At 43.0% G+C, this 72089-nt stretch overlaps 3 protein-coding genes across 3 annotated transcripts; 1 reads left to right on the forward strand and 2 right to left on the reverse strand.

Annotated features, from left to right (window-relative positions):
• Positions 1 to 36194: 36194 nt before the first annotated feature.
• Positions 36195 to 38621, reverse strand: SODALDRAFT_329838 (alpha/beta-hydrolase). Its single transcript, XM_028611058.1, has one exon. It carries the CDS (start codon positions 38370 to 38372, stop codon positions 36543 to 36545), a length of 1830 nt encoding a protein of 609 aa, XP_028467973.1. The 5' UTR covers positions 38373 to 38621; the 3' UTR covers positions 36195 to 36542.
• A 505-nt stretch (positions 38622 to 39126) lies between these two features.
• Positions 39127 to 42291, forward strand: SODALDRAFT_329839 (hypothetical protein). The gene is made up of 3 exons (XM_028611059.1): positions 39127 to 39788; positions 39854 to 41558; positions 41619 to 42291. Exons 1-3 carry the CDS (start codon positions 39493 to 39495, stop codon positions 41805 to 41807), a joined length of 2190 nt encoding a protein of 729 aa, XP_028467974.1. The 5' UTR covers positions 39127 to 39492; the 3' UTR covers positions 41808 to 42291.
• Positions 42292 to 42361: 70 nt separating this feature from the next.
• On the reverse strand, positions 42362 to 45292 carry SODALDRAFT_90202 (hypothetical protein). Its single transcript, XM_028615761.1, has 4 exons — positions 44756 to 45292; positions 44596 to 44662; positions 43539 to 44518; positions 42362 to 43439 (listed from the first exon to the last, which is right to left on the reverse strand). The coding sequence occupies exons 1-4, from the start codon at positions 44812 to 44814 to the stop codon at positions 42560 to 42562; spliced, it is 1986 nt and encodes a 661-aa protein (XP_028467975.1). The 5' UTR covers positions 44815 to 45292; the 3' UTR covers positions 42362 to 42559.
• Positions 45293 to 72089: the final 26797 nt, after the last annotated feature.

Consider the following 72089-nt stretch of genomic DNA (forward strand, 5'->3'; position numbering starts at 1 on the left):
TCGGTAGTATAGATTATAGTTAGGCCGAACCGGCCGAGAGATATATCCTCGGCGCGGTTCGCCCTTAGTTTAGAGAAGATATCTTTATTATACCCTATTTTCTATACCTAAAGGTCGCTATTCCGAACCCTAGAGGCCCTAGGTCTGGTAGTACTGGCTGGCTAGAGATATGCCTGGACAGGGCATATTAGGGGCGTTAAGGAAGATATCCCCTAGAAAGGCATATAGGCACCGTTCCTTCCTATAAAGAAGGAAGGCACGAGGGTAAAAGGGGCATAAGAGGGAAGGAGATAAATTTCTATTTTTAGGAATATTATATAACAGCGCCGGTTCTTTATATAGATTAAAGGGATATCGGCGCCGGTTCTTTATATAGATTAGAGGGATATCGGCGCCGGTTGTTTTATAGACTAAAGGGATATCGGCGCCGGTTTTTTATATAGATTAAAGGTAGGCTAATACTTACTATAGTATAAGAGCGACGGATTAGGAATAGAACTATAATAGGACTCTAACGGGGTTATCTATAGGATTAATAATAAAAGGACTATAGGAATAGAGTAACGGACTAAGGGCAGGACTATAATAGGACCACAATAGGGTCGGGTATAGGATTAATATTAGAAAGACGGTAGGAATATAGGCCGATACTGGGTATAGTCGAGAAAAGTGGCCCTATCCGGTACCGGCCGCTCCTAAGGATAGGAGCACTCCGGGGGAGGTCGCCCTATTAGGTACCCCTACCTAGGTACCTAGGAGGTAAAGGCCGTGTATATAATAGGACTATAATAGGTACGCGTATAGATAAGGCCGGGCTCCCGTCTTAATATAGCTACGGCTACCCTAGGCCGATACCACTATATAGAGCCGTGGCCTAGGCTTAGGCGTAAATATCCGTTTACGATATCCGTTTAACTATACTAGCATTAGCCTAGGAGTATATAATGCTCGTATAGTGCACCCTCCTTAGTATAAAGAGGGCAGCAATTATTCTGATTCTTTAGGACTACCTATATTCGGACTAGCCGTGACCACCACTTAACCCACGCCTATTCCCTTTTAGACCCTCCCGCTACTACCTTCTCACTCCTTATAACTACCTATCTAATATACCGGCTACTACCAGGGACTATTCCGCGGGCTATAGCCCGTAACACATAGATATCTTTCTTATTATAGATTAACCTAATTTAGTTATTAAGCTATTGCTTAATCGCGTATATCGTTTATAGATAAGTAAAGGTTTATCTAAAGTCTTCGATCTTTATAGTATTCTACACTTAAACTAAGGTTCTTATAGCTTGCTCTAATACCTTAGGAACTATTTTCTTAACTGCCTCTAGTAGTTCGTATAGATTGAGATTATCTTTCTTTTATTTAGATCCTTCTAAGCGATAACGTATAGGCTTAATTATAGTTAGCAGGGCGCTATATACTATAAATCTCTGGTAACGGGTTATTATATCGCGACGGTGGCCCTAAGGAAGGTTAATAATATCTAAAAGGTTATAACCTGCTAGAGACGTCTTAACGTTATATTCCTAATCGGCGTAGTCTGTATCTTCTTTTAGAATAGGGTATTTAATCTATATTAGTTATATTATAATTTTATCTGCTAGGCGCTATATAAAGTCTTCTTCGTGACTAAGTTTACTAGCGGTTTATAACTAGGCGTTATTATTAGGAGTAGAGAGGTTATTTATAGTTTGACGCTTTATATATTCTTCGGGGGCGTTATCGATTTCGAAGAATAAGGGGCTAAAGGACTATCTAACGGTTTCCCTAACGTCTTAGGGTATATCTTTCTAATTATTCCTGAGGGTGTTTATAAGGTTTTAGATATTATCTATGCCCGCCCTTTATTACTCGGCGGTTATCTTTAGCTGATATTATGCCTGTTATTATTAGGCCTGTATTTCGGCCTCTATCTCTTCTTATAGACGTGTATCGTCGTCTTTTTATTCTTTTTCTAGGAGTAGTCCTAGCGATTCCTATAGCTTCGAGGGCCCTGTTTAGCTATATAGCGTAACGCATTGGCTCGAGCCTCGGGGGTGGAAATAATAAGGGTAGACCCATAGTAAAATACCGGATAGGATCTAAATAGAGCAGTACTTTCGGAGGAGTACTGCCCCTTATGAAAATATGGTAAACGGTCTCGCACACGTTATAACTTAATATAATACACACACGCGAAGATTTCCCCTAAGTTAGAAGAGTGTATTTAACGTGTAATAGTTATAAGCCCGGTTTATAACGCTTAAAGCCATTTAATATCATCCACACCTTTAAGCTATCCTTTTTACCCTATTCCACTATAAAAGCAACCACGTTATAAGCACTTAATCGACTATCGTTAATCTAATCAGGGTAACCTCTTCGCTTAAGTAATAGAAGATATGCTTTAATATTCACCACGATTAATAGATCCTAACTACCTTGAAAGACTGGATTATATAGGAACGTAGTATCTGCGGGAAGTTATCCTCTCTTTAGAACGAGTATCTTAATCCTTAACTAGATAACGATAAAGCAGAAGCCTCCCTGCTACTTAAGCCTACGCTACCTAATATACGTAAGTATAAAGCCGCGAGTAGCGTTAAGGTTCCTAAGTTAATAGACGACCTCTCTAACTAAGGAAGAACGCGATACCTTTAAAACCATCGCGTATATCGCGAAGAAAAGGCCGACTACGATAATCAGTAATAAAAACTTAATATCCTATACTCCTATATCCTGGACACGATCTACGCCCCTCTTAGCGACCTCCTTAGAGTATTATTAGAAGACTAAGAAAATAACACGAAGGCGTGGATTACCACCCTCTATAAGCATATAGCTCCTATGCCTATAGATTAATACCGTAAGGCTCTACGTTAATATTATTAGCTCGTTAAAGCGCCGCTAAAGCCTATCTCTAGGGATATAGATAGATAGATTACCGATTAGAAGGCTACCCTGATAGAATACTAACACGCTAGGGTTATCGAGATAGCTTCTACAGATCGTAAAGTATAAGATGCCCTCGCCCTGATACGTCCCGTTACTCGGGAATAGTATTATATCTATATAGTAACGAATAGACAGAGGATTAATAATCACGAGCTATTCATTAGGGACCTCGCGTAGGACCTTAAGGTGCTATTTAAGTCTATAAAGGATATCTAATCTATCGCCTTAGTAGAATAAACCCTAGTATTACTATTACTATAAAGACACTATCGCTATGACTACGAACCTATTAGGTGCCTGTAGCAGTGGTTATAATGGGTCCCTAGTGTGAACCCATAGGGGTCCAGGTATGCCTAGTGTTAGGTGCCTGTAGCAGTAGTTATAATGGGTCCCCAGTGTGAACCCATAGGGGTCCACGGGTGCCTAGTCTAAGACCCCTCGAGGCATAAATAAAGCAGTTATTACATAGTAAACAGAATAGTCCCTCAAAGGAAATAAGGCAGCCCTCGAGGAAGTAAATAAGCAGTCCTTAAGGAGTAGCGGAACGTAGTCTTAAGGAGCGGAGGAGCCTCCCCTTTAGATAGGGAGGCTAGCGATTAATCTGATTCTTTGGCTACCCCTACACTTTCCTATCGTGATCCTATTATAATTATACCTAGTTCCTTACTTAACCCTACCTTTTCACTCTTTACGACTACCTATTTAATATTTTAATCGCTTTACCCTTAAGGGCGCGAAGACCGTTAAGAAGAGTCACTAAGATATCTAATTATCCCGAAATAAACGATCCTACCTTCGATTTCGACGAGGCTACTAGTCAGTTTAAGCGGTAGCTCCGCGATAGCGAGACTGCCTTTATAGAAGACGCCCACGACCCTACCGATAAGGGAGATAACGGGGGCACGCCGGGAACTAATACTACTCCTACCTCTACCACCGCACCGGCACCTGTTCCTGCCCCTATACCTGCTTATATCGTTAGCACTACCTTTACTACCGCCTCTGCCCCTATTACTGTCCCTGTTCCTCCTATAACTACGATAGGACCCGCGTATAACCCTAACCTGCCCCCGTATACGAACGTTAACTTAGCCACGCTAACGGAGGAATAACTAGACGAACGCGTTAAATAGATAGAGGTATAGAACCACCGTAAGCGTAAGCTCGCGTATCTTACTAAGCTGGAGGCGGATACTACCGCCGCTACCGCTACCGCCGCCGCCGCCGCCGCTACTATTAATCCTACTATTAATCCTAGCCCGGCCGATCTTACCCACCGTTATATAGCAGAACCTCGGTATCGTATTATCGTAACCCCGTCGGGATCCTAGTATACTTATAATATATCCACGACGTTATCTATACACGGATCCGCTACCTAGGCTAAGTTTATTTCTCCCCTTCTAAAATAGGATAGCGTGTCCTGGGCTAAATATCGCACGTTTATTTAGGAGACTAACTAGCGGTTTAACCTAGGTTCTTAATCCTTTCCCACGGACGCTACGAAAAACTACTTCGTTATATTATGCCTCCCCTACCACCTTAAGAAACGCTAGCAGGCTAAACTACGATATAAGTATAATAACGACTCTAATAGGGTTACCTGGGCCGCCTTATAGGCCTGGCTATCCTGTTAGGTTAACGATAACGATACCCGCGTATAAGAGGTAGCGGTATAGATCCAGAGCGAGTGTATCTCGTCTTAGAGAAAGGGGGAGTCTTACGCTAAATTTATATAACGGTGGGAAGCCTTAGAGTCGGAATTACCGGGCGAGCTCTTAGACTAGTAGAGGATTTAGATAGTGCTAATAAGGGTCCTTCGACCTATTCGGGACTATATAGTGTCTATAGGGGTTCCTAAGGATTACTAGGACCTAGCCCCGGCCTATTATAGGGCCGAGGCCTTAACTATTACTAACGGACTGGCCGGCGCTCGGGCAGACTTCTAGTCCGCTGCCTAATAACGCCGCCACCGCTTGTGTGCCCTTCCTTATGCCCCTGCTTCTACCCCTATTTCTACGTCTGCCCCTACGCCTATACTAGCCTCTACTCTTAGCTACCCTATACGCCCTAGACCGTTATCGTACCTTAACTCTATCACTTACTATAATTATAACTAAAAGGGGCACTACGCCACTACGTGCCCTAGCCCTCGGGCGTAGCGCTTAAGTATAAGTAATAGTAATCCGAATACCTAACCGGTGTCTATATCTCGCCCTATAGTCGGCCGTATTACGGGCGAGGTGCCCTAGGAATAACACCCACCTCGAGTAACCCCCTTTACCACTACTATACCGGTAGAGGCACGCGTCTCCCTTCGCCGAGGTAGGGAATAGGTGTAGACGTCGGCCCTCCTTAACGGAGGCACCGATATTAACGTTTTGGATTGGTCCCTCCTAGGACCTAGTTAGGTCCCTAAGGGGTCCCCGATCCCGGTATCCTGGATTACGGAAGGATACACGAAGGCTACCACTTTTAGGTCCACCTATAGGATTATCGTCGTGATAGACTATTAGGGTCGAAAAAGGGTATAATGCGCCGAGTTCTATATTATAAATCTCACGGGCGCGAAGATTATCCTAGGGAGGCCGTGGCTTATAGCCGTTAACCCTAACGTTAATTAGCAGTATAGCACGTGGACTTATCCCTTATCCTACGCGGAGCTTAGTATGGGTATATCCCTAAAAGAGCTACGTAGGGCAGTTAGATAAGCTAAGTCTATCCTTACTCTAACCTATCTAGGTTCTACGCGGGGCCCACGTATCGGCCACGTCGGCCTAGCAGAAAACCCTTTAGTGGGATATAGAGATAAATTCTTAGAAGACGGGGCCCTCCCTAGTCTAGACGCGGACCCTACCGCTACCACGCTACCGGAATAGTATTAAGATTTCGCTAACGTCTTTAACGTCGAGAACGCCGGCCGCCTACTAACGCACTAGTAGTAGGACCACGCTATTAAGGTCGAGGAAGGGACAAAGCCTCTTTACGGCCCTATTTACCCCCTCGCCGTATAAGAGCTTAAGGTGCTGCGTTAGTATCTACAGGATACCGTTACGAAAAGGTGGATTAGACTATCTACTAGTCCGGCCGGCGCTCCTATCCTATTTATCGCTAAGAAAGGTAGTAAGCTACGTTTATATATCGACTATAGGGGATTAAATAAGGTGATAGTCAAGGACTATACCCCCCTGCCCCTAATCCACGAAATCCTAGATCGGTTATTATTAGCGTAGTACTATACTAAGCTAGATCTTAAGGATATATACTATCGGCTCCGTATACGAGCTAGGGATAAGTGGAAGACAGCGTTTCGTATAAAATACGGCCACTATAAGTACCTTATTATGCTATTCAGGCTAAGTAACGCGCCCGTAAGCTTCTAGCGGTATATTAACCAGGCGCTAACGGGCCTTATCGATACTATCTATATAGTCTATCTAGATAATATTCTTATTTATAGCGAAGACTTAGCTACCCACCGCGTACACGTCCGCGAGGTCCTTATAAGGCTGAGACAGTAGTCCCTATATACTAACCCCGATAAGTGCGAATTTAAGACTAGAGACGTGAAATTCCTTAGTTTTATCTATAGTCTAGATAGGGTATGTATAGACTTATCCCGCCTTAAGGCTATCCGCGATTAGGAGCTCCCTAATAGTGTCAAGAAAATACAGGTCTTCCTAGGCTTTACGGGGTTTTATAGACGTTTTATTCGGAACTACTCTAAGGTCTCTGCCCCTCTTATAGACTATCTTAAAGGAGGACTTACCGGTGGCTATATAGGGATCCTCGTGCTTTCCTAGTAGGCCCGGGACGCGTTCGAAGAAATAAAGCTATTATTTTAGAAGGCACCGGTCCTATAATACTTTAACCCCGCCCTGCCTATACGTATCGAGCCCGACGCTTCTGCCTTTACTATTAGCGTTATTATTAGTTAACTCGAGGATAGTCTATAGTGCCCTATAGTATTTATATCCCGTAAGCTGCGTGGAGCTAAGCTTAATTATAGTATACCCGATTCCGAGCTTATAGCTATTATCGAGTCTTTTCGCACGTGGCGGTACTACGTCGCCTATAGTTAGAGCCCTGTTATAGTCCTGATAGACTATTTGAACCACCGTTATCTATTAGATAAGCCGAAGCTTAAGGGATAGCACGCACGATGGCTTAAGGAGCTCGCCCCGTTTGATTTTAAGATTCGGCACCGTCTAGGGACGTTAAACCCTGCGGATAGGTTATTAAGGAAGCCCTAATATACGCCCTATAAGCGCGCCCTGGTTACTAACCGGGCTAAGGCGGTAGAGTCTTTTTCGAAGCGTTTTATAGTGGGGTATATAGGGAACCAGCGTGGTTCCCGTATTACCCCCGGCTTTATTCCCGCTCCTCCCACCTTAGTAGTCGAGACGTAAGAGGATAATCTTTCTTCTATCCCCGCTCCTCCTATCCTGCCGGAAAGGGTAATAGAGATATAAGCAGATAATTCTTCTTCTGTCTTAGAGTCCTTTTTAAGGTATTTTATATTAGGCTATACCGGGAATTAGCGTGGTTCCCGTGCTGCCCTAGTTTCTATTCCGGCCCCTCCTATATTAGTAGTTAAGACGTAAGCGGATGATTCTTTTTTAGAGCCTATATCGAGGCGTTTTGTGTTAGGCTTTATCGGGAACTAGCAGGGTTCCCGTGCCGCCCCCGATCGTGTTCTTATTCCTATTTCCCCTACTTTATTAGAAGAGGTAGTAGAGGCGAAAGCGGATAACCCTTTTTATACTAGATAGCGCGAGGCCTACGGTAACGATACTATATACGGATATTAGTCTCGGAGTGGTAGTATCCTTTATTTTAAGAATCGCGTTTTTATACTAGACTACTTTAGCCTCCGTTAGAAGGTCCTTTAGTGTTTCTATAATAGACCTAGCATGGGACACTATAGGGTTATAAGGACTATTAAGAGGATTTCGGACTTCTACTTCTAGGATTATTTACCTAGGGATATCTGGCAGTTTATACCCACCTATGCTATCTGTTAACGCACTAAGCCGCGGCACTATAAGCTATATAGCGAACTAGCGAGTCTTCTAATACCTTAGCGCCCCTTTATAGAGATATCTATTAACTTTATCACGGGGCTACCGCCGGTTCGAGGCGCGGCTATAGATAGGAAAAGGGATACTATCCTCGTGGTGGTATACCGTCTAATACAGTACTCTATCTATATCCCTATAAGTAGTGGCCTAACGGCCGAGGGACTTACTAAGTCCCTATAGTATTACGTCTTTCGTACTTTTAGCCTGCCTAACGGTATTATATTAGACCGAGGCTTATTATTTATAAGTCGTTTTTAGGTAACCTTATATCAGTGCCTTAGCACTACACGACGCCTATCTATAGCGTGGCACCCATAAACTAACGGATAGACGGAGCGGCAGAACCAGAACCTTAAGCACTATCTTCGTGTCTTCTACACCTTAGGAATAGGATAACTGGGTTAACCGGCTACTATTAGCAGAATTCACCTATAATATAGCGTAGTACTCTACGATACGTTATACCCTATCCGATGCCTTAATAGGCTATAACCTAAGGGGACCTAACGAAGTATAGCTTCTAAGGGCAGGCGAGGTCCGCGCCGCCGAAGCCGAGACCCGGGCGGAATACCTTATAGCCTAGCGCCGGTCTATTTCGGATCTTATTAAGAGGGCGTAGGCCTCCTATAAACAGTTTTATTAAAATAGTCGTGCCTAGCGTTCTTTTAAGGTCGATAAGTATACCCTACTATCCACGAAGAATATCCGATAGAAGAGGCCGTCGAAAAAGCTTAGCGATAAGTTTATCGGCCCGTATAAGGTAACTAAGATCGTCAGCACGTATAGCCTAGCTTACTAGTTAGCGCTGCCTAAAGATATAAGGATTTATAACGTCTTCCCCGTATCCCTGCTAGAACTATAGAGGTCCCGCAATGGATTATAACAGGAGCCACCCGTGGTCGACGTTAAACTAGATTCGGATAAGTATAAGGTTAAAGCTATCCTAGCCCACCGATATTAGGGTAAGCGACGTTAATACCTAATTAAATAGACAGGGTATAACGACGAGGAAAACACTTAGGAGCCGAAACGGAATGTCCCCGACGAACTCGTCGACGCCTACTTTAGAGCGAGACTATCCGGGAACTAAGTGGGTTCCCACACTATTCCTATAGAGGACCCGATAAAGATAACGTGAGGTCGTTATTATATTTTCTTCCCTACGGACGGTATTTTTATAAGCGAGACTTACTAGGAACTAAATAGGTTTACACACTATCCACGTATCGGCTATATTAACCTAGAAAAAACCCTTTAATAGGCCGTGGAGATAAATTCTTAGGTAGGGACCCCCCCTTAACCTAGACGGGAACTATATAGGCGTTATCGTCTCGCTTACTATTTTCTCCCTTTTAAGCGTTCTGCTTCCGACCTTTATTCCTTTTCAGGCATAACGCCCCTAATCCCCGTTCCTCTTCCTTAGGCATAATAGCTTATCGCCCTTAAAGTCTATTTCCCTCTACTATTCCCTTAATTAACCGTTATAATAGGGACACGATTATATTATAATAGGAGTATAGTTAGGGACTATTAGGGTTACGATAGGAATACCCTAAAGCTGGTTAAAAAAAGAAAAAGGAAAAACCTAACTCGAAGGTTAGTAAAAAACCTAAAAACCGTTTCCTCTATATATCCTATCACGGCCCCTTTAGGGCGTCCTTAAACCCTACTAACTTATCGTCTAGAGGGGTAGGCTTACGCTTAACCGCCTCGTTATTATCCTCTATATACACCTGGCTTTACCCCGCGGTAATAGCCGTTACCCCCTTTTACCCACTACCCGCGGATAGTATCGAAGGCCGAAGAGATAAAGGCGTCTTCGCCTTCTACTGCTTCTTTTTCTTCTTCCCTAATAAAAGAGTTAAGGGCGTTAAAGGCTTCTTCCCCTTACCCTTCTTTACTAATAAGGTCGGCACTATATCATTATCGTCAGGCACTTCGTAAGGATTCGGGGGACCCTAAGGACCTTACGGTATAAAGCCTTAAGGTTACGCAGGACCACCGTCACTAAATATATCGTCACCTATAAAGATAACCCCCGCGGGGGCTAAGGCAGACCCTAAGGGTATAGGTATATTACCTTCCACGGCCTAAGCCTAGGCCAGGTTAAGAGTAGCTATCTGCTCGAAGGTAGTAGCCGCATATTCCTAGGCTGTAAGGTGGCGTTAATATAACGCTAGGCGTTACTACTCGATATTAAGCCGTTACTGCTTAACGGTAAGGCGCTACTACTATAACCCGACGAATTACTTAAGGAGCGACTCTATACTATTAAGCCTCTCGTGGATATCTTCCGCCGTTTTCTAGCAGGCGTCGGTAATCTCCTTAGCCTAACACCGAGTAGCTATAGCTTTCTCGGTAGATGACCGGTTAACCTCTAGCGTCGCTTAACCCAAAGCCTCTTTAAGGATAACCTAGTATTGAACTACTATAGCCTAGTACTATAAAGGATTAGTAAGGGTACTATACAGGGTTAATACGGGGATATAGTTAGTAACACTTACACGACGACTCTTATTTAGACTACCTTTCTCGATAGCGATAACTAAAACCTTTTATAGCTACTCGGTAGTGTTCTTACCGGTAAGAAGGAGCTATTATTATATTAGAAACAGGCCTATAGAGTAGTCTATAAAGGAAGGAGCTATAGGGATAATAAAGATATATAAAGAAAGACGAAGATATATAACTTACTACGCGGTATTTAAGGCTATTATACTTAGAGTAGTAGTGGCACTTATTAATACGCCGACCGTTATCGGCGTGACGGCACGTCTTAGCCTTAATAGTATACGCCTTTTCCTCAAAGTTAATCGTCACTAAGTTACCCGTATAACGTATATAGGGGGCCTTTAGATCCCCGCCTATACCGATATCCATTATCCTCTAGCGTGGAGTAACCGACGGCGTAGTAGTTAACGACGACGTAGCCGTAGTAGGAGTAAGAGGCTCTAGCGTAGCTAGCTACGGGGCTAACTACCTAGCGGACTATAAGGTCGACGCCGTAACCACGATCTTAATCCTCTTAGAGGACCGCGTTATACTCGCGGGAGTAGCGGCGCGTTTATTATTATTATTATTATCTTCCTAGGAAGATATAGTGACTATACTAGACGTGTGGTTAGCTAGTATTATAGACTAAAAAAACGTGTAGGAGTACTTATGAGATAGTAGTTAATTGATTAATTAATTAAGTGAAGCTATAAATCTATAATTGAAAACTAAGTATAGAAGGAGAAGAAAGAATAGGAAGAGGGAATAACGGCAGGATTACGAAATATCCCCCCCTAGTAGTAGTTATATAGCACCTATTTTTAGTATAAAGAAGGAAGCTACGAACTCGCGGAAGGAGCACTATTAGGGCCTTACGTGGTACCGGCTTAGGAGTCTTTATGGATAGATCGAAGGGATAACCCAGGAAGATAAAGGGGCAGGCCCTAAAGGCCCTGGAAGGGGATTACCCTAGAACCTATTAGGGTCCCGACTAGGATATTAGCTTTAGCGGTTTAGCTTTAGTGGTTTCGGTTTACGGATAAAGGGGGTATATACCCGGGTTAGAGCCATGGCCGAGAAAGGCTCCCTATAGGAACCCGGCGGGGACTTATCGGGGTCCTGTCGTGGAAGGCTCTGGTTCGGGGCGTCGAAGGGATTTAGAGACGGGCTCGGAGGCTAGGTAGCGGAGGAGCCGCGAGGCCGGCACGGATCGGGCGCTCCTAAGGACAGGAGTATCCGGAGGAGGTCGCTATATTAGGTGCCTGTAGTAGTGGTTATAATAGGTCCCTAGTATAAACCTATAGGGGTCCAGGCGTGCCTAGTCTAAGACCCCTCGAGGCATAAATAAAGTAGTTATTATATAGTAAACAGAATAGTCCCTTAAAGTAAATAAGGTAGCCCTTAAGGAAGCAAATAAGCAGTCCTCGAGGAGCAGCGGAACGTAGTCTTAAGGAGCGGAGGAGCCTCCCCTTTAGATAGGGAGGCCAGCGATTAATCTGATTCTTTAGCTACCCCTACACTTTTCTATCGTGATCCTATTATAATTATACCTGGTTCCTTACTTAACCCTACCTTTTCACTCTGTACGACTACCTATTTAACACCTAGTCTAAGACCTCTCAAGGCATAAATAAAGTAAGTTATTATACAGTAAATAGAATAGCCCCTTAAAGTAAATAAGCCCTCGAGGAAGTAAACAAGCAGTCCTCGAGGAGTAGAGGAGCAGAGCGTAGTCTTAAGGAGCGAGGGGGCCTCCCCTTTAAAGAGGGAGGCTAGCGATTAATCTGATTTTTTAGCTATACCCACGTTCTAATCCCACTATAATTCTATCGTGATTATACTTAGTTCCTTATTTAACCCTACCTTTTTACTCTTTACGACTACCTATTTAATATTTTAATCGCTCTACCCTTTAAGGGCGCGAAGACCGTTAAGGAGAGTCACTAAGATATCTAACCATTACGAAATAAACGATCCTACCTTCGATTTTAATAAGGCTATTAGTTAGTTCGAGCGGTAGCTCCACGATAGCGAGACCGCCTTTATAGAAGACGCCCACGACTCCGCCGACGAGGAATATAACGGGAACACGCCGGGAACTAATACTACTCCTACCTCTACTACTATACCGGCACCTATTCCTACCCCTACACCTGCTCCTATCGCTAGCACTACCTCTATTACTACTACTGCCCCTATAACCGTTCCCGTTGCTCCTAAGGCCACGACTATAACGGGACCCCCGTATAATCCTAACCTACCCCCGTATATAAACGTTAACCTAGCCACGCTAATAGAAGAATAACTAAATAAACGCGTTAAGTGGACGGAGGCGTAAAACCACTATAAGCGTAAGCTCGCTTATCTCGCTAAGCTTAAGGCGGATACTACCGCTATTGCCGCCGCCGCTACTAACCCTAACCTAATTAATACTACTACCTACCGCCGTATAGCCGAATCTTAACGCCGTATTATCGTAACCCTATCGGGATCCTAGTATACCTATAATATATCTATAATATCCTCTATACACGGGTCCGCTATATAGGCTAAGTTTAATTTTCCCCTTCCGAAATAGAATAGTATATCCTAGGCTAAGTATCGCACGTTTATCTAGGAAACTAATTAGCGGTTCGACCTGGATTCTTAATCCTTTCCCACGGATGCTACGAAGAACTACTTTATTATATCGTGCCTCCCCTACCACCTTAAGGAACGCTAGCAGGCTAAACTACGATATAAGTACGATAGCGACTCTAATAGGGTTACCTAGGCTACCCTATAGGCCTGCCTATTCTATTAGGTTAACGATAACGATACCTGTTAACGGGAAATAGCGGTATAGATTTAGAGCGAATCTATATTATCCTAAAGAGAGGGAGAGACCTACGCTAAGTTTATATAACGGTAGGAAGCCCTAGAGTCGGAACTACCGGGCGAGCTCCTAGACTAGTAGAGGATTTAGATAGTGCTAACAAGGGTGCTCCCGCCTATTCGGGACTATATAGTGTCTATAGGGGTTTCTAAGGACTACTAGGATCTAGCCCCGGCCTATTATAGGGCTAAGGCTTTAGCCGTTAACGATAGACTAGCCGTTACTCGAGCAGACTTGTATTCCACTGCCTAACGATATCGTTTCCGTTTATATGCCTTAGGATAGAGTACCTAAACGGCCACGTATAGTTCTACTAGTATCCCTACGTCTACCCCTATATCTGCCCCTACGCCTATACTAACCTCTGCCCCTAGCTACCCTATACGCCCTAGACCGTTATCGTACCTCGATTCTGTTACTTACTATAACTATAACTAAGAGGGGTATTACGCTACTACGTGCCTTAGCCCCTATACCGAGCGACGCTTAAGTAATAGTAACCCGAATACCTAACCGGTATCTATACCACACGTCGGCCGTCTTATAGGCGAGGTGCCCTAGGAATAATACCCACCTCGACTAACCCCTTTTACCACCACTTCACCGGTAGAGGCACGTGTTTCCCTTCGTCGAGGTAGGGAATAGGTGTAGACGTCGGCTCTCCGTAACGGAAGCACCGATATTAACGTTTTGGATCGGTCCCTCCTAGGACCTAGTTAGGTTCTTAAGGGGTCCCCGGTCCCGGTATCCTGGGTTATAGAAGGGTATACGAAGACTACTACCCTTAGGTCTACCTATAGGATTATCGTCGTTACCGACTACTAGGGACGTAAAAGGGTGTAACGCACCGAGTTCTATATTATAAACCTCGCGGGCGTAAATATTATCCTAAGGAGGCTATAGCTTATAGCTATTAACCCTAACGTTAATTAGTAGTATAGTATATAGACTTATCCCTTAACCTACGTAGAGCTTAGTGTGGTTATATTACTAAGAGAACTACGTAGGATAGTTAGATAAGCTAAGTCTATCCTTACCCTAACCTATATAGATTCTACGCGGGCCCCACATATCGGCTATATCGGCCTTAACGGCCTAGAAAGCCCTTTAGTGGGATATAGAGATAAATTCTTAGAAGCCTGGGCACCCGCTACTACGCTGCCGGAATAGTATTAAGATTTTACTGATATTTTTAACGTCGAAAACGCTAGATGGCTGCCGACGTACTAGTAGTGGGACTACGCTATTAAGGTTAAGGAGGGGAAAAAGCCTCCCTACGGTCCTATATATCCCCACCCCGCTTAGGAGCTTAAGGTACTACGTTAGTACTTATAGGATACCGTTACGAAAGGATAGATTAGGCTATCCACTAGTCCGGCCGGCGCCCCTATTCTGTTTATCCCTAAGAAGGGTAGGTAGTAAGCTACATATATATATCGACTATAGGGAATTAAATATGGTGATAGTTAAGGACTATACCCCCCTACCCCTTATCCACGAAATCTTAGATCGGTTACTATCGGCGTAGTACTATACTAAGCTAGATCTTAAGGATATATACTATCGGCTACGGATTTGAGAGGGCGATAAGTAGAAAACGGTGTTCCGGACGAAATACGGCCACTACGAGTACTTTATTATGCTATTCGGGTTAACTAACGCCCCCGCGAGCTTTTAATCGTATATTAACTAGGCGCTAATAGGCCTTATCGACACTATTTACGTTATATACCTCGATAATATCCTTATCTATAGTAAGGACTTAGTTACCCACTGCGTGTATATCCGCGAGGTCCTAACTAGGCTTAGGTAGTAGTCCCAGTATACTAACCCTAATAAGTGTGAGTTCGAGACTAAAGACGTTAAATTCCTCGGTTTTATCTATAGTCTAGATAGGGTACGTGATATGCCCTGACCAGGTATATCCCTGGCCGGCCAGTACTCTAGGACCTATAAGCCAGGCTTTTCTCGAGGGGTAACCTTTACTATAAAATATAAGGTGTAATAAAGATATCTTCTCTAAGCTAAGGGGGCGCGCGCCCCCGGGACTTAAGTATCTATAGGGAAACCCCGTGGAATCCTCGGCTTCTACGTATAGGAACACGGGGGATTCCCCGGTATTTACTAATTATACCCTAGGGAAGCTATAGTATACCCTAAAGGTACTTATAGTATACCCTATAGGTGCTATAGTATAAGCTATAGTACGCCTGTGGTATGCCCGTGGTACGCCCTAGTATTCCTGGTAGAATCTAGGGCGTATTATATACCCCGGGCGGAGAAGCTCTATATCTCGCGGGCTTCCCCTAATAACTACTATAGCCTTACTTAAGGCACGTCATAGTTATACTAGTAATCCATGGCTATAGTTAGGAAATAATAAAAGGAAAGTTATTTTTATATAGCGGTACCCTAATAGCGACCGCCGTTAATATTACCTAGTGCCCCCGAGTTAGAGATAGAAAGAGAAAAAAAAGATTTACCGACGCCGCGGCGTTTACTGTATACCTTAGTAAAACCCGAGATAAGTAAACGAATAGATAGAAGGAAAGAACTATTTAGTGCCGTCTCTTTATTATACCTTACCGTATTCCCCAGTAAAGGCTCGCTAGTCCTAGTATCTATGCTATCTAATCCTATAATTAGTTTAGTATAGTAATCTTATTATCGTTATTAACGGGCTACGGGTTAGCTATTACGATACCCTATTACTTTAAGGACGTGTTTATAGCTAGAGCTACTTCGTCTATAGTAAGCTTTACGGTATAAGTCTTAAGTTCGGCGCGGTCGCCGATATATATTTCCTATAGGCTAGTAGCCGAGCGGTCGGCCTACACGGCTTATATCGGGATATAGTATTTAACGATATTAACGGCCTTCTCTATATCGCTAGTTAGTATATTTACTAATATATCCCGACGCGTATCTATAAGCTAAGCGTTGGTAGTAAGGGGAGCGATAGCCACTATACGTCCTATACGCTATATAGTTAGTAGGAGTAGTAAGTTAGCGGCGTTTTACACGTTATCCTTAATTACGCTATCCCTAAGTATAATAAGTATAAGCTTAGCTATAGGAACTAGTAAGGCGATTATATATACACGCTAATACACTATAATAACGGTTTGGTTATCCTTAGTAACGGACTCTTTTAATAGTTCTACGCCTACGATACGTAGGCGGCTAGCTATATCCTTAACGATATTATATAGGGCCTTCTCTATACTTATAACGCTAATACCTCGCTTAGCTAGTTATTCGGCGGCGTCGGATAGTACGGCGCGTTTAGTAGCTAGTATAAGGCTAGGTTCTTTACTAGTGCGTACTATAACGAGGAACTCTTAGATAGTTAGTATAATTCTTATTAGCTCCTTTTCTTTCTCGGTAAGGAGACCGTGGAGGAACTTATAGATAAGCCTATTAATTATATTAGCTTACTAGGTGTATTATACGAGGTTTTTCTTAAGGTCGGTATACACTACTATACCCTTAGCTTCTATAAGCACTATATCGTAGACTACTTTAAAGAGGTATATATAGTCTCGGATATATTATAGTATAAACCCGGGAACCGTTAAGCTGGCTAGTTTCTTAGGGGCCTTACCCTAAGGAATGCTAGCGGACGATAAGCTACCCGCGGCGTTCACGGTATTTACCTCCGCTTCGAGGTCGATAAACACGGCTATTCGCTAGCCGGAAATTATAGCGGGGGAGTTAGTGTTAATAGTACGGGTTATCTACGGCGTCTTAACGTACTTACCCGTATAATTATAAGGGGTAGTATACTCGCGGGCTATAGCGTACTCCGTAAACGATTACTACGGACGGTTCTATAACGCGATAGTAGGGTTCACGTCTAATAGAAATTCTAGTTAGGGAACCTAGCTTATAATATCCTGAGCCTTAGCCTTAGAGATAATTTAGTAGGCCTTAGGGTAATTACTTAGTATAAATACTATACGGTTTAGGTCCTATATCTCGGGATAATCGTAGCCTTAGTCCTCGGCGAAATAATAGAACTCGCGGATCTTAGCCTAGTAAGATTCCTTCTAGATTATAAATCTAATACCTAGGGTAGAAAGCTTGTTCTCTAATCGTCCCTTACCTCCGTAAAGCGTACTAGCTCGGAAATACCCTTCCTTAGTAAACCCCGCTCCGGGCCTTTTAGGGTTTTAGAAGGCTTTATTAAATATATCTCGATAAAGCTAGTCCTTAAAAGACTAGTACGATATCGGGGCTTTAACTGCAAAGTATATTCTCGGTATAAGGATTACCGGCTTATACTTTATAGTAGCACGGTGATATACAGGTAACGGCGGAAATAAAGGAGCTAAGTAAGGGATAAGAATAGGGTATATGTTTATAAAATAATAAGATTATAAATAGGATACTATAAGTGTAATAGTAAAGGATTTAGGTATTAATAGTAAACCACGTTAATAATATAATAATCGCGGTAGTAGTAAGTAGGAAAAAAAAAAGGAAATAGAACTTAGTTATTATAATACGATTTTATTTTCTTCTAGTACTATATAAAGCGCCGTGGTAACCGTGGGTATTATAGCGGTCGATAAAAGGTATATATAGGTTATAGTCCTTCTATTCCTACTATTCCCTATAGTTCACGGTTATTACCTAGGGCCTTTATCTTATATCGTGTCGCCGGCGTGCCTTATTACCCTTAGTCCTCTAGTTCCGCCGCGTGCCCCGTGGCTCTTTAGCGTTCTGACTCCGCCTTATAATTCTTTAACGTCTTATAGTTTTTTAGCTTCTCCTAGTCGTAGTATTACTTAGAACCTCCGCTATCTTTAAGGCTATCCTTAGCAACTAAGGTCTTTATCTTCCTTTATAGGCGTTAGTTAGTTCTTTAAGCCACTATAGCTTCTCCCGGTATCCTATCGAATCTTACGCCTCTATAGCTTCTTCCGGTATCTAACTATTCCGGTAAGCTCACTATGCTCTTTATTATACTAAGTGCTTAATCCGTGGCTAACTTCGTTCCTTAAGATAGGATTACCTTATTCTTATAGCGTTCGTATAGGTCCTGCTATTCTATTATCTGCTATTAAACTATAACTAAACGATTACCCTTATCTATAAAGCGTTTAGGTTCTTAGCGAGGAATACCCGAATAAGGGTCTTAAGGAAACCGAGAATAGTGCCGGCCGCCTTCTACGTTGTTATCTATAGTCTACCACGGGCTATAAAGCCCTATATCCCGCGGGCTTCCTCGCCGCCTCGCGGCTATTAGCCGGGGTATATCCCCTTTAGATAAAAGGAGCCCTCCTATTAATAAGGAGAATATCTAAGGGATCCTCGGGTAATCCGACTATAGGAGTCTATTCTAATAGCGAGTCCTCCCTTTAATAGGGAGAACCAGCTAAAGGAACCTCGGGGTCCGATAATAGAATCTCTACTAATACTAGGTCGAGTAAGGGAATTAAACGCGACTCGGGTAAAAGGGGATAAAGGCGTCTACGGTAAAAGAACCCGTAGGAAATTAATTAAGGGGGTCTTAAGGGTCCGATAGTAAAGCCTATAGCTCGCGATTAAGCCGTTCTTAGGTATACGTGCGGATATACTAGTTCCGCGGTCTTCCTATTACGGTTACCGCGTCTTTAGGCTCGGCTTCTTAGTATATAGACGGTTAATTGAATAAAAGCGAGTAGGGTGGCTTACTCGCGAAAGAGGGGAAAAGGAAATGAAGGACGGAAAAGAAATAAACGTTCTCCGCGAAATACGGGTAAAGGGAAGATTACGGTAAGGGGAGGCTAGCTCCCCTTATACTCCGCGGGAAATGGGGAAAAAAAAAAGGGGGGCGGAAGGGAAAGTATTAAGTAGCTTAGTGCCACGGTGAAAAAAAGGGGGGGGGGTTATTAAGTAGCTTAGTACTACGGTAAAAAGGGGGGGGGGAGGTTAATACACCCCGTGGTTCTTTTACCGGAGCTCGGGTTCTACGGAGGACGCTAGTATATAGGATAGTAATCGCTATTCTACGCCCTTAGCGATTATTAGGACGGTTATTATCGGTATAGGTTAGTATAATCGCTATCCTACGCCTAACCGGCGATTATTAGGAAGATTAATATTATATTAGAGCTAGGGATCTATAGTGGGTGCTAGTATACAGGTTAGTATACTGGCTATTCCTGCGTATTCAGCGACCGTGAATTCCTTAATACTCTATATCTAGACCTATTAAAGGGGAGGCGATTAGGGGTTTAGTACCCCGTAGTTTTATCGAGACTCTAGTTCCACGGAAGATACTAGTATATAGGATAGTATAATCGCTATTCTATGCCTTTTAGCGATCGTTACGAACGGTTAGCGTCGGAGTAGGTTTATATAGTCGCCTACGCTAACTAGTAATTATAAGGAAGGTTATCGCGGTGTCGAAGCTCGGGTTCTACGGCTAGTATAGGTTAGTATAATCGCTATTCCTACGCTTAACGGTGGTTCCCTTTATTACTCCGCGCCTAGACCTATTAAGGGGAGGCGTCTTTGCCTAGCGCGCCTCGTGTCTATTTAGTCTTAGTATACGTAGTCCGCGCCGTTAAGGGCGGCTACGCCTAGCACGCTAGCGTTTGCTAGTAAACCACGTGCCTATTTAGTCTTAGTATACGTAGTCTACGCCGGGCGGTAATACGCGAACCTTACCTAAAAGCTTAGTTACTACTATTTAATATACCCTAACTAGATATATCCCTAGCTAGCTAGTACTCTAGAACCTATAAGCTAGGCTTTTCTCGAGGGGTAACCTTTACTATAAAATATAAGATGTAATAAAGATATCTTCTCTAAGCTAAGAGGGCGCGCGCCCCCGGGACTGAAGTATCTATAGGGAAACCCCGTGGAATCCTCGGCTTCTACGTATAGGAACCCGGGGGATTCCCCGGTATTTACTAATTATACCCTAGAGAAGCTATAGTATACCCTAAAGGTACCTATAGTATACCTTATAGGTGCTATAGTATAAGCTATAGTACGCCCGTGGTACGCCCGTAGTACGGCCTGGTGTTCCCAGTGGAATCTAGGGCGTATTAGTACGTATAGATCCGGCTTGTGTTAAGGGTATCCGTGACTAGGAGCTCCCTAATGGTGTTAAGAAGATACAGGTCTTCCTAGGCTATACGGGTTTTTATAGGCGTTTTATTAAGAATTATTCTAAGGTGGCCGCCCCTTTTACAGACTATTTAAAAGGGGGCTATATAGGGATCCTTATACTTTCCTAGTAGGCCTAAGCCATGTTCGAGGAAATAAAGCTATTATTTTAGAAAGCGCTAGTTTTACGGTATTGTAACGCTGCTTTACCGATACGTATTAAGCTAGATACTTCTGCTTTTACTATTAGCGCTATTATTAGCTAGCTCGAGGATAGGCTATAGAGACCCGTTACGTTTATATCCCGTAAGCTCCGCGGCGCTACGCTTAACTATAGTATACCTAACTCCGAGCTTATAGCTATTATCGAGTGTTTTCGTATATAGGGATACTACGTGGCTTATAGTTAGAGCCTTATTATTATTTTAACGGACTACCTAAACTATCGCCACCTATCAGATAAGCCGAAGCTTAAGGGATAGCACGGACGGTGACTTAAGGAGCTCGCCCCGTTTAATTTTAAAATTCGGTACCGCCCGGGAACTTTAAATCCCGCGGATAGGTTATTAAGGAAGCCCTAATATACGCTCTATAAGCGCGCCCTGGTTACTAACCGGGCTAATGCAGTAGAGTCCTTTTCGAAGCGTTTTGTTATAGGGTATATCGGGAACCAGGGTAGTTCTTGTAATACCCCCGGCTTTAATATTCCTACTATTAACTCCCCCTTACCGAAAAAGGTGGTTAAGACGTAAGCGGATAACCCTTTTTCTGTCTTAGAGTCCTTTTTAAGGCGTTTTATTTGAGGCTATATTGGGAACTAGCGGGGGTCCTATAATAGCCCCGGTTATAATTTTCCCGCTCCTCCTACTTTAGTAATTAAGACGTAAGTGGATAACCTTGTTTTAGAACCCGCTCCTCCTATCTTAGTGGTTAAGACGTAAGCGGATAACCTTGTTTTAGTGTCTATTTTAAGGCGTTCTGTCCTAAGCCTATATAGGACTTAGTATAGTATACGCGCTATTCCCGATCCTTTTATCTTACCGGAAAGTATAGTTAATATACAAGCGGATAACTTTATCTTAGAGCCTTTTTTAAGGCGTTTTATTTTAGGCCTTATCGGAAACTAGCGTGGTTCCCGCACTACCCCTGATTCTGACTTTCCCGCTTTTAATTCCTTTACCCTGCTAGAAGAGGTTGTAGAGGCGTAAGCGGAAGACCCTTTTTACGCCTATTAGCGAGAGGCCCAGGGCGACGATACGACGAACGGATAGTGGTTTAGGAGTAGTAGTATCCTTTATTCTAAGAATTATTTTTATACTAGACTACTCTGGCCTCCGTTAAAAGGTCCTATAGTTTTCTATAATAGGCCTAGCGTGGGGTATTATAGGGTTATACGGACTATTAAGAGGATATCGGATTTTTACTTCTAGGACTATCTTCTACGGGATATACGGTAGTTTATGTCTATCTATAGGGTGTATTAACATACTAAGCCGCGGTATTATAAGCTATATAGCGAGCTAGCGAGTCTTTTAGTGCCTTAGCGCCCCTTTATAGAGGTATCTATTAACTTTATTACGGGCCTACCGCAAGTTTATAGCGCGACCATGGATAGAAAACAGGATACTATCCTTATAGTAGTATACCACCTAATAAAGTACTCGATTTATATCCCCTTAAGTAGTGGCCTAATAGTAGAAGGACTTACTAAGTCCTTATAGTATTACCTTTCCCCACTTTTAGCCTACCCGATAGTATTATATCCGATCGCGGGGTATTATTTACGAGCCGTTTTTAGGTAACGTTATATCCATATTTAGGTATAGCTCGGCACCTATCTATAGCGTAATACCCGTAAACAGATACATACACTAAGCGGTAGAAATTAGGATCTTAAGTATTATCTTCGCGTGCTCTGCTTATAGGAATAGGATAACTAGGTTAACCGGCTATCGGTAGCAGAATTCACCTATAATGTAGTCTAGTATTCTACGATACATTACACCCTATCCGGTACCCTAATAGGCTATAACCCCCGAGGCCCTAACAAAGTATAGCTTCTAAGGGTAGGCGAGGTCCGCGCCGCCAAAGCCAAGACCCGGGCGGAATACCTTATAGCCTAGCGCTATTCTATTTCGGACCTTACTAAGAGGGCGTAGGTCTCCTACGAACGATACTATAATAATAGCCGTACCCGGCGGAGGTTTAAAGTGGACGAGTACGTCTTATTATCCACGAAGAATATCCGATAGAAAAGACCCTCGAAAAAGCTTAGTAATAAGTTTATCGGGCCGTATAAGGTGACTAAGATTATCGGCACTTATAGCCTAGTCTACTAAGTAGGACTGCTACAGGGTATAAGGATTTATAACGTCTTCCCGGTTTCTCTATTAGAATTATAGAGGTCCCGTGATAGGTTATAGCCGGGACTTTTTCCTAAGATTAACGTTAAACCGGATTCGGATAAGTATAAGGTCAAAGCTATTCTTAATTATCGATATTAGGGTAAACGACGTTAATACCTAATTAAATAGGCAGGGTATAGCGATAAGGAAAATACTTAGGAGCCGAAGCGGAATATCCCCGATAAACTCGTCGACGCCTACTTTAAAGCGAGACTATCCGGGAACTATATAGGTTTATATATTATTGCTATAGGAGACTTTATAGATACGATATAAGGATAATATTCTATTATTCCCCTCTTCTTACGGATACTAAGACTTATTAGGAACTAAATAGGTTTATATACTATCCCCGTATCGGCTATATTAACCTAGAAAACCCTTTAGTAGGCTATGGACATAAATCCTTAGGCAGGGACCCCCCCTTAACCTAGACGGGGATTATATAGGCGTTATCGCCTTATCACTATTTTCTGACTTTTACGTGTTCGGCTTTCGACTTTTATTGTCCTTCTTTAAGCGTTCTACTCCCGACATCTATTCTTTTTTCGGGTATAACGTCCTTAATCCTCGTTCATATTCCTTAGGTATAATAGCTTATCGCCTCGAACTTTACTCTTCCCTCTACCCTTCCCTTAACTAATCGTTATAATAAAGACACGATTATATTATAATAGAAGTATAAGTGGGACTACTAGGGTTACGATACGAATACCCTAAAGCTAGTTAAAAAAAAAAAGCAAGAACCTAACCCGAAGGCTCGTAAAAAACCCGAAAAAGAATAACCGTTCCTCTATATATACTATCACGACCCCTTTAGGGCGTCCTTAAACCCCACTAACGTATCGTCTAGAGGGGTGGGCTCGCGCCTAACCGCCTCGCTATTATCCTCTATATATACCTGGCTCTACCCCGTGGTAATAGCCGCCGTTCCCCCCTTTTACCTACTACCCGCAGATAGTATCGAAGGCCGAAAAGATAGAGGCGTCTTCGCCTTCTGCTTTTTCTTCTTCTTCTCTAATAAAGGAGTTAAGGGCGTTAGAGTCTTTTTCCCCTTACCCTTCTTTACTAATAAGGTCGGTACTATATTATTATCGTCGGGTACTTTATAAGGGTCCGGCGGACCCTACGGACCTTACGGTATTATAACCCCCGATAGCGAGCCTTAAGGTTACGTAGAGCTACTACCGTCGCTAAATATATTATTATCTATAAAGCTAACCCCCGCGGGGGCTAAGGTTGACTCTGAGGTTATAGGTAGGTCTTCCTAGGCCTAAGCCTAGGCTAGGTTAAGAGTAGCTATCTACTCGAAAGTAATAGCCGTCCGCTCCTAGGCCGCGAGGTCGCGCTCGTGTAACGTAAAGCGTTATTATTTAATATTAAGGCGTTTCTGCTTAACGGTAAGACGCTACTACTATAGCCCGACGAATTACTTAAGGAGCGACTCTATACTATTAAGCCTCTTATAGATATCTTCCGCCGTTTTCTAGCGGGCGTCGGTAACTTCCTTAGCTTAACGGAGTAGCTATAGCTTCCTTAGTAGCCGACTAGTTAACCTTTAGCGTCGTTTAACCTAGAGCCTCTCTAAGGATAACCTAGTATTAAACTGCTATAGCCTAGTATTAGTAGTATATAGGATTATTAAGGGTACTATAAAGGATTAATACGGGGACACGGTTAGTAATACTCACGCGATAACTCTTATTTAGGCTACCTTTTTCGATAGCGATAACTAAAACCTTCTCTAGTTACTCGGTCGCGTTCTTATCGGTAATAAGGAGCTATTATATATATTAGAAACGGGCCTACGGAGTAGTCTATAAAGGGAGGGGCTATAGCTATAAGGATAATAAAGATATATAACTTACTACGTGGTATTTTAGGCTATTATACTTAGAGTAATAGTGGTATTTATTTATACGCCGACCGCTATCGGTGTATCGGTATATCACGGCCTTAATAGTATACGTCTTTTCCTTGAAGATAATTGTTACTAACTTACCTGTATAACGTATATAGGGGGCCTTTAGATCCCCGCCTATACCGATATCTATTACCCTTTAGCGTGGAGTGACCGATAGGGTAGTAGTCGATAACGACGTAGCCGTAGTAGGAGTAGGAGGCTTTAGCGTAGTAGGAGTAGTAACCTGCGTTATAGGTTAAGTAACCAATTATAGGGCAGACTACCTAGCGGACTATAAGGTTACTACCGTAGCCGTGGTCTTAAGCCTTTCAGAGGCCCGTATTATACTCCTAGGAGTGGCGGCGCGTTTATTATTATCTTCTTAGGAAGGTATAGTGATTATATTATATCGCGTGGTTACCTAGTATTATAGGCTAAAATTAGGTTTAGAGATACTTATAAGATAGTAGTTAGTTAATTAATTAGTTAATAAAGGCTATAAACCGTTAATACGCGATACCTTAGACTAGGTAGAACTTATTAGGCGTAGTATAATCGAAAAACTAAGTATAGAAGAGGAAGAAAAGAATAGAAAAAAAGAGTAACGGCAGATTACGAGATATCCCTAATAGTAGTTATATAGTACCTCTTTTTAGTATAAAGAAGGAAGCTACGAAATTCACGGAAGGAGTAGTAACGAGCCCTACGTAATACTAAGAGGGAGTCTTTATAAGTCGATTAAAAGGATAGCCTAGGAGGATAAAGGGATAGACTAAGGAATTAGTAGAGGAACCGGCCTAGAACCTATTAGGTTCACGGATATACTATTAGCTTTAGTAGTTTTTAGTTAACGAATTGAAGGGAGGGGGTACGTACTATCGCATAGACAGGACCACGACATGGTCCATAGGGGATCCAGGGGGGATCCACTCCCTGACTAAGGGCTTCGGGCCTCGGGTATCAGGATATAACAGGGGCGGATATCGGAAAAGACCGAATAGGATCCAAATAATATAGTACCTATAATAGAGTCTTCACCACCTAAATTAAGAGTACAAGAGACTCACACAGATATAACTTAATATAATACACATACACGTGATTTCTGCTCTACTAAGTTAATTATCCAAGTGCCTTTTGACGTGCAACACGTACTCGGGTTAGAGCCACAGCCGAAGAGGCTTTATATAGGAACTAGGCGGGGACCTATCGGGGTCCTATTATAGAGGGCTTTAGGTCGGGGTATCGGGGTTTTAGGGGTTAGACTTAGAGACTGGGTTTTCGGAGTAGCTAAAAGGCCGGCACGGACTAAGCGCTCCTAAGGATAGGAGTATTGGAGGGAGGTCGCTATATTAGATGCCGATAGTAGTGGTTATAATAGGTCCTTAGTATAAACCTATAGGGGTCTAGGTATACCTAGTCTAAGACCCCTTAAGGTATAAATAAAGTAAGTTATTGTATAGCAAATAGAATAGCCCTTTAAAGTAAGTAAGGAAGCCCTCGAGGAAGTAAATAAATAGTCCTTGAGGAGTAAAGGAGTAGAGCGTAGTCTTAAGGAGCGAGGGGGCCTCCCCTTTAAAGAGGGAGGCTAGTATTATAGGTATACTATAAGGAGTGACAGGCAACTACTAGACGACACAGGACTATTTAGGGACTAGTGGGAACTAAAGAGGGGGTATCGTGATAAGATTATTCGTTAAGTCCCTTTAAGACTCTAGGAACTGTAGAAGTGTTAAAGGTGTCTTCGTATAGAGTAGCATAATAGTGATTGACCGATACGTCCTAAGTGAATAGTGGTTCGTCTACAGGTAAGGGGTCTTAGAATACTTAGATTATTCGTTACCCGCCTTAAGAAAGAGGTCCCTGAGGCGCTCCTTTTATAGCTATCCGGGGTCTAACTAGAATCCTCCTATTTATTCCCGGCTAACTCCCTTAATATAAGACTATCACACCTAATATCTTAACCTTTATCCTCCTGTTAACTCTTAGTGGTCCCACCTCTAACTTCCTGTGGCCTAATATCTAGGAATCTAGATATAGCCTCGGCCCTTCTAGGTCGTGGTAATATCCCTCGTGGATACTATCTCTTAGCTATATAATAGCGAGACTATAGCGACAACCTATTAATTCCAGATATACCTACTATTAGATAGGCCCTTCTAGATCGTGGACCTAAGTCGTATAGATACTATCCCTTAGCTATATAATAGCGATACTAAGGCAATAACCTGTTAATTCCTGATATATCTGCTACTAGTGGGCAGGCCCTTTAAGATCGTGGATATAAGTCTCGTGGATACTATCCCTTAGCTATGCTATCGAGATAGTGCCGTATTAATAACCGGTTAGTCCGTGATATATCTGCTGTTGTTGACCCGATAAGCTGAGTATATCTTATCGTCCCTTACTGAGTATATCCGTGATAAGAAGGCACTCCCCTTTTTATACCTACCTAAGGTCTTCTAACTAAGTGGGTGGCGAGAGGCCTTCTTAGGAATATGTTTAGGTGTAAGCTGGTTCCTAAGCTAATTAGCTTACTAGATCTAAGCTGGCTTTTAAGCTAACTAGCTTATTAGACCTCGACACGTCATATCTCTAACGGTCTAACCTGACTACAATCCCCCTATCTATATATAAGTCTAGTGCTAGTCCTGTGGTAACGTATAAGCACTATATATTCTGATAATATACCCCTCTCTAAAAAATACTCCTATCTTTTGGAGCGTAAGTGCGGATAATTAAAAAGGGATTAGTTATCTAGTAAAGGAAACCTGTATTATTATAAAACTCTTTAGGATAACCGTCTTTATTTGGACCGGGTTTTTTCTTCCTACTTAGAGTACTTAAGGAAGATAATAAGCGTTCGGCCTTTAAACCGTAGATATAGCTATATCTAACTAAGACGTTATTCGGTATAAAGGTTCTAAGGGTAGTATAATTAGTTTAAAGAGCAAAGTAAACAGGAATCTATAAATAACTATTATATAAATAAATAATATACCTAAAATATCCTTAAAATCAGTATATAAAGAGATTACCTATAGTGTTACCGTTAACTCGCACGGATCTTATTACGGTAAGAATAAAAGGATATAGGAGGTTTAATAATAGGTGTAATATATCGTCGTGGTAGATATAAGAAAGGTATACACGGCTCTCTAGGGTTAGTTAACCTCTTACTATAGCAATAATAATAATATTAACTATTTTCTCGCATAACCTTCTTCTAATATTTTTCTTTTCTAATCTAAGTATATATTCATAGCTCTTATACTATAGGTAAGTGGCTCTATATATCTCCCGTTAACGATTGATAAGTAATAAGGGGTAGTCTTTATTTATAATACTAAATAGTTTCTAATATTAACGCGCCGATATCCTTTATTACTATATCTAATAACCTGACTAAAAACTAGTTAGGGCTTATTATAGAGTATATAGAGAATCTCTGCTAGAAGAATATAGTATTACGGCTAATACTAGGCTAGTAGAATAGTATTAATAATAATAGTAATAATACTCCTACTAGAGTAGTTAACTAGGGTAAAAGCCCCGTTATTAAACTATTATCGGGTAGTAAGTATACTCCTAGTAAGTATAAAGAGAATAATAATAATAGTATTATTATAATTAATAATAATTCCTTTAAGGGGTTCTCCGAGGGGGAGGGTAGTAAGGCGGTTATAGTTAACTACAGGGAGGAAAAGGAGGATAAGGATATTACGGACTCGGACACGGTTAATAACGTTAACGAGGATAAGGATATAGCCGATACCTATAAAGGCGATAATAAGCTATAGGAGGATACTATATACACGGTTAAGGAGGACGTGGAGGGTATTTACCCCCGCGCTCCTTATAATCGTTATACGTGGCACTTCCTATATCTTAAGCTAGACGGTAGTCGTGACTATATTATCTTCAGCGCCTATAAGGAGGCGTATACTATTAATTCGTATAAATACGAGTATTACTAAGGTAATAGTTCTCGGGGTTACGTAAAGGTAAGTAATTATAACCCCTTCCTAATAAGCTACTCCGTGGATTACTAATAGACTTCTAGATAATACTTAAGGCTAAGTTACTAGGTAAGCGTATATAGCGTTATCTAATTAAAGCTAATAAACACGGCTATTACACCGATATATAGCTTATAAGTAAACCTTACCCCCTAAGAGAGTATGTCTTACTAACTTAGTAATAGGCCGAATTAAAAGAGCTATAAGTTTTACTACGTAAGGCTAAGAGCGGCTATTAGGCCTAGAACCGTCGGGGCTTTAGTAAGGCTCTTATAGTCCGCCGCGCCGCCGAAAAGGCGGTTCGAGATACTTAGTCTTATTAGGAGATTATAAAGAGTACGCTACTATGTTCCGTAGCTATAGGTAAACGTTTATATAAGCACCTACTTAGTAAGTAGCCGTATTAAAAGGGGGGGCTAAGGGGCGGTCGATATATAGTTACCGAGTATTTATATTAGGGGGGGGGACTTTAGGCCTCAAAATTTCGCTTTTCTAGTTTTTCTATCTGATATAATAATAAGTCCTTACGGAGTAATAATTAACTTTCTAGACCCTAATTTAGGAGGTTTACGGGTTCGGTATATAAATTCCTAAAGTTCTGATACGTAAGGTGTTTCCTAGACCTAGTATATTATGATTGAACTTTTAAGGCGTTCTAAGTGTTTATCTAAGGAGTATATCGGGACCTCCTAGTATAATACTCGCGAAGGAGTAATTCCGGGATATTTCGCGTAGGTTCCTAAGTATTTTCTATATACTCGTAGCCTTCCTACTTAATTAGGTATTAGCGGCGGTTTTTATTATAACGGTAGGCTAAGATATCCTTAACTTCGTACTTATCAGACTCCTAAGGTTCTACCTCGACTGTTTAGGGGACTTAGACACCGTCTATATAAGGACTTTATAGCTTTAGGAGGGAAATAGGAAAGATATAGTGAATTTTTATAGTTACTGGAAGCTTTAACTTATAGGCGAGGCTATAATTCCCTATAACTTCCTTAATTTTATAGGGTTTTAGGTATTTATCCGAGAGTGTTTTATTAGGTTACTTTTACTTAATACTCTTAGTAAAAAGGAGGATATAGTTACCTTTTTTAAACTTATAGATAAGTTTATCGGTATTATAGTACTTTATATATATCTCCTAGGCCTTCTTAATAAGGTCTACAAGTACTCTCCTATTCGTTATTAGGTATTTAATATATTTATCGGCCGATACGGCGTAGAACTTATTAGCCTTAGGGAGCGTAACGTTATTAGGTCCTCGGGGGGTATAGCCTATAAATACTATAGCGGGGGATTATTAAATCGTAGAATACTACGTAGTATTATACGTGAACTAAGCTAATAAAAGCTACTCTACCTAGTTATCCTATTAGTAGGTATAATAGGTCCGTAGGTAATACTCTAGGTTCTAATATTAGCGCTTAGTTTAACTATCGGTCTACGGATAAAACGCTATTAATAGTCGCCTCTTAAGTCCTAAGCGCCTATATAGGGTAAGCTAAAATTTACTCGTAAATAAAGAACTATAATTAGAAATAATACTATCTAATAGGCCGAAGATAGAGAAGATACTTAACTATATAAGGTTTACTAAGCCCTCTATACTTAAACTAAAGCTATACGGGATATATAGGGTAAATTTAGTGTACCGGTATATAACGATAAGAATAGCGTCCTTTTTCCTAGCTTTATATATTATAGGTAGTAGGCCGGTAATAAAATCGACTAAAATTTCCTGGAACGGACGGCCCGGTATAAAGAGACTCTAAAGATACCTATAGGGTTTATAATATTTAGGCTTAATCCTTTAATAAATAGGGTAAGTAAGGATAAAAGTCTTAATATCTTATTTTATATATTCTTAAAAGAAGGTGTCCGTAATACACCGAAGGGTCCTTATAATTCTATAGTATCTAGCTATAGGGTAGTTATAGAAAGTCTATAATACTTATTCCCGGAGACCGGAGTATTTCGGAATAAAAAGCCTATCGCGGAAAAAGACTAGACCTTATTTATTATAGGACTACGGGTTAATCGGGTTACCTTCCCGTAACGACTTATAAAAGGGGTCCTTTTATTAGGCTTCCACGATATTATCCTTAAGACTAGGTAATAATATTATTATATCTTCGTCAGGGGTAGGGGTAATATTACGGGTAGCGTGAATAGGTCCTACTGTAAACTTTTACGTAAATACTTTAACCGGCTTCTATCACTCTATACAAAGGTTAAGACTTCCTGCTATATACGAGGGCTTCCTCGAGAGGCTATATATAGGGTTACTAATACCTAATCAGTATCGTATAATAAAGTCGTAAACTACTAACTCCTTAAGCTATCGGGCGTACTAGGCCTTTACCTTAGGTTTTTTAAGAAGGTAGCGGTGGTTTAAGTAGTCCGTTAATACCTTTACGGGGGTCTACGCGTAGGTACTATAGTATTTTTATTATCGAAAAGCTTCTATAATAGCTATAAGCTTAGTGTCCAGGGTAGAGTAATTTAACTTAGGACCTTATAGCTTCTTAGGGAAGAATATTATAGGTCTCCACTATCGGTCTACGTTAAGTTAACTAATAACTACGCCTAAGGCGAAACTCGATATATCCGGCTTAATCCGGATTAATAGTATTAGATTAAAATATCGAAGAATAAGCGCCTCTTAAAATTTCTAGTATAATAGCCGAAAAGTATCCCGCTCCTTAGAGGTTAATACGAAGACCCTTACTCTTCCCCGTCTTTTAATAGGTTAGTTAGTAGTGCTATAATTTTAGAGTAAGCTTTAATAAACCGCCGGTAAAAACCCGTGAATCCTAAGAAAACCTGGATCTTCTTAATCGTGTCTAGCTTTTCCTAATCTCGGATAGCTTTTACCCGTTTAGGGTCTATAAAGATACTATAAAGGCTATAGATAAACCCGAGGAACTCTACTTTTTAAATCTTAAAGATATATTTCTTTGGATTAGCGTATAAGGACTATTCCCGTAACCGTTATAGGATACTCCGTATATATCGCCGATACGATACTATATCTAAACTATAGATTAGGATATTATTTAGGTAAATAACGTAAAAAGTGTCTATAAGTCCTTATAGAGACTTATTAATATACTATTAAGAGGAGGTAGGAGTATTATACAGACTAAAAGGTATTACTAGATACTCGTAATAACCGTACTTAGTCCGGAATACGGTTTTTTATTTATCGCCTTCTCGGATCCGTAGCCGGTAATAGGCGTCCTTACGGTCTAACTTTATATAAATCGTTAAATAAGATAAATAGTCTAAAATCTTATAAATTAGCGGGAGTAGCGTATAATCCTTCTTAGTTACCTTATTAAGTCCTCGGTAGTCTATATATAGTCTTAGCTTTCCACCCTTCTTTAGGATAAAAAGGATAAGGGCGCTTATTAGACTAGATAAAGGCCGGATCTATTATTTCGCCGAAGTATCTTTAATATACTCCCTTAAGACTATAAGTTCCTCCTCGGCTAAGGCGTAGATAGGACTAAAGGGGGGCGATTTACCCTTATTAAGTTTAATTACGTGGTCCTACTTATAGTATAGTAGGAGGCGACCGGCTTTAACTATATTAAAAATATTAGTAAAGTCTTAGTATAGTTTAGGGAGGGTATCCTTATTAGGGGGGCTAGGGGGGTTCTAGATATACTCCTAGTAGTCTTAAGGAGGGTTCTGGGTAGTAGTTATAATCTTTATAATCTAGCCTAAACGCGTAGGATAGACGGCCGTGGTAGTCTATACTATTAAAGGGATTACCGTAGTAGCGCGGTTAATAGCCTTACGTAGCTAGCGGGTTATAGTGATAAAAGCTAATTCGGACTTCTAAAGACGAAAAGTCCCCCTCTTATCCTTCTAGTAGATACTAGGACTATGGGATTAAAGCTATAGGAGACTAAGGATACTCTAGGCGCTATTAGGATCTAAATCTATGACGTGAAATATAATAGTTTCGGCTTAGGTCCTGCCCTAACTATCTATAATCTAGTAGATTAATTTTATAATACCGTAGGTCTTTACCTACTAACCTAGTACTAACCACGAGATATCCTTAGTAGGTCCTAAGGGTTCGTAAGCGGGTAGGAGGCTAACGCGGTTAATAACGTCTAAGTCCGAACCTAAGTCTATATAAGTATAGTAGGAGGTTTATTCGCTATCTTATTATATACCGCCTTATTGTAAACTAAGTTATACCTTTAGGGGACTATAGGAAAGAGGTACTAATATAGATAGCGCGCGTTCCTATTATAAGGGTTTCTGAGAAGGTATAACCTATACTTAACCTATTATAGTATTTCTCTTAGGATCCACTAGTACGGAATTAGTATTAGGTAACTTATTCTAGATATTATTCTAAGGCCTATTAGCGTTCTAATTCGTCTTCCTAGGGTCCTTTAGGCACGATAAGCGATAATAGCCTTTTTCGTGATAATAAAAAGACTCGATTTCCTTAATAGGGGGTAATAGCCTAATACGGGGGTTCTTCTAGGGTTAATCCGATATATCCTTATCCTATCCTTTACTGCCCTTAGTGTTATTCTGGTTATAACCACGTAAAGGGCTTAACTATCTTTTCCGCTTATCGTTATACTTAGCCTATTAATAAGCTAATAGGGAAGAATAAGGCTAGTTATTATCCTTAGTATCCTGGATTAGGGTAACCTAGGCCTAGCGAGCGGCTATATAGAGCTCTTTAACTAACTTCGGTAACCCTTTAGCACGGATCCGGTCTTTAAAGGGCTTTTATAACTTATTAAGAATTAACTATATACGAATTGTATCGTTAAGAATAATAGGAATTTCCGTGAAAAGTCTATTTATAAAGTCTAGGAATCTATCGTAGGACTAGTCTAGTTTCTGCCGTTTACGGTCGGACAATAGTTATTCCGTGATAGATATCTCCCGGGTATTATCGTTAACTAGTAGATTAGCGAGGAACTTCTCTATATCTTCCTAAATAGCTCCTCCTTTATAATTTATATATCCGAAGGTAGTCCTCTAGTATTAACGCTATAATGACTTAGTAGTCTATAAAAGACTATTAAAGGCGTAGAAGATTTTAGATACTTTAGTACGAAAGTGGTTAGGGTTTATAGCGATCCGGGACTCGATATCCTCGACGAAAATAAGATATCTATTATAGGATACTCTATCCTACTTACGGACGTTTATATTAATTTTAATTACCTTATTACCCTATATTAGTATACCTAAAAAAGACCGGGAGGGCTTTTAGGAGGTTATAAGGGTAATAGTATCGGGGTTAATACCGCTACGTAGAAATTCGAGCCGGCGTTCTTTCTTTTTCCTTTTAAGGCGTAGTTCGAGATAACGGGTCTCCGCTATAAGTTTAGTATCTTAGAGGTCTATTATAGGGAGATTCTAAAGGTCTAAGTAATCACGTCGCGTTATATAGTTATCCCCTTATCCTTTAGTATTAGGAGTATTAGGATTAGGGGTATTATCGGAGGGAGGAGGGGGCGAAAGGGAAGAGGATCCTTTGTCGTTATTATCTATAGGTCCTATAGGAGGGGGAATTAACGGATTAGCGCGTTAAGGTATAATAGCCTCCTAGGGTTCTGCTAATAACTGGTTTTTAGTATTACGTGGGTCGGATTAGTCGTTATAATTCCTATTAGTCGTTATACCCGTGTAGAACGGAAGAATAAATAAAATATTATAAGTATACTATAAGGAGTAATAGGTAACTGCTAAATAACACAGGACTACTTAGGGACTAGTAGGAACTAAAAAGGGGGTATCGTGATAAGATTATTCGTTAAGTCCCTTTAAGACTCTAGGAACTATAGAAGGCACTCCCCTCTTTATACCTACCTAAGGTCTTCTAACTAAGTGGGTAGCGAGAGGCCTCCTTAGGACTAAGTTTAGGTGTAAGCTAGTTCCTAAGCTAACCAGCTTACTAGATCTAAGCTAGCTTCTAAGCTAACCAGCTTACTAAACCTTAACGCGTCGTATCTCTAATAGTCTAACCTGACTACGATCCCCCTATCTATATATAAGTCTAGTGCTAGTCCTATAGCAACGTATAAGCACTATGTATTCCGATAGCTAGCGATTAATCTAATTCTTTAGCTATACCCACGTTCTAATCCCACTATAATCCTGTTATAATTATACCTGGTTTCTTACTTAACCCTACCTTTTTACTCTTTACGACTACCTATTGAATAGAACCACCGCTATAGCTGCGGAACTATTAGCACTACTATTACTATAGAGATACTATCGGCACCGCTATTACTGTAGAGATACCCTCGGCACCGCTATTACTACGGAGATACTACTAAAAGATATCTATTAAAGGCTACGCCCGCGGGAGATATAACTAATAGCTACGCCTATAGGGGGTGGATTTAAACGTGTTATTATTATAGGAGCTCTTCCAGAGCGTCTCCGCGATAGGATTAAACGGGCGGCGATTAACCTAATCGGACTAATTAGAAGCCGGGGATTAAGATTACAGGGAACGAATTAAACGATTAAGAGGATCGGGTTAAGAGCGTTTTTAAGAGCCTTTTCGAGGACTATTTTCACGATAAAAAGGATTAAGAGCTATTCAGTTTAAACCGAGGCCTCTAATTAGCTAATCGGCCTGGAAAAGTGGATCTGCCCTAACTAAGGGGGTGTATCGTATCAGTATAAGCCTCGGGGATAGGCATAAGCCTCGGGGGTAAGTATAGGCCTCGGGGGTGGAAATAATAAGGGTGGACCCACGGTAAAATACCAGATAGGATCTAAATAGAGCAGTACTTCCGGAGGAGTACTACCCCTTATAAAAATAGGGCAATCGGTCTCGCACACGTTATAAGTTAACATAATACACACACGCGAAGATTTCTCCCAAGTTAGAAGAGTGTATTTAACCTGCGATACGAGCTATCTTATTAACGCGTTGTTAAATTAACTAACACGCTTTTAGTGAAAATTATACTCTAATCCTAGAAAGGGATCCATAGGTGGTATGTAACCCGGGAAAAGGGATAGAAGATTAAGGATTAGAGATCCTATTAGGTTTTTAACCTGTTTTTTTCTTAATGACGGAAGTAGCGGCTTATAACCTATAAAAAGTGTGATATAAAAGCGTATATTAAGTGTGTATAAAGGAAGCTATCTAGATTGCTCGGCTAAAGCCTTAAGGAGGTTTAGCTACCTAGATACGGTAACCTGATTAGTTGGCCGTGTGCACAGACCACCACCGCAATAGTATATTGTAGTTATTACTTTAGTATGTATTTAAATTTATTTTAAATGGCTTTTAGCTATTCTCTAAAAAACTACGTATAACCTTAGGTAGTTTTTATTTTATTTTAACTACCGTAAATATGCGTTTATATCTTATCATACAATGGCCTTGTTAACGCGTCTAAAAGACAAACAAGTATTATGCCTATACGTTAATGCGTAGAAAAGTCCGAACTAGTTTATAATCGTGTCGAACACATCGTCTTCGAATCCGAGCAGACCTAGGACAAGGGACATAGCACGAATGCATGTCAAATTTGATTGCTTTGAACAGGCCATGGTCTTGTAACTGGCGGTCAAAGCTGATGCCGTAGGAATAATACCTCTTAGCTCTAAATAAACCCAACGCCAATCCCCGAGTTCCATAACGCCCTACGTCCAATGCTAATCCTCAAATGCTCGGAAGAAGCTACAGCCATTTCAAAATGCCCTTTATATTTCCTCGGGTTCCCACTCAATTACTGCCATATCCCACTCCCGGCACCACCCAAACCAGCTCCTCTGCCGGCAGGTTGGCTCCAATGGGGGGGCTTTGGAGATGGGGGATGAACTTGGTGCTGTTATGGTCGGTGCTTCGGTAATGGAAGGGCTCGCGTGGGAAGTCGCCGAAGTTGGGTCGTCGTAACATCCCCAGAACCGCCCTGGTATAAGACAAGTAGTCGTTGTCTCAGACGTCGTAGTGGCATCGGTTGTCGTTGTCGTTGTCATTGATGCCGTCTTGTCCTTGCAGCCGAACCATCCCGGAGTCTCGCATGTGGAAGTCGAAGTCGAAGTTACACTAGTCGTTGACGCGATACCTGTCGTCGTCTCATCCAGGCATCCCCACCAGCCAGGTGTCTTGCAAGTCTCTGTCCGCGTTCGTGTTGTGGATGTCGTCGAGGGCAGAGATGTCGTAGTAGTTTCGGTCCCGTTGCTCTCGTACATCTTCCATTTGGCGCAATCGCGGCATTCGGGCGTCGAGGCGCACTTGGGCACTTCGTCGTACTGCAAGATGACATCGTTTATAACGGACCTGATACGGTGCGTCCCGATGCCCACTCTCCACCCTTTGTCGGCAACCACGTCGTACACGCATTCCTGTCCCGTATGGCAGGCCGATTCCAGCGCGTAGCCAGCAAAGGAACACGAGGCCGTTGCCCCATGGCAGGTTCCTATGTAGACCGGGTCTGCGGTGTGGCCAAAGTGGAAAGCCCCAGTATTCTTGCGCGCCTGGGGCAGGTCTTGCCGAGCGCCTGGCGGAACTGGCAGGCCTAGCCGCCCGGCCGCCAGCGCTTCTGGAACTGCTTCAAAAGTGACGACGGGTAGGCCATAGGTCAAGCCCATGAGAGAACTGACAGCCCCGCCAAGAGAGTGCCCAACGAGCCAGACGTTGGAATGAGGGTACAGCTCGGTAACGTTCGAGTACAGCTCCCGGGCGGCTGCGTAGTACCGGTGCTCTTCTCGGAGAGCCTCGACGACGCAGGTGTTGTTGCAAGTATAGGTCGAAGTGGCACAGTCGCAAACTTGATGCCACGTCCACTGTCCCTGCTGCGCGCAGCAGCAGCTGAAAAACAAATTGTCGTTGACCTTGTCGTTTGTCGTAGTCCCTTCTCCGTCGAAAACGGCCATGCTGGTGCCCTTGAGCCCTATCACGATGGTCGAGTTGGTCTCGTCGGCGAATACGTGGCCACGCAGTCCGTCATCCTCCCACCCAAAGTCCAAGTCTTTGTGAAAGGGATCCCCGACATCCTCCCAATCTGCCTCATCCTCGTTCTCCACGTAAGCGTTCGCAGCCATGAGGGCGAGGCTCAAGACTGTGTTCTTGTCGGACGTATCCGGACCTGACGTTTCATCAATAGTCCAGGCTGTTGGGGAGAGTGTTGTGACATATCCACGCTCACGGGCAGCGGCAACCATGGGGTCGACGGTCGATGGCCGGCGGTCTACCAACCTCTCTATGTTGAGGGGTACACTTCGTGCTCTCAAAGGTCCTAGCTCTTCTTTTTCGTATTCATCCTCTGCTGCCAGCCAGACTCGTGGCTCAGATCGAATGCCGACGTCTTGTTTCCGATGGAGTCGAGGGTATCGATACGTTCCGTGATGGTAGATGTGTCGGAGCTTGAAGGTGTGCTCTGCTGGTACAGACGGTGGCGGATGGAGTGGTGATGGGAGTACGGGTCCTGGAAGAATCACAGCATCTTCAGGACTCAGAGCATCGGAGAGAAGCGGCGCCACCCCGACCAGGAGCCAGAACAGCTCCCGTCTTCTCCAGTCGAAGTGCATGGGTATCGAAGCGGCAACAAGGAGAAAGGGGCACGGATCCGAAACGGTGGAAGTTCCCTTGGTGATATGATTTTAGATCGAACGACGCAAATTTCAATAAAGTCAACAAGCCATTAGAGGGAGAGCCAAATAGCAATCAATGGTGACAGAAGGTGAGACAGGAACTTGGTATGGCGTTGTGCAGAAAGGAAGTAAGTAGCTACCATCATGATGCAGGCCACTCTGCCTGCCTAACAAACTCCGTTGTAGGGAGGTTCGTTGACGTCGCCAAGTCACGCACCCGGGGGTCTCACATGATCGACGGAGACACGTGCGGGGATCTATCGGTATCCACTTGACATGATAGATAACACTGTACGGCACGTATCATAAGCGTACATATTCTGAGCGAAGTAATACTCCGTTCTCCGTTGTTGCGGCACATCGCCGTGCTTACACTGTTCTGTCCAGTGGCCATCTTTCGTATAAGATTCCATCTCTGATTAGGTACTCTGTAGAAGTAGCATGAAGTTCCGACAGGGCCTGTATTTCATCGCATCCTATCTGCCTTTCTCTAGGTAGGTACCTATGCACGGTGCGTGTACAGTCAGTTATGAACCTTGGTGTCTTCCGTAATCGGAGTTATGTATTACATGATGAGTACTCCGTACTCGCGTCAACAAGTAATTACCCTAGGCATCCGTCCATACCTAAGGTAGGTACTCTAATAAGGTAATTACATGTTAAGGGTCTTAATTGCAAGCTGATACCAAATTCCAAACACTAAGTTCCCCCAAGGTTCACAGTACTCCGTACAGCTCGTTGAACCACGTGTATCAGACGTTCCATCCAAGCCGTCAGAATTCCATTTCGTCTTCGTTCTGTAACACCAAATATTGTCGCCTAGTTCATCCAAATGGTTGGACATTCATCTCGTCACATCTCAAACGCTTGAGGCGTACTACCACTTCTAGCTTTCGTTCCATGTCCACGAGCCTTGCAGCAGCAACTGCCCAGCTTTCGGTTGCCGCAGCACTTCCGTGTCCCAAAACCGGCTCGACTCCCCGCCGCACACTCCCTTGAGCTGATTTCAACCACCAGCACCAGCACCAGCACCAGCACCAGCACCATAACCCTCCCGATGGCGGCTACCAGCATTCCCTCTAGTGAACCACCGCAGCCAAGTCCTACCGGCGCCGAACCCGCAACCGGCCAACATATCAATGCTGCCCCTCCGAATTATTCGAAGCGACACGGTGGACTTCATGACAGCGCAGCCGCAGAACCCCTGGTCACAGCCACTACACCGGAGAACGCGCCCGATGCATTCGAAACCAGTCAAGAAAACGACGGAGATGGTGGTGATGGGCTTGAACCGGGCAGGGGATCCGTCGACCTTGATGATCTACCCATTGAGCTTGTTAGCCTGACCGATAGGTGAGGCATGCCGCGTGTCCCCCTCCTCAGTTCGCAGGAAGCTGACCAAAGCTCCCCTCCGGTAGCTTCGTCGAGTCCCTTACCTCCAAGGTCCACAAAACGCCCCCGACGATCGATAAGGTCGCGCAGCTCTTCCAGGACTTCTACCAGGTCGCGTCGAATCATGTATCCACTCACATCTCCGCCATAGCGTCGCGAAGGAGCCGAGCCACGTCCCCGGCTGCTTCGTCCAGGCCATCACCAGCGAACAGGCTACGGGTCAAGGCTGCAGCCCTCGGAGGCAAGGAGAAGACCCAAAATCATGCCATCTCGGAAGCGGAGCAGCAACTTATGACAGTAGATGAGCTGGCAGACAAGAAAAGGGCTAGGAAGGCTTTGGAAGCCAAGAGGGTCATGCTCGAGGAAGCCGTTGAAAGGAGGCTATGTGAGGGTCTGTATAACCGCATATATCGACACCGCAGCACCCACGACGAGGCGCAGGATGACAAGCTCAGGTCGAAGACGGCCGCTCTAGCTGTAGTCGGAATTGGGCCCGCCGACCTTGGAATTGATTTGGGCGAAGATGTCCCCGAGGGCCCTGCGGCAGCTTCGCAAAAAGGCGAGGAGATTCGACAATGGCTAAATCAGGCCAGGAACAACTTAATCTTGATGAATGAAAAGCGGTATCCGTTGGGTAAACTCAACCAACTCAAGGCCGCACACAGGAGCATTGTGGACACTCTGGCTCACTTCCACCCCTCCGCCTCAGCCGACGAAATCATGCCCATGCTGATCTACACCCTCATCACCCTCCCACCAGAGAGCTTGCACGTTATCAGCGATGTGCGGTTCATCCAGCGCTTCAGGTGGGAGCCCAAGTTAACCGGGGAAGCGGCATACTGTCTAACGAATCTCGAGGCCGCCATCAGCTTTCTCGAGACTGTGGACCTCTCGACTCTTCGTGCCGATGAACTGCCCCAAGGCCGGCCCAAGGAAGGTGTTCCGGGGTCTCCGAAGACGGATACATTCCCGCCCGCTTTTCCTTCTTCGGTAACTCAATCTACCGACGGCACCGTCGCGACCAGTAGTGGCAGCGCGACAACGAGCAGATCGCCGCCCCCTTCTTCGGCGGCATCCAGTCTGAGGGCAGCAATGCAAGCGCGAAACAGACGGCTCAGCGAGCTAGTGAACACCCCTGCACAGGCTTTCGGCGTTGCCAGCGATGCTGTCTTTACCACTGCCGATCAGGGCTTGAAGAATATCACCAACAGCCTCGGGGATAGCTATAAATTTCTGTTGGGCAAACTCCGAGAAACTCAAGGGGCGCCAACTGTTACGGGCCACGCGCTTGTCGTTCCGAAGACGCTGGACGACGCGCGGAAGCTGGTTAGTACACCGCCGCTCGACGAAGAGGGGCAAGTCGGCCGCACCGGTTCTTTCCAGAGCACGAAGGACCTCGATGGATTCCAGCAATCGACTCAGACAGAGGATGCATTGTTCGGCGTCATGAGCGGCAAGAAGGCCCCTGTGCGGGAACACAGCGCCAATGGCCTCCGGAAAAAGATGAGCATTGAGAACTCGAAGGAGAAGCCAGTCTCCGTCGTCTCCTCGTCAGCTAACCCCACAAACCCACTCGAGAACGCTGTTCGTAGCTTTGGGAATTCTTTCAATCCCATGGCAAAGCTCTCCAGCATGGCGGTTATGCGAGGGTTTGGGCGTGCGGCAACGCCTCACGCGGCACCCTCGAAAGATGACTCGGCCAAGTCAGTGGAAGGAGGCGATCTGGGAGCCGTATGTGTCACATGCCCACTCCCGTCTGAGGATATTCCAGGTCAACTAACATAAGCACAGGCATTCCCCGACATCGCACCAGCGCTCCCGCCGAAGGAGATTCCCAGGATCAAGCCGCCAAACCAGAGGTTTGTGGAGCTGCAGAACCCCGGCGACCTGAAGCTTAGTGAAGTTCTTGAACTGCTCCGCGATTATCGGAGATTATCAAACGCACTCAAGGAGAGGGGCGCGTTTGAAGCCTCTCTGTAAAACACTGAACTGGCGGGCGTTCGTTTTGGTCATTTTATTTCTCTGGGTTGTGTCCTCTTCTCAGCGCATTGTGCTACCTTACATGCTTGTTTTTCATCATTATTGTTATTTATTTATTTTACTGTATATGGGCAGCTCAGGATCGGGGTATGGTGTTGGATTACTACAAGACGGCGGCGGCGGCGGCGGCGTGCACTTCTCGAATAGACGATACTGGGGAAATACTCTGCCATTTCAGACAAACTGCTAGGACAGGAAAAGAGATGTGCTATGGGATAGGGATAGCGAAACCAAATCAGCCCGCCTATCTGACGGCAAGCCTAGTGAGACTGGGTTGTCAATCAGTCAGTCGGTAGATGCATGCATGCGTAGACGATCGGGATTGACAACATCAGCAGACTAGTTATTTCGAAATAGTCATCGTATTATCCTTTCTCTTGATGGGCCCATGGTGTTCAGAGGTGAGACTCGGAGGCAACTCGGTTCTTTTTACGTTACTATATTAAGCTATGCATTTATAGACAACGGTCAGCCCATCGCTGCCGCCATCGACTGTATCACTTTTCCCTCCAGGTACTCCCCTGCAGGCCGTTAAAACACCGATGATGCTTGCCAAAATGATAAATCACCGATCAGGTGTTGGTATTTTCCAGACTTGCCCAGGCCAAGGAAACAAAAAGAAACGACACTAAGAACTGGAACCCGATAAATGGAGGGAGCAAAGGTGACGGCAAGAAAGATCACAGTAGGGCCTAGTGAAAGCCGTTAACGTTCTCCTTGGGCGTACCACTGCTTCTTTTCTTGAACGATTCCGGCTGCGCCCTTAATGACGCATCGGCATCGCCTCCGCCACTAGGGTCGCTGATGAGCTTCTCCATGAAGGCAATGTAGTCGTACTGAGGCAATCCCCTGTCCCCGGCCATATCGGGCCCTGTGTGTGGCGGGATGATGTTGACAAGTTTGTCGATCACTTCATCCGGCACTAGGGAATGCCTCAGATCCATCTCGGTGACGTATGGCTTCCCGTCGGCCACCTCGCGGAACGACTGGAAGACCTGCTCCGCGGTGTTCTGATCTTCGGTGACATCCACCATGAAGCGGATAAACTGCTCGAAGGTGACGCGGTCTCGCCCGTGCGATGCTTCGAGGAAATAGTCGTGCATCTCGTCTTCCGAGAAGACGAGTCCCAGGGACGCCAGTGCAGCGGAGAACTCGAGTTCTTGCAGTGTGTTCGAATCGTCCCGGTCAAAATGACGGAACACAGACTCGAACTCTTCGAGTTGGATGGGTGTCAGGTTGGTCATGTTCCGGGCCACCATCTGGTTCTCGAGGAAAGAAAGTTTCTTTTGGACCGACGACTTGACCAGACCGAGTTCGTAGCAGAGCTCATCATAGGTGTAGGTGGTGAAGTCGTTCTCTTCGATGTTCGCCTCCTGGCATTTCGCGTCGACGGCCGCAATAGACTCCAGATACTTGTCCAACGGGGAGAGGTTATCGCTCAATTTACGGACATGGTGCAGCTGGTCCTCCACATCGCCGTCCAAGCCGGAGATTGCGAGCTGCATCGTGTTCAAGGCCATGGCGAAGTCATTTGCCTTGTCCGCAAAAGACTTTCGGAGGGCATTTTTGATACTGCGTCAAAAAGTCAGAAGAAGCCAGGAAAAGAAAAGAGAATCGGGGCGAAATATGACGGTGATGGGCCCGCGGTTGGGGGGGGGGGGGGGTACTTGCTCTCGGATGGTTTCGTTAATAAGCTGTGCCCTCGTCATCTCGGTCCTAGACAGATTACCCCATTCCCTCTCCATTGTCTCAAGAGACAGCTCCGCCGGAGGTTCGTATGGTCGCAAGCGATATGTTCCCAGTTTCGTCTTGATATTGCCGAGCAGGGTGGCCAACTCGCTCTTCTCGCCCACCCAATCCCTCTTCTGGCCTCGCTTGAAGGAGGCAAACTCGTTGGCTTGCGCTTTGGCGTCAGCATAAGTTCCCTCAAACTTCGCCTGCTGCCACTGGATGTTCTGTTCCCGAATCTGCTTCAATAGCGCGTCCATTCGTCTCTCGTATGCGCTTTGCATCTCCCAGGCGCCCGACATGTTGTTGAAGAACTTCTCCACCCGCCGGCCGGCGTTCTCCACCTTCTCCATCTGGGAAAAGGCGTGGAACCAGTAGGCAATGTAGGTCATCAGCGACCTCTCGTCTGGTTTCGCGACATCGCAAACGTCCTCAACGTCCAAGAGCATCGGGATGCCAATCTCCCTGTGTGCGATGTCGAAAGCCATCTGCATGTTGCCTCGGTGGTCCGACTTGTCCAGGGCGTCGTAGTCGATCAGGTCGGGCCTATGGATGTCCAACAGCGCACAAAAGGCGAGACCGTCGTTCCAGCTGGCGCTGAAGTCCCGCACGTCAACCTCGTCGTAGCATGCCGTCTTGCGCTGGCACCAGAGCAGGAGGCCCTCCTTTGCTGTCATACCCTCCTCGTTGATATCGCTAATGGTGAAGCGTAAAATGAGCGTCCAGATCAGGCCCAATATGATTTTCCGGTTACCATCCACGACATCTTCGGCACCGATATTGGTCATCTGGATTCCTCTGGACTTGATGAAGTCGAGTGCTAGGTTCGCATTTTCGAAGCGTTGAACGCGCAATTTGGGTTTCGAGGCGTATCGCCCCAGGGACTCGTTGGACAAGCACTCTAGCAAGTGAATAAGCATGACCTGAGGGGCTGTTCTTCAGTCCGAATGTGCATAATATTTATAGGGGTTTCGCATATGACAGAGCAATGATAACGTACGCCGTCGCTAAGGTCTGCCACGAGGTCTTTGACCTCAAGGCTCCGGGCTTCCAGCTTTGTATTGAGCCTAGAGATGAGGCGGGTCAGCATACCCGCGGCATCAAATTGTCTCCGGAGGGGGTGGGGGAGATTGGGCATCGCTGGAACCGGGGAAACATGCCATTTTGTGAAGGTCTTTTGCTGGACATTGATCCATTGCTGCGGTTCCGCAAACGCCATGCTCGCCAGGTCGTGGTCATGCGGTGGTCTCAGAGACGTGATATCTACAATAAGAAAAAGAGGGTTTGCTCTGGGCAGCGCCGGCCTAAGACGAAAGCAGCTCGATCGGGTGTATGCAGCTGGTGAGGGGGGGGGGGGGGTGCAGCACGTCCTGGATGTTATTGATCGGCTTCAGGGGCAACGGGACGGGTCTGCCAACGGTCGTGGGAGGATCGGGGCGGTCGTATACGATGGCCGGGATTTTTGAGTGAATATATTGTCGTTACAGCGCTGGTTTTCAAATATTTAAGACGAAGAATGCGGTGGAGGAGTAGGAGAGAGAATGGTTGATATTCTACGAATACCGAGTGTGTAGAATGGTACCTCTGTAAGGTGGTAGGTAAGGTAAGGTAGGTAGTTTGGTTTGTGTGGGGGTAAACAGAACCGATAACCTGGCGGGCACTTGACGTTGCCCGGGGAGGAAACAACCTAAAATTCACCATAATGCTTAGTGCATATCTGGGTCTCTTAGGTACCCTGTCTCAACTTATCGCATGGGCAGGACCACGATATAGTCTATAGGGGATCCAGGGGGGATCCACTCCATAACTAAGGGCTCCGGATATCAGGGACTTCGGGCATCAGGATATAATAAGGGTGGATACCGGAAAAGACCGGATAGGATCCAAATAATATAGTACCCATAACGGAGTCTGCACCACCTAAATTAAGGGCATAAAAGACTCTCCTAGATATAACTTAATATAATACACACACACGAGATTTCTGCTCTACTAAGTTAAGTATTTAAGTGTCTATTTAACGTGCGATAGTTATAAGCCCGGTTTATAACGCCTAAACGATAGATATTAATAAGGCTACCCCTATTCCACTATAAAGAAGCAATCACGTCTATATAAGCACTCTTAAATAACTACTATCGACCTAATCAAAGCAATTAAGAGATTAATTAACCTACCTATTAATTAACTAACCGATAAATAACAATCTAGTAAAGATATCTTCTAATATATCTAACGCCGAATAGAAGGCGGCCGCTATAACCCTTATTAACTAGAGGGATTAGGTAGTTTAGGAGCGCGCCGTACGCGGTAAATCGGCCTCCTACTAGGATAACTACCTTAATCTAAAGCTAAGCGATAAGGAGGCTAACGCCTATCTCCTCCCTATATCTATACCCCCTAATATTCGTAAATACGAAGCCCTCGCCGTGGACCCTAACGCGGAGGAGGCCACGGCTACTACTATTACGGCTACTCCGTCTTCCACTATCACGCTAAAGGGCGATAAGGCCACGGATACTATAGAATCCACGGCTACCACGGCCGCTGTTACGGCTACCGGTAAGAGGAAGACGGCCGCTCGCCGGAAGGTTACGGCCGTAACGAAAGAACCACCGACTAGGACGCCCACGTTTATCGATAACCTCTCTAAAAAGGGGCGCACGCGCTACCTATAAGATCGCCGTATATACCGCGAGGAAAAGGTAGACTATAACGCGTAGTATAAGGAGTTTAATAAGGTACGCTCCTATATCGAAGGGACCGTATACACTACGTTACATAACCTCCTCGCCTAGCTATAGGATAATACCGTAAATAACCCGCGGGCCTGGATTATTCTCCTATACACGTATATAGGACCGATACCTATAGACCTCCGTAAGGAAGCCTTAGTCCTATACTGATAATACTATTACGACGGCTTCCGGTCCTCTATAGTATAGCGGACGATAGGGGACTGGCGTCGAGGTTTTAGTTCAAAATAAGAAGAGGATGTTAACTAAAGAGCAGTAACTGTCGTTCATAGTGTCTAGTCGTAGTTACGTCGTAAAGACTAGGCGTCTTCTTTATAAGGTAGAGTCAGGCGTAGACTAATAGTCTAGGTGAAGACTTAGATTAATCGATATCTTGTTCTCTAGTAGAAGTAAGACCTAGGATATTCTGGTTTATATAGTAATAGTGCCTCCTTACCCGTAATAACTATTCCTTACGTGGTCGCTATGCCCGGGTGATTCTATCGTGACCGATCACTTATTAGTCACTTCGTCGGAGTAATCGACCCCGGTCCGTCCCGGACGGTATACTAAGTACCTCCGTACCTAGTAACACGTGACTTAGCACGTGACTCCCCAAGTCACCCTATACTGCCCCCCGTCTAGGGCCGTCCCGTGGGATATATACTAGTATACCTATAGGGTTAGTCTATATTAGGCGGCCGGCCGTAATATTACCTCCCTCCTTTTAAGCGCTATCCTAGCGGTCGTATAAGTAGGTCGCTTTTCCCTAGTTAGTGTTCCTTAGGTTTTTCTTCTTTTTTATTACTAACTATTATATCCGACCGTATATAGAAGTCGTCTTATCCTAAATCTCGTTCCGCCGAAAACTAATCGACCGTTTCTGCCCTTATCGCTAATTAAGGCTACGAGGTCGTCCCGTGCACCCGTTATGCCTCTAAGAACGTACCGTGCTTCGTTCTAGACGATATCGCTCGCTATCACGCGTGTTTTCGCTTAGGTCGTTCTTATAACAGTGCTAGAATCCCTATATCTTCTAGTACGCTCCTGCCCTCGCCTTCCCGCTCAGCCTCCGTTTACTTACCCCCTCGTCTTCCCAGCGGGTCGTATAAATAAAGAGCTAAAGCGCCTCGAATAAGAGGAGGAACGGACCGAGGAGATACTCCACGAGGCGCTCGCCCGCTTATCCCGCCTTCGCCGAACTCGTCGCCTGCTACGGAAGAAGGGGGTGGAAATAGTTCGTAAGGACCTTGCCGATATAGAGGAGCTCGAGAAGGTGGAGAAGGAGGAAAAAGAGGCCTGTCGGGCCGAGTCAGAGGCGGTAGTCACTATATAAGCTGCCGGTGCTATTAATATAATTAATTAGAATCAGGTAATAGCGTAGGATATAGGTGAATTCTCGGATATTAATTTTATACAGACCGCGGTGTCTAGTTCTAGGTCCTAATAGTGTTTTATCGGTACTACTTTAGGAGTTACTTATAATTAATCAGGTTATCTTTTAGTTCCTATATATTATCGCCGTGATCGTAGTTTTTCTATTTTATAAAATATTCGGTACTATCTAGCGTCTCTCGGTAGTCGAGGATTCGTTTTGCTTTATACACGTCGTTAGTATCGACCACGATCGTGTCTTATATTATTTTTACGTTTTTCGGTGCTAGTTCAAGTAGTAAAATATAGAAATTATTATATATCCTTATTATCGGAGGTAGTGATAGAATATAGTTCGTATCTGACTTTTTCTCTAGGATTTTAAATAGTCCTAATTTTTTAAAATCTAATTTATCGCTTAGTCGTTATGTTCTGATGTTTTTGCGGATAAGATAAACGTGGTCCCCCCTTAAAAGGGTTAGTCCCTTAATCCTTAATTAATTCGCGTACCTGCTTATTTGTGTTCTGACTATCTCCAGGTCGGTTCGTAGTTCTTCGTGTAGTTTTTTTATGCTTTTAACTATTTTTATCGCTCTTAGTGCGTCTAGTCCTTCTAAAGGTTTTCTAAATACTATCGGTGTATATCCGTAATTTGCTTCGAATGGTGTTTTCTTTATTAACTCGTTCAACAAGCTATTATATATAAACTATGTAAGTAGCAGGTATTATACCTAATTATCTTATTCGTACCCTACGTAGTATCGTAGGTACTATTCTAGGACTTAGTTTATGATTTCGGTTTATCCGTCCGTTATAGGGTGAAACGCTGTCGAATACTTATATTTCGTTCCTAGCTGGCTTATAACTGCTTTCCAGAAGTTACTGGTAAAGAGTTTATCTCTATCCGTGATAATTTCGTTCGGTATGCCGTGATCCCTAATCAGGCGGTCGATAAAGATACTTACTAGTTCTTCTGCTATAGTGTTTTTAATATATAGAATATAAAGAGTGTATTTCGTGAATCGGTCGATAATCACGAATATGCTATCGTAGGCGATTCCTGTTACTGGATCTTTGGATACTGGAAATCCTATTACGAAGTCTATTATAATCGATTTCTATAGTCCGTCTGCTACTAGTAGTGGCTTTAGTAGTCCGTAAGGTTTATATCGGCTACTCTTTGCTTTCTGGTAAATATTATAGTTACGAACGAAGTCCCTAACTCGTTCTTTAGTTCCTGTGTAATCGTATTATTATCGTAATCGGTGGTATATTTTATAAACTCCTTGATATCTATGTATCGGCGAGGCGTATGCTTCTTCGAATATAATATCGGTTATCCGATTAATGCTATTTACTTCTCTGTTCTTTAGAGTAAGAGCTTCTCCTTCCTATTAGAGTATAGCTTACGGTTTAGGTGATTCGTTAGGTATCCCTAGTCGGCTAAGTGCGTCTGCGCGACTGTTTTCGCTCCCTTTTATATACTAAATATAGAAATTAAATTCGGCTAGGAATTCTGCCTATCGGATTTATCGTTTATTAAGAACCTTAGTAGTAGTAAATTACGCGAGGTTCTTATAATCCGTGTAGACTTATACCGGGTATCTTATTCCTAACAGGTACGGTCTCTATTCTTTAAAGGCTTCGATAATAGCTATTAGCTCTTTATTATAGATCTAATAGTTAAGTTCTGGTCTACTGAGTTTCTTAGATATAAAGGCTACAGGGTGTAGTCTTCCTTCTACGTCGCGCTATCCGAGTTATACTCCCAGAGCCTAGTCGGATACGTCTATTTCGAGTTCGTATTCTTTTTCAGGGTCTAGCATTACTAAGATAGGTTCGCTAGTAACCCTTCCTTTAAGAGCTTAGAATACTTCTTCTATTCTTTTGTTCTATTCGAAGTTAAGTCCCTTTTTAGTTACTTTAGTTAAGGGGATAATAATCTTACTATAGTCCTTAATAAATCGTCGATAGTAATTCATAAGTCCGAGAAAGGACTAAATATCGCGAATATTCTAAGGCCGTGGCTACTTAGAGACGTATTAGACTTTCGCCTTATCTATACAGATCTCGTTAGGTCGTATCGTATAACCTAAAAAGTTAACTTCTTACGTGTGGAATTAAACTTTCTCTGGTTCGACTAATAGGTCGGCGTCTTATAGGAGTTATAGGATTATAAAAACGTGTTACCGGTATTCTTCGAGTATTTTGGAGAAGATTAGGATATTATCCAGGTATACTATAACGAAGTGGTCTAAATACTTCCTTAGGACGTCGTTAATAAGTGTTTAGAACGATACCGGCGTATTTATTAGTCTAAAAGGCATAACGAGGTACTCGAAATATCCTCGCTTTATCCGAAACGCTATCTTCTACTCTTCTCCTTCCTTAATCCTAATTAAGTTATAGGCTCCTTTTAAGTCGAGTACCGTGAACTATTACGCTCTAACTAGCTAATCTCGTATTTCTAAGATAAGAGGTAATAGGTAGTGGTTCTTAATAGTTATATCGTTAAGTTATCGATAATTAATATATAATCGTAGTTTGCCGTTCTTCTTTAGTATAAACAGGATCGGGTATCCTACTAGTAACTATAATACTCTAATATAGCCTTTTACTAGTATCTCTTCAAGATATTCTTCTAAGGTATCTAATTCCTTCTAGTTTAGCCCGTAAATTAAAAAGAATTTTAGGTATATCCCTTTCTTTAGGGGTATCTCGTGATTATAGTGCCGGTATTTCGGTAATCCGGTCTCTAGATTTTCGGTAAATAGTTTTTCGTATTTACGGTATTCTAGTAATACCTTAGCGAGTCTATCGTGATCGCTTATTACTAGTCCTTTTTCTGCTTAGACGATCTAGTAGATTCCTTTAATAATATTAGTTACGCGTTAGTGGTTATACCGTCGCTGCTGTCTTAAAGTCTTTCGTACTTCCTTCGCCTTAGTCCCTGACTTCTGGCGGCTGTCTGAGTCTCCCTAAGGCTCCTTCGTCGGTAAGTCTTTCTGCTATTTTCGACGGATATCGGGATCGGGTAAGGTTTCCTTCATAGTCTCCTGCTTACTCTCTAATCTCCACCAGAGCTAGCCAAGCTTCTAGTCTATATCAGGATTCTATTTATTAAACTATAGTTCACTAAGGGTAACGTCCTTATAACCTATATCGTATATATCGAACTTTATTATTCTAGTCTTATTCTGAATTTTAACCTAAAGGTATATAGTCTCCTAGTTAATAATAACTTCTTCGTAGGACTAGTTCTTTCCCGTATACGGAGTAATCTTATACTCCTCTTCTAGGTGTTTTCTAACCCAGGGAATAAAGAACTTTCTTATAGCTACTAGTAAGATAAAGTTTCCTGCTACGCCTATATCTAACAGTGCGTTTATCTCGTATTCGTTAAGTCGTATTATAACGTAATAATGCCCTATACTACTATATATTATAGAGTATATCTATTAAGTGCCTCTCGTATACTCCTAGCGATAGTATACTCCTAGTTTTTTACCCGTTTAGCTCGGTATTCGAGGGATATTTCCTTATCTAAGAACCCGTACTGGATTAAAAGTTATTCTATCCGTCGTAGGCGTTCGTCGAGGGCCTAGAAGCGTGATTCTAAAGCTTCTTAGTCTTGTCCTAGTTATCGGATTTTCTTAGAAGCGTGTGTTATATAGCTAGTGGTATCGTATTCGTCTAACCGGTGTTTATAGTAATTATACCTAGGTAGTTAATTATCCGATCCTCGTAGGCTTACTGCCCGGTCGGTAAGAGTGTCTCGGTCCTCCTAAGCGTGGTAAGGTCGCTAATATACAGCTCGTTACTATCCCCCGCTAGTATTTATCGGTACTACACGGTAGGCTTTACTAAGGTCAGGTTTAGTAAAACGAACTTAGTGGGTCTATCTAAGGGGTTCTTCCGTGAGCTGGTCGAGTATCCGTAGCTGGATAGTTTCCTCCTTAATTAAGTCGGCTACTTCTATAGGTTAATACTAGAAGTTCGTGTTATTATCCCGGATTCTGTCGGACTCCGTTTCCTAATCTTACTCTTCGAGCTTAGCGATTCTTTTTCGGGCACAATCTTCTCCCTCCTGGATTTCTAAGATCTACTTCTATCTCTTAGCTTCTCCTTTCGTCTATCCGTATTTCTAAAGGATTTCTACGATAGTTTATAAAGCTAATTTATCCTTATCCTAGTCGGGGATCTCAAGGCTATAATCGTTATCGTACTCGTTACTAGATACTATAGCGAGTATCTTCTAGGGTCTCTTAGGGTAATACTTAGCTCCGTCTTTCCCTAATTAGTATACTAGATAATAGTTATCGTAGTAGGTTACCTAATAGAGGTTAATATATAGTATTTCGTCCTTATAAATTTCCAGGTATCTAATAGCGTTAATTTCCTTCTAGGGTCTTCCTTTCTTAATCGCGTTTACTTATCATTATAGTCGTTCTTTCTTAGGCTTATAATAGTCGCGTGCGTAATAACCTAGCCTATTATAGTTATAACACTTAACTTTAGTTATATCCCTTTTGCCCTGCTTATCGCTCTATCGGTTAATATTATCGAGCTCTATAAGTCCACTATAGTATCTATATAAGGTGTTTCCGAACTAGCGTGGGTATAATTATTTCTTCTTCGAATTAGCTATATAGAACGGAACGCTTATTTAATACTTTTTCTAACAGAGTTATTTATAGTTCCGGTTATTAATACGAATTACTATCGCGGTGTATTCGCTAAATATCTTAGGTCGGTCTAATTAATATAATTTATCCTTCACTTCTTTCTTAAGTCCTTAATAATACCGATCTATAAAGGGCTTATCCGGGTAGCTAAGCTTTAACGAGATTTACTAGAATCTTATAGTATAGTCCGTAGCTAACTTAGTCTAACGTAGCTAGCTTAGTCGTTCGGCCGCGACTCTTTCCTTATCGGGCTAGCCGAAGATAGCGTTAAGTCTCTTAACGAATACGTCGAAGTTCTCGAAGATTACTATGGTCCCGGGCTTCTTTAGGATTTCTATTCCTACATTCTCCAGGTAGTCTCTATAGATAGACTCGAACCATTCGTGCGCATCTCCCGTAAGGAGTGCCGCGGTATAGAGTACCTTAGTTTCTTCCGTACGGATACTATCCTAGTAGAATAGGAGATAGCCTCTAAGCTAAGTAATAAAGCTCTAAAGCTATCCTTAAGTCCTATTATACTTAGGGGGTATAGGGTATCTATACTTAGCCCCGATTCTAGGATAGTTTAGCTAAGCTTTTAGGGTCGTATTCTCCCCCTAAAGCTAAGTAATTATATCGCGAATCTGCTAAAGGTCGTTACTTCCTCTAGTAGCAGTAGTAGGCGTTGTGGTGCTTATAGCGTTCGTGGTACGGTTATTATTATTCGATATATTAGAAGAGTGATTACTAGCTACTTCGTTATCTTATTAAGTTTATTCTAGTCCTTCCTCTTCGTCGGAGGAGCTAGATTCTTTAGACGATAATTCTTCTTCAGATAAAGTGACTTCTTCTTCCTTAGGCGAAGTAGCTTCTGCTTTAGGCGTACTACTCATTAGCTATCAAGGTCAGCTTACCGAACAGGATCGATTAAAATATTATAACGGCTTCTGGTCCTCTATAGTATAGCGGACGATAGGGGACTAGCGTCGAGGTTTTAGTTTAAAATAAGAAGAGGATATTAACTAAAGAGTAGTAACTATCGTTCGTAGTGTTTAGTTATAGTTACGTCGTAAAGACTAGGCGTCTTCTTTATAAGGTAAAGTCAGGCGTAGACTAATAGTCTAGGTAAAGACTTAGATTAATCGATATCTTATTCTCTAGTAGAAGTAAGACCTAGGATATTCTAGTTTATATAGTGATAGTGCCTCCTTACCCGTAGTGACTATTCCTTACATAGTCGCTATACCCAGGTAATTCTGTCATAACCGATCACTTATTAGTCACTTCATCGGAGTAATCGACCCCGGTCCGTCCCGGACGGTATACTAAGTACCTCCGTACCTGGTAACACGTGACTTAGCACGTGACTCCCCAAGTCACCCTGTGCTGCCCCCCGTCTAGGGCCGTCCCGTGGGATATACACCAGTGTACCCATAGGGTTGGTCCATGTTAGGCGGCCGGCCGTAACAAATACACCACGCCTATAAAGGCTATACCTAAGGATATAGACGCGTAGGTGGTAAGCTAGGAAATAGCGATAATACACTATAAATATATAGGCGTTTTAGAATTATTAAGCGCGGACTATTAGGCAGAAGACGCGTTAAAAGCCGTTAGACCTATTACCGAGGAATAGAGTAATAACTACCTAGTAAATAACTACGATAAGATTACGGAAAACGAACTAACGATTAACGACTTCGTAAAGGCTCTACGGGCGGTTCTTAGTAAAATAAAGAGCCTATAATCCACCGCTATAAAGCCTAGAGTGGGGAGAGGCACCTTTAATACCCTTAGGAACCTCCCCGATACTAAGGATACTACTAATAACGATAATAATAAGAAGCGCCCTTATAGTAACACGTCCGTAAAGGCTATCCCTCCCGTAATAAGGAGGCCTTACGAGATATATAAGAATACCTATACTACCGCCGCCTATTAGTACGTAAGGCCAGATATACGTCCTTATACCTGGCGTGGCCGTAAAGATATTATAAAGGTCGCGGAAAAGAAGATACATATTCATAGTTTTAAAAGCCGCGTAGACACCGCGATACAGAAAAGGCGGGAAGTAGCAGCTACCACCGCTAATAAGATAGAGGAAGTCTAGGAAGATTAACTCTATAATACTACGCCTACTACTATAGTTTATAAAGACCTATCCGTCACCGCGACGGGGAGACTAGGAGCCCCCCTAACCTAGGGGGTAGCGCGTCGTCGTATAATAACACTATTAAGATTATAATAAGAATAGGGGATATCCCTTTCTATTAACTAAGTTAGAGCGCTATTATACTACGCGATCCTAGAATTAGGATCGTTAATCTATATCTTTAATAATCAAGGCCGTTTGACGGCCGTTAAACTACCCACGGTTAATTTATTAACGCTTTAGGTGAGTACTAACGAGGCTCCTATGCTCGGATACGGAGACGTTAAGCTATGTGTATAATCCCTATTAGGCACGAAGAGGCTGCTACGCCTCCGTAACGTCGTATACTATAAGGAATTCGTCACTAATATCGTCTCGGAACGCCAGCTACGCCTATAAGATTACAGCTAGGATACTGTAAACGATACTATTATCAGCTCCGCCGATAACCGGCCTATCTATAAGCTACTAGATATCCACGGCTAGTATATAATCGAGCGCGCGGAAGCTATAGCCGCTACCGCGTTCGCGGTCTTAGTAAGGCACCCCCGCGATAACCCGTATAGAAGATCACGATAACCGCGGTAACCGTAGAAGACTATAGTATAACGGTAGCACGAACGCCTTGGCTACTACGGCACCGATACTTTTATAAAGATCGTCGACGCTACTTAGGGGGTAAAGATAAAGGGACCTCGTATAACGGACTATAACGCGTATAGGTAATCGTAAGTGCCTACGTAGATCCGGCGGATACTATCCCTTTACCCGTTAAAGCCCGGAGAGGCCCTAGCTATTAATTTTCACGATCTAGAAAAGGCGGAGTAATTAGCGGGCGGACTATATAAGTCTATTATATTCGTTATAGACGTGTATATAGGTTATATATAGGATTACTACCTATAGAAGAGAGACTAGGGCTTTATCCTACACGCTCTAAAGGACGTTTTTACCCTGCTTAAGACCTAATTCGAGGTTAGGCCACGCGTTCTACGGGCCGATTCTAAGATATTTCAGGACCTAGAAATTATTACTTTCCTCGCTACTAAGGGGGTTGAAGGCCAGCTATCGGCACTATATTTATAGGATTAGAACGGCGTTATAGAATGGATTAAAGGTATCGTTAAGAGAAGGGCGAGGGCTATAAGGATTAGAGCTAATCTGCTTATATCTATCTAGCTTAAGATCTTTAAGACTACTATATATCTGTATAATAAAACGCCACGATATATTAACGACTAGCGAACGCTATACGAAGGCCTACGCGGCCGTTAACCTAACCTTATATACCTACAAGTATACGGCTATAAAGCCTTTATAAAAACGCGCGATACCTAAGCTAAAAGGAACCGCCTGTAAAGGCTAGAACTAAAGGTATAGATCGGTTATCACGTCGGATACTAATCCTCGAATAGCTTCCGTATTTAGCTATTATACCTAACGGATATTATCACTATAAAAGACGTGGTCTTTAATAAAGACGAGATATTTAACGGCAGGATTAAAACGCTATAAGCCACGGCTTCCGCTAAGGAAATCGGGGAACGCCTATAATTAATCCGTATCACTTAATCTAAGGAGACCGCGAATAGGCTACTATTAAGGGGTATAGCCGTAAACGTATTAGATCTTAAGTCGGAAGACTCTAACGCTACCGCTATTACTACGGATAAAGGCGACGCTACCGCTATTACTACGGACGAAGGCGAGGCCGTCGCTATTACTACGAGAGAGGCTACTACTATTACTATAGACTATACCGCTATTACTACGGACACTACTATTATTATAGGAGAAAACTATACCACCGCTATTACTACGGGTAAAGGCGACGCTACTGCTATTACTACGGACGAAGGCGAGGCTATCGCTATTACTACGAGAAAGGCCACTACTACTATAGATAAGGTTCTGAATCTATAGCCTAATAACTAGGCTATAGATTTAGAACCTCGTAACTCTAACGCTACCGCTATTACTACAGGAGAGGCCACCGCTATTACTACGGACACTTTACGGTTCACCACTACAAGGTTCAAACCGTTTCCCACGCCTCTAATATCCCCGGAAGATCCCGCGCGCGCGTTCCTTATAGCGTTAGCAGTGGTTAGGGGCGCTAAGGTAAAAGAACACGATAACCACTAACGGATAGCTATAGGTGCCCCTAAGGGGTGCCTATTGTCGAACAGACCATAGTCTTTTCGGTTACGTAATAGGCCGGATTGCCAAGAGTATAATCCGGGTGGACGCTTACAGAATCTGCACTATATAAAATACGGTGGCAGCGTTGCCCTGACGGTCTAAGACAGTTATAATTATATGCAATTACCTTAATTAATTTCGACCTATTCTTATAACAATTTTGACTACGCTTTATCTGATAACTAAGAATCTTACTTACTAAGTGAAGATATACCTATTTTACCTACCATTTTACCACTACTACCGAATTAAGAAGCTATCTAGCTACGCCGATATAGCGTGTTAATCTATAAATAACCATTAAGATATCGTATCTTAGCCCTATTACGTATAGAACCTATAAGAATTAGGAGCTCTGGCGACGCCTGTACGAATCGGTTACCACCTATAACAACGTGTGGAGGTTTCTCCGCCCAGTCGATCCGACTTAGTCCTCCGAGGAGCCTATAATACCGGATTACGGTTCTTTCCCCTCTATAACACCTAGGCATACGCCTACGTAATATCTCGACCTTACGGATATTAGCTAGAAAGCATACGACGTCGAAATCACACGCTAGAAGATTCTATAAACGTAATACGACAGCTACCTAAAAGGGATCAACGCTATACTAACCTAGCAGGTTAATACTATCAACTAAAGCCGTAGATAACTACTACGAGGAGGCACACCTCGCGAGGTATACGAAGCCGTTAAACGCGATACGGATCAGTACCTGGCCACCCGCTAAACCGATACCCATAAAGAGTATATCAAGTATACCCGTTACCCTACGAATAGCCTTAAGAAACTCGGGGAGTAGTTAGATAAGTGGTAACTACTACTATAAAGCTATAAAGATACCGGTTCGAAGCCCGCCACGTATATATAGATTACAGACTTTTTTAGAGGCATACGCCCCTATACCGGCCGCGATTAGACTCAGGCCAAGCGTCGCCTAGTGGATAACTAGGTAATTATACCCGAAGACCTTCACACCCTTAGTCAGAAGTATATTAACACTAGATTTAAAGACTAAGGAAAACGCGGTAGCCACCACGCTATAGTATTCCCTACACTGCACACCGGAAGCGAAAAGGGTAAAGATACCTTAGAGGCCACGGCTAAGCCCCGTAAGAAGGGCGGCCGTGGGAAAAATAAAGCTAAGAATCCCACTACCGCGGTATCTATAGCCATACCTTTAGCTACTTTAGCTACTTCACCTACTTTAGCTAAGCATTCCTCTTCTAAACGCCGCTAATCTACTCTATAAAGAGGTTAGATCTACCGCGTATACGCTATACCTAATCACAATATTAACGCCTACTTCTATCTATTCCCGGATACGGTATATAACGATTAGACACCCTTTAAGAGCACTAAAATCACCGTCTAACAGATCCTTAAATACGACCCCTCGCTATACACGGAAGTAGAAGAACTACGCGCCGTAAAAAAGGTAAAAAAGGACATAAGCCGGGACTCTATACAGCTTAAACAGGCGTGACTTAACTATAGCAGTGTCTATAACGGCGTCTCCTACGCCGCTAGCTTTATAGCAGGAACCGCTACTACTAATTACCCTCTTCGAACCTCTACTATCCTTAATTCCGGCGCTACTATTTATATATTTAATAATTTTTCCCGTTTTTCTAATTTTATACCCGCCACACAGGGGGACTACGTAGTAGCCGGCAGTTCGTCCCTGCCTATTAAAGGTTATGGTAACATAACCGTAAGATTAAACGGACTAATAGGAGGCCTCGATTTCAGGCTATTAAACGTCGTATACTACAAGGATTTTACCTATAATTTAATCTCTAACTAACGCCTAGGTCTTTAAGGATACTAGTAGGATTAAAAGCCACTAAATTACTATATTCGGCGTTCCGATAAATCTATACTATACTAGCTAAGTCACCGCTTCGATTAAACCGTTATTAAATATGTACCCTCTAACTAATCTACGGCTACTTTTCTAGGCTCTTCTTCTTCTTCTTCTACCATCCAAAAAAGCGTCCATAAATCGACAATATAGTATCCAAGCACTACAGAGGGTATCTCATAGTATCTACGCCTAAGACACGCAGGCCCTAAACCACTTAGGCACCTAAAAGAGTAGACGTAGGGGGTTAAAATTAAGGGACTAATAACTATCGACTATAAGGCCTACAAGCTTATAAAGATAAAATAGCACGTTAATAAGCGCCCTCGCACTACACCTACCTACGTAGGGGAGCGATAAGCGATTAATTTCACGGATTTTAAACGAACGTCCGACAGGGACTTAAGGTTTATATTTTTCACCGACCATTATAGTGGTTTTACGGCCACCTACGTTATAAAGAGTAAGCTAGCAGTGGATATCCTCGTAATAATTAAGGAATTCCTCGCCTAGGTAGACCGTTAATTAGGCTATAAGGTATGCGTTTTCGAATCTAATAACGAACTAACTTAATTCCACAATATCACCTAATTCCTACGTAATAAGGGCATCCTTTTAAAGGCATCTACTACCGACACTTAAGCATAGAACGGGGGTGCCGAATACACTACTACCGTAGTTATTTCGAAGGGTCGTGCGATAAATATCCACGTAAAACTACCGCCGTTTATATAGCCTAAGGCTATTCCCATAGCAGTATATATCTATAACCGGACATCACAAAGGCAGTAAAAGGATTAGAAAACGCCCTATAAGGCCCTCTTTAAAAAGAAGCCGATTTTATCACACCTTTAAGCTTACGGCTATAAGGCGTACACGATAATAAAGGACGTCTAGAAGGCTACTAATAAGCTATTAAATCGTATCGCTCCTCGCGCCTATATCGGCTACCTTATCGGCTATAATTCCACTAATATTTTCCGTATCTAGGTGCCTAGCCTACGCCGCTATAACCGCGTTATTCGAACACGCGATATAGATTTTAACGAACACGCCTTTTTTAATAGCGATATCGCCACCTTTAAGGATAACCTCCGTTAATTAACCGAGGAGTAATTAGAAGACCTAATTAATTAGATCAAGCAGGAGTGGGCTAGAGATTCACGGCTATTTACGGACGTATAAGCTAAGGACCCCCCCTTTTATATAACTACTTATTTTAAATTATTAGATCCGGGGATAAACGCCCCTAGATCCCCTTCCTCGACGGCTTTACCGTTAAGGTTATATAGTCCGTAATACCTAGCCATAAGGGGGTAAAGGAGGCTATCTCGAGTTAATCAGGATAAGATTTAGGTCACGAATAATATACTTTAGCCGGTATAGCGCCTAATCACCGTCTATATCCGCCCGATCCATTGCTTCCTACTCTACTAATAACCCCGCCGTCGGTTATAACGCTAATAGTAGCCGTTATATTAGGAAACCGTGATACCCCTACGGCCATAAGGTTCTAGGATAACAGAACACAGTACTATAATGCCCCTATAGCTACGGCTATAGGACTCCTATTAAATAAAGGAGCGTAACTAGTTCGGTAAAGAGATAGCTAGAAGAAAGACTATTAAGTTACAGCATTCAACGCTAGCCGTCACGCACCTAATATATATATATTAAATAAGACTCCGCTAACTAAATTACGGTTAAAAAGGTCTACGCCTATAGCGTTATAGCGACGCTTAATAATACCCCACGAATCCACGGCCCCGGCGGCAGCCACCAGAAACACATCCCGGGAGGCTATCTCGGGAAATATAACCCCGGCGGTTACCCCGGCGGCCATAAAGATCCACCGTAAAGACCTCCCTCCTCCTCCGAAGAACCCTCGCGATATACCCTTACACCCTTACGGCCACCTAATCCGATAGGCATAAAAACACCACCTATAGAGCCACGAGGAGATAGGGTTATAAATACGAGTGCCGGCGTCCGCAGGAGATAGATATCAGGTTCTTAATTCGATATAGATAATAATATATAAGTTCGATAAATATAGATTTCTATATAAATATAAGGGAAGGCTCGTAGTACGAGGAGATTAGCAGTATTAATCCTCGCTTGGGGAGATATACGTAGTAACACTAGCAGGACAGTCATTTCGCGCGTTAATAGCTATCACCGCCCGATTTAACCTTACACTATTATAATTTAACGTTATGAACGCGTTTATACACACGCCCCTCTCCTATAATATCTGCATATACCCGCCGCTAGGCTTCCTAGCCCCTAAAAGTCATTTACACCTAAAAAAAAACGTTATATAGACTTAAGGAGTCTCCACTACTTTAGCAAAAGCACTTTTCGGTTATCCTTTTAGCGGACGGCTTCTAGATAGTACTATAAGGACCGTGTTATTTTCTACGCCGCGGTTTAATCCTATTCTTCTACGTTAACGATATCGTTATTACTTATAAGGAATAATATAAGGCGTAGATAAAGCAGGCCGTTAATAACCTATAACACCACTATAACCTATAAGGTGGCGATTCTCTATAATAGTTCCTTAGTATTAAGGTTATTCGCGACCGCGTCGCCCGTAAAATCTAATTATTATAACGCGACTACGTTACTAAGTTAGAACGCCTATTAAAGCCGAATAGTAAACATAGCAGTAACTATCGCCTAACGTACCTAATTAAGGTTATAGAGCTACTGCCCTATTCAGGGGCCTCGACTAATATTAAAAGCTATTAACGGAAGATAGAATCTATACTATATGCAGTAATGATATCGCGGCCTAATATCGCGTTTATAGTATCTAGGCTATACCGGATTAACGTTAATCCAGGGCCTATTTACTATAAGGCCGCCGATTATCTAATCCTCTATCTAATTAATAGCTAATCGTTTACGTTTGAATTAGGGGGTAGCGATACTATCAAAATCTACACTAACGCCTCCTTTACCGATAATACCCTTAATCGAAAAAGCAGTCAAGCGTACATAATATGCTTATTTAGCGGCAAAATAGCGTGGCGCGCTAATAAGTAGGATACGGTCACGACGTCTATAATAGAAGCAGAGCTATTAGCGTTACTATAAGGTGCAAAAGAGGGCATCTTCATATAACGCCTATTACTTAGTATAGGAGTGGAATTTAACGATCCGGAATTAAGGATCTTATACGATAATAACCAAACAATTCGATTAGTCAATTAAGAGATTAGCACGTTAATAACGCGCCTCCGCCACGTCGATATCCACGGCCACTAGTTACGTTAAGTAAAGGAATAAGGGTAAATACTCGTAACGTACGTTATAAGCGCGGAAATAGTGGTAGACGGGTTAACGAAGGCGTTATACGGCGAGAAATTTAAGATATTCAGGTCCTAGGTAGGCGTGATAGATATACGGGAACGTTTATAGCAGAAATAGCTAAAGGAAGTCCGGATAGAATATTTAGAGGACGTGGAGGATGAATTTAAGGGCGGCTATAGCGAATAGATTAGATAGCTGGATTATCTACTAATTACGAATAGCTTTAATCGCCTAACTAACGTTTAGGGCGATTAGGGGGTGTGTCGAACAGACTATGGTCTTTTCGGTTACGTAATAGGCCGGATTACTAAGAGTATAATCCCGGTAGACGCTTCCAGAATCTACACTATATATAATACGGTGGTAGCGTTTCCCTAACGGTCTAAGACAGTCATAATTATACATAATTGTCGTAATCAATTTCGACCTATTTTTATAACGATTTTGACTACGGTTTATCTAACACCTGTCGGTTATACTCCCGTCGGCCGCGCGCCTATTACCCGCGCGCCTATCTATCGCGAGAACTATCATAAGTCTATACACAACTAAGAAGGTCTAGAACGATAACGCCTAGAAGGCGTTCTTTAACGCTAGCAGGACTTATAACCCTATACACGCGAGGAAGTAAGCTATTAACGACGGCGATATCGGTGCTATAGATTCTACTCCCTTTAATACCTTTTAGCCGCTATCGTATATACCCCGCGAGGATCTCCCGCCTCTACTAAAGCACCACCGCGATATACGCCTCCACCCGTTACGAGAGCGGTGGTTATAGGCCGAGGGGGAATACCTTAAGGGTCACCGATAGATAGGCTACTAGTAGGAGGTTAGTGGTAATTAGGCTAATAAGTAATAAGTCCTCGCCTGTAGATAGGTATATACCTATAAATTTAATAAGGAGGGCACCCTCCTTAAGTGTAAGCCACGCCTTATAGTCCGAGGGGATTGATAAAAACGGTTAGAGACTAAAGATAACTACGCCGTAACGCTGGCCTCGCGGTCCTTCTGTATACTAATAGCGATCGCCGCCCGATTTAACCTAGAGATAAGGCAGTTCGATGCCGTTAACGCGTTCGTTAACGCTAGCCTTAAGGAAGAGGTGTTTATAAAGATACCGTAAGGCTATAAAGTATTAGGTAAGGTCCTGCTACTACGGAAAGCCCTTTTCGGTTTAAGGGTATCGCCACTACTATAGTAAGAGGAATTTAGCAGCACGCTATAAAGGATAGGCTTTATAACTATCCCTAATAACCCCTATATTATAATCTGCGACGGTTTAATCCTATTCTTCTACGTTAACGATATTAGACTTATATACTATAGAGACTATAAGATAGACGCCGACGACCTCGAGGCTACCCTTAAGTAAAGCTATAGGTTATTAGGAGGCGAAGAAATCCGCTAGTTCCTAGGAATTAAGGTCCTAAGGGATAGAGCCACCCGTAGGTTATAGCTATTATAATCCTCCTACGTGTAGAAGATCGCGGTTAAATACTACGTAGATATACTCTGCCGAAAACCACTAAAAGTCCTATTATCTACGGAGCCGGTAATACCCCGAGATAGCACCCGCGCGTCGATTCCCGAGGTCCGTTAGTATTAGGGAATAATCGGTTCTATCCTATACGCCGTTATCGTGATAAGACCCGATATCGTGTTCGCCTACTCAAAGCTTTCCTAATATAACGTTAACCCCTCCTCTAACTACCTTAAAAGGGCTTAATAAGTACTGCTATTCCTATACTATATAAGACACTACTGCTTAAAATTCGGTGGGAATAGACTCTTCCTAATAGTAAGCGATGTGTCCTTTAGGGATAATCCAGACCGTAAGAGCTTATAAGGATATACGATAAAGCTTTTCGGCGGTACCGTTAACTAGAAGGCGGGTAAATAACCGATAGTCACGATATCGTTAATAGAGTCGGAACTACTCGCTCTTACCGAGGCAGCTAAGGAGACGCTATTCGTTAGCCGGATATTAAGGGATTTAGAGCTTCGGCTGGACTAATAATAGCTATAGCTACATTACGATAATTAACAGACTATTAACCTCGTTAATAAGAAGACATAACGCCTACGAATAAGGCTATAGCACGTCGATATTTATAACTAGTAGGCGCGTTAGTTAGTATAGTAGGGCCTCTTTAAGGTTATATACGTTAATATAAAGGAGATAATCGCGGACGGTTTAACGAAGGTATTACCGGAGGCAGGAATTAAAAAACTATAGTAATAGCTTAATTTAACGGATTAAAAGGACCGTATCGAGTGGTCTAAACGATTACACGAAGAGATTAAACGCGCTAAAGCCATGGCTATAGTAACGACGAAGGCCCCCGAGGGCATAGTAGATCCGATAGATATAGATCCGATTAAGTAGATCCGGCTAATTAGGATCGAGGAACTAATTAAGATAGAATTAAATTAAATGGTTAAACAGGGCGGATATAGATCCCTTTTATAAGGGCGTTTTCCCCTGACTATTGATTTTACGATGGAAAAGTTAAGAGCGTTTAGTTTAAACCGAAGCCTCTAATTAGTTAGTTAACCTGGGAAGACCCACCTTAACTAAGGGGGTATATCATATAGACAGGACCACGATATAGCCTATAGGGGATCTAGGGGGGATCCACTCTATAACTAAGGGCTCCGGATATCAGGGACTTCGGGCATCAGGATATAATAAGGGTGGATACCGAAAAAGACCGGATAGGACCTAAATAATATAGTACCCATAACGGAGTCTTCACCACCCAAATTAAGGGCATAAGAGACTCTCCCAGATATAACTTAACATAATACACACACACGAGATTTCTGCTCTACTAAGTTGATCATTCAAGTGCCTATTTGACGTGCGACACAACTAAGGTACCTACTTTTATGCCCACTCCACTCTGTACAGAGCAGGGAGGCTCCCCGTGTCAGGCCGCTACCGAAACCCTCCATGCGGACCCCACTTTCGTCCCAGTCCACCCATGCTTGTCTACGTGGTGACCGGACGGGGGGGGGGGGGGTTTAATTCAGGTGAAGCTGTGTCCCCGTGCTTGGAATATTACCTACGAGGGACTTATTTAAGATAAGCCCTTAAAAGAGTCGAAATGTTTTTTCCTCTCAAGATTCTGAGCCACCTCCTTTACTTCGTGGCTTGTCGAAAGGTAAAGTAGCGTTCATTAGTACACGACATGTCGTCCTGAGATCTTGTCTATTGGTCACGTTCGTCCATACGTGTAGTTTTTGGATCTCTAACCCGGTCTTGGATGGCGACGATTTGTTCATGAAACTTATTATTAATCGTAATTATTCCGTACTCCGTACCTTACTTCGGTCGTATACCTCTGCCGGGGTCAGAAACGTTAGCTCGAGACTTTGCCCCACGTCCCGGTCGTTCATTAGATTAGGCTACCGATCCGTACTTTATCACCTATTTTATATATAAGGGTATAAACGTAAATATCGCCACCGGGCTAACGTTAGTATAATTAAAGCTATCACGATATTTAAGACGTTTTTTCCACCTAAACACTCTAACTTCAAGCACTTATAACTTTACTAGTTTTTCATAATCCTTATTTTAAAGCTATCGTCTAAATTATTAAAAGCAGCTCTTTTTAATATAACCGCTATTAACGCTCTATCTTACCTACCTAATATTAAGGATATCGAGATTTAATGCCTATCTACGCCTAAGACTTCGTGGCTTTATCGCCTACCTATAGTCGACGAATCTCCTAGTAGAATTACCCTACCTAAATACGGGAGGCGTTTAGACCTCCTACTTCTCCTTTAGCCTCGCGATAGAACCGGCTTAATAGCTAGTCGATTAAAACTACTTATCAGGACGCCCTACTACTAATTTTATAGCATTAAACCCTATAGCCTTATTCTTAAGAATAATCTCGAGATTTAAGGCTAGAGCTTCGGGGTCTTCGGCGTATCGCGGGCTAAAGCTATAGTCGGATTATAGAGTTAGCCTCGAAGACTACTAGCTAGCGGATTACGATACGTTAAGTGTAGTACGCCTATAACGCTTAAGAGCTTACGCCTTGGAGGTTTAAGCCACGCCCTTATAAGAAGAAGATCTAAACGCCTATTAGACGACGGCTCCACCAGTAGCTTTAGGAAGACCTAGAACGCCTGTCAGGTGCCTGCAGCAGTAGTTATAATAGGTCCCCAGTGTGAACCTATAGGGGTCCAGGTATACCCAGTCTAAAACCCCTTAAGGCATACACAAGGCAAGTTATTACACGGCAAACAGAATAGTCCCTTAAAGTAAATAAGGCAGCCCTCGAGGAAGTAAATATGTAGTCCTCGAGGAGTAAAGCGTAGTCTTAAGGAGTAAGGGAGCCTCCCCTTTAAAGGGGGAGGCTAGCGATTAATCTAACTCTTTAGCTATACTTATAATCTAACCCTATTATAATCCTATTATAATTATACCTGGTTCCTTACTTAACTCTACCTTTTCACTCTTTACGATTATCTATTTAATATTTTAATCGCTCTACCCTTTAAGGGCGCGAAGACCGTTAAGGAGAGTCATTAAGATATCTAACTATCACGAAATAAATAATCCTACATTCGATCTTAATAAGGCTACTAGTTAGTTTAAGCGGTAGCTCCGTGATAGGGAAACCGCCTTTATAGAAAACGCTAATAAGGAATACGACAGGGATACGCCGGGAACTAACACGGCTCTTATTTCTACCACTGCACCGGCACCTATTCCTGCCCCTACACCCGCTCCTATTCCCGCACCTACTACTACTTTTATCCCTATTACTAGCACTACCTCTGCTATTACCTCTACCCCTATCACCGTTTCCGTTCCTCGGACCACGATTATAATAGGACTAGTGCTTAATCCTAACCTGCCCCCGTATATAAACGTTAACCCAGCCATGCTAACAGAGGAATAACTAGACGAATGCCTTAAGTGGACAGAGGCATAGAACCACCGTAAACGTAAGCTCGCTTATCTCGCTAAGCTCGAGGCGGATACTACTACTATCGCTACTACTATTATTAATCCTAACCCGGCTAATATGACCTACCGCCGTATAGCTAAGCCCCGATATCGCGTTATAACCTAAGCGGGATCTTAGTATACCCACAATATATCCACGGCGTCCTCTATACACGGGTCCGCTATATAGGCTAAGTTTCATTTCCCCCTTCTAAAATAGGATAGTATCTCCTAGGCTAAGTACTGCACGTTTATCTAGAAAATAAATTAATAGTTTAACCTAGACTCTTAGTCTTTCCCCACGGACGCTATAAAAAACTACTTCGTTATATTATACCTCCCCTACTACCTTAAAAAACGCTAGGAGACTAAACTACGATATAAGTACGATAGCGACTCGAATAGGGTTACCTAGGCCGTCCTATAGGCCTAGCTATCCCGTTAGGTTAATGATAACGATACCCGCTTAAGGGAGGTAGCGGTATAGATCCAGAGCGAATCTATCTTATCCTAAAGAGAGGGAGAGTCCTACGCTAAGTTTATATAACGGTGGGAAGCCCTAGAGTTAGAACTACTGGGCGAGCTCCCGGACTAGTAAAGGATTTAGATAGTACTAATAAGGGCCTTCCGCCTATTCGGGACTATATAGTATCTATAGGGGTCCCTAAGGACTATTAGGACCTGGCCCCGGCCTATCACAGGGCTAAGGCCTTAACTATTACCGATAGTTTAGCCGTCGGCCGGATAGACTTTTAGTCCGCTACCTAATAACGTTATTTCCGCTCACGTGCCCACGGTTATAATCCCCACGCTCCGGCCACCTATAATTCCACTAGTACCCCTATATCTACTACTATATCTACCCCTACGCCTATACTAGCCTCCGCTACTACTCCTAGCTACCCTATACGCCCTAGACCGTTATCGTACCGTAATTCTATCACTTACTATAACTATAACTAAAAAGGGCACTACGCCACTATATACCCTAGCCCTTATACCGAGCGGTCGTGCTTAAGTAATAGTAATCCGAATACCTAGCCGGTATCTATATCTTATCCTATAGTCGGCCGTGTCACGGGTAAAGTACTCTAGGAACTATACCCGTCTCGGACTACCCCTACTACTATACTAGTAGAGACACGCGTATCCCTTCGTCGAGGTAAGGAATAGGTGTAGATAGCGGCTCTCCTTAACGGAGGCGCCGATACTAATGTTTTAGATCGGTCCCTCCTAGGACCTAGTTAGGTTCCCGAGGGGTCCCTAGTTCCGGTATCCTAGATTACGGAAGGATAAACGAAGATAACTCTAGGATCCACTTATTGGATTATCGTCGCTATCTACCACAAAAGACATAAGAGGGTATAATACGCCGAGTTCTATGTTATAAACCTTATAGGCGTAAAATTTATCCTAGGGAGGCCGTGGCTTATAGCCGTTAACCCTAATATTAATTAGTAGTATAGCATGTAGGCCTACCCCTTAACCTACGCCGAGCTTAGTATAATTATATCCCTAAAAGAGCTATATAAGGCAGTTAGATAAGCTACGTCTATCCTTACTCTAACCTATATAGGTTCTATATAGGGCCTATATATCCGCTATATTAGCCTAGCAGAAAACCCTTTAGTGGGATATAGAGATAAATTCTTAGAGGCTAGGGAACCCCCCACACTACTAGGATAGTATTAAGATTTCGCTAACGTTTTCAACGTTAAAAACGCCGGGAGGCTGCTAATATACTAGTAGTAGGATCACGCTATTAAGATCGAGGAAGGGAAGAAGCCGCCGTACGGTCCTATCTACCCCCTCGCTATATAAAAGCTCGAGGTGCTACGTTAATACCTATAGGATACTAATATGCCCTGACCAGGCATATCCCTGGCCAGCTAGTACTCTAGGACCTATAAGCTAGGCTTTTCTCGAGGGGTAACCTTTACTATAAAATATAAGATATAATAAAGATATCTTAGTCTAACTAAGGGGGCGCGCCCCCGGGACTTAAGTATTCCACGGGTAACCCCGTAGAATCCTCGGCTCCTACGTATAGGAACCCGGGGGATTCCCCGGTATTTACTAATTATACCCTAGGGAAGCTATAGTATACCCTAAAGGTACCTATAGCGTACCCCGTAGGTGCTATGGCTCATGCTATAGTACCGCTAGGGTACTCTATAGTATACCTTAGTATTCCCGGTGGAATCTAGGGCGTATTAAATACCCCGGGTAATAAAGCCCTATATCCCACGGGCTTTCCCCAGTAACTAGGATAGCCTTACTTAAGGTATATCGTGGTTATACTAGTAAACCGCGGTATAGTTAGAGTTAATAAAAGGAAAAGAAGAAAGGAAAGTTATTCTAGAGGCGGCGCCTTAATAGCGACCGCTTACTACCTTCGCACCTAATATAGCGATACTAAATATACCGAGGTCGTGGTATCCCTTCCTAGCATATACCCTAGTAAAATCCTAAGGCGAGTAAATAGGCAGATAGGAGAAAACTTCGTACCGTCCCGCTAAGCTATAATACTATATACTATAGCGAAAATAAATATACTAATACTATATACCGAAACTTCCTATCACGATATTCCACGATAAAGCCTAGGTAGTCCTAGTGTCTATTATACCTAAATATATAGTTAGTTAAGTATAGTAATCTCGTCCTCGTTAATAGTAAGCTTAGGCATATTTATTAGGATTCCCTATTACGCTAGTGGTATTTATAGGGCCACCGCGGCCTTGTCTATAGTAATCTTAGCGGCCCGGGCTTTAACCTCTATTCGATTAGTAACGAACGCTACCTTTAGGCTAATAGTCGCGCGGTTGGACTATATCGCTTTAAGCGCTACGTAGTAGCGGGTAATATTAACGGCCTTATTACAGTCGGAAATAACTAGGTTTACTAAGGAATCCCGGCGAGTATTAGTTAGTTAGCCATTTAAGATAAACGGCGCGACGGCTATTATTCGTCCTATACGCTATATTATAAGTAGTAGCGATAAGTCCGCCGCGTTTTAGGCGTTATTATTAGCGAGCCCGTCTCTTAGTTTAGTGAGTATAAAGTTTATAGCCGGGATTAGGAGGTAGACGGCGTGCTCGCGCTAGCGGACGATAGTGATATACCATGTATCCTTAGTAATATATTCTTTTACGGGTTAGATACCCGCGATCTTTAGTCTAGTACCGAAGTTCTTAATAATATCTCGTATAGCCTTCTCCGTGTCTATTATACCGATAATTCGCTTAGCGGGCTGCTTAGCGACTGGACCTAAGGGGGCCGGACGCTTATTAGATAGCGTGAGTATAGGCTTTTCCCTAGTACATACTATAGTGAGAAACTCTTAGACTATAGGTATAATACGAACTAATTCCTTACCCTTCTTAGCGGGAAGCCTATAGATAAACGTACGGATAAGCTTATTAGTGATATTAGCTTATTTAGTATACTAGCCTATATTCTTCTTAAGCTTGGCGTGTATTATAGTTCTTTAGGGTTCTATCATGACTATATCGTATACTACCTTAAAGAGGTAGGCGTGGTCGCGGATATACTATAATATAAAGCCGGGGACTATAGTGTTTACTAGCTTCTTAGGCGTCTTAGCCTATAGAGTACTAGCGGATAACGGGCCGGTTACGGCGCGGCTAGCCTCTACCTTAGCTTTAAGGTCGATAAATACAGTTATACGCTAGCCGGAGGTAATAGTAGGGCTATCAGCGTTAGTAGCGTAGTTAGATTACGGCGTCTTAACGTACTTCCCTATATAGTTATAGGGGGCGTCGGGGTCTTATACTATAATATATCCCTTAAACGATATATCTGGCCATTCCTACCAATTAAGGTCCTTATTAATCTTAAGTATATACTCGGGCTATAGGATATACTAGGCGATTTTACGCGCTTCCTTTTTAATAATTATAAGGTTTAGTTTCGGGTAATTCTAGGGGATAAATAAGACGCGGTTAAGGTCTCGCGTATCCGGTTCGTTATAACCTTATGCCTCCGCGTATCTGCGGAATTCCTTAATCTTAGCCGGATAGGATTCTTTTTAGGCGGCGAAATATACCCCGAGGGAGGGCAGCTTATTCTTTAGGCGTTCTTCCTCTCCGTAGAGGGTGACCGTATAAAAGTCTCCTTCTTTAGTAAAGCTTTAACCCGGCTTCTTAGTATTTCTAAAAGCTCTATCGAAGGTGTTATAATATACGGAGTCCTTAGATAGTTAGTATAATATCGGAGCTTATGCTATAAAGTATATAGGACGTCGCGGTGGTATAGGGAAGGTAAGATAGGCTAGAAAGAGTATACATGCTAAGATAATAAGAGTAGTGAATAGGATACTATAGGAATAATAGTGGACGATTTAGGAACTAATAGTGAACTATATTAGCGATATAAATAATCGCGGTGATAGTAAGTAGGAAAGGAAGGGGAATAAAAGGCGAATATTATAGGAGCGATATTTTTTTTTCTAACGCTGTGTAGGGCTCTGTAGTAACTATAACTACGGCGGCCGATAAAAGGCACGTATAGGTTATAATGCTTCTATTCCTGCTATTTCTTATAGTTCCCTGGGGTTCACGGTTATTACCTAGGGCGGCGGTAATATTCGTCTTATATCGTACCGCCGGCGTGCCTTATAACCCTTAGTGTTCTAGTTCCCTGTATACCTTATAGTTCTTTAGCGTCTCGCGGTTTTTTAACGCTCGCGGTTCTTTAACCTCGTCTAGCTATAGCGCCCTCGGAACCTCCGTCTTCTTTAAGGCTATCCTTAGATTAACTAAGGTCTTTTATCTATCCTTAAAGACGTTAATTAGTTCCTACGCCTCTATAGCTTCTTCTAGTATCTAATTATTCCGGTAAGCTAGCTAACTTTGTCCCTCGCTAATAAGGTTACCTTATTCTTACGGTGCTTATATAGGTCTTACCGTTCGCCGGCGGTAATCGAACTTTAGCTATATAACGGCTTTATATAACGGCTTTTATCTATAACGATATTCGCCGGCGGTAACCGAACTTTAGCTATATAACGGCTTTTATCCCTAAGTATCTGCCCCGGGTAATATAAGTCTTATATCCCGCGGGTGTCCTTTAGCAGCGATAGTATTTATAATAGATAGGAAAGAAGGGAAAAGAAAGAAGGGAAAGGGAAGAAAGGAAAGGATAGAAAGGAAAGGAAAGGAAAAAAGTATACATTATAAAACGGCGGAGA

Source organism: Sodiomyces alkalinus, assembly GCF_003711515.1.
Source record: "Sodiomyces alkalinus F11 unplaced genomic scaffold SODALscaffold_2, whole genome shotgun sequence".
In the NCBI taxonomy this organism is placed as follows: Eukaryota; Fungi; Ascomycota; class Sordariomycetes; order Glomerellales; family Plectosphaerellaceae; genus Sodiomyces; species Sodiomyces alkalinus.

Coding starts and splice junctions, on each gene's coding strand:
- SODALDRAFT_329838 (XM_028611058.1), bottom strand. CDS start 38,372: ATGCACTTCGACTGGAGAAGACGGGAGCTGTTCTGGCTCCTGGTCGGG.
- SODALDRAFT_329839 (XM_028611059.1), top strand. CDS start 39,493: ATGGCGGCTACCAGCATTCCCTCTAGTGAACCACCGCAGCCAAGTCCT. Junction 39,789..39,853: donor CTTGTTAGCCTGACCGATAG/GTGAGGCATGCC, acceptor CCCCTCCGGTAG/CTTCGTCGAGTCCCTTACCT. Junction 41,559..41,618: donor AAGGAGGCGATCTGGGAGCC/GTATGTGTCACA, acceptor ACATAAGCACAG/GCATTCCCCGACATCGCACC.
- SODALDRAFT_90202 (XM_028615761.1), bottom strand. CDS start 44,814: ATGGCGTTTGCGGAACCGCAGCAATGGATCAATGTCCAGCAAAAGACC. Junction 44,519..44,595: donor TGGCAGACCTTAGCGACGGC/GTACGTTATCAT, acceptor ACAGCCCCTCAG/GTCATGCTTATTCACTTGCT. Junction 43,440..43,538: donor ATTAACGAAACCATCCGAGA/GCAAGTACCCCC, acceptor TTTTTGACGCAG/TATCAAAAATGCCCTCCGAA.